The 72,089-nt window shown below is 40.3% G+C and overlaps 2 protein-coding genes across 2 annotated transcripts; both read right to left on the bottom strand.

The window, feature by feature from the left end:
• Window positions 1–20,391: 20,391 nt before the first annotated feature.
• LOC113137531 (adhesion G-protein coupled receptor F1-like) lies at window positions 20,392–25,625 on the bottom strand. The gene is made up of 13 exons (XM_026319253.1): window positions 25,592–25,625; window positions 25,261–25,371; window positions 25,125–25,179; window positions 24,893–25,032; window positions 24,596–24,811; window positions 24,010–24,219; window positions 23,771–23,923; window positions 23,509–23,687; window positions 22,685–22,849; window positions 21,210–22,565; window positions 21,050–21,091; window positions 20,707–20,751; window positions 20,392–20,472 (listed from the first exon to the last, which is right to left on the bottom strand). The coding sequence occupies exons 1-13, from the start codon at window positions 25,623–25,625 to the stop codon at window positions 20,392–20,394; spliced, it is 2,787 nt and encodes a 928-aa protein (XP_026175038.1).
• Window positions 25,626–38,207: 12,582 nt separating this feature from the next.
• Window positions 38,208–71,049, bottom strand: tnfrsf21 (tumor necrosis factor receptor superfamily, member 21). The gene is made up of 7 exons (XM_026318940.1): window positions 70,937–71,049; window positions 68,249–68,765; window positions 57,581–58,292; window positions 54,815–55,378; window positions 45,615–45,880; window positions 40,258–40,531; window positions 38,208–38,455 (listed from the first exon to the last, which is right to left on the bottom strand). Exons 2-7 carry the CDS (start codon window positions 68,276–68,278, stop codon window positions 38,226–38,228), a joined length of 2,076 nt encoding a protein of 691 aa, XP_026174725.1. The 5' UTR covers window positions 68,279–68,765; window positions 70,937–71,049; the 3' UTR covers window positions 38,208–38,225.
• Window positions 71,050–72,089: the final 1,040 nt, after the last annotated feature.

Below are 72,089 nucleotides of genomic sequence, written 5' to 3'. Positions count from 1 at the left end.
CCTGTTACATCATTGTATAGTTATAAGTATGTACCAGAGGTTTCGCATCTTCCCCGCCACTTAAGACTTTTGCTTGTTTTCCAGGGTTCCCAGCATGTTTAATAGAGTACAGATGAAACATTCCCCCAGATCCCCCGTGGGTGGTATGGAGTGGCTTCTCTATACCAGCAACCTCACAGAGCTCTTTGATCATCTGGGCCTTGGTCAGAGTGCAAGCACTCTGGAATGCCACAGTATACCATGGAATCGTTCCAGAGACACTTTGCCACAGTTTTTGCCTTCTGTTTGGGGGTTGGCAAATTTTGTGAAGTGGTCAGTGAGCACTAAGATGTCTTTCGTATTACTGCTGGCAGGCTCAAGTGTCAAGAAGTTCATATACAAGTTCAAGAGGTTGAGTGGTTCTGATGTTTACCAATGGAGCAGCCTTCTCCGAAAGTGCTTTGTGCCTAACACACCGGCCACAGGTCCTAACTGTACGCTCTATGTCTGCTGCCTTCCTTGGCCAGAAGAAATGCTGCTGTAACAGATCAAGAGCCTGTTCTGCCCCCATATACCCCATGTCATTATGAAGACTCTTCTGTACAATAGGATGCAGCTCCACAGGACCACGAATGGGGACAAAAATGGTGACTGATTCCCGTATGACATCAGCCTCGAGCAGGTCACACAGATGGTTCAGGACAGCTTGAATATCTCTTGGATGAATCGGCTGTGCTCAATGCTTAAAGGGTGTCTCATCATGAAGTGTTGTTAAGCTTTGTAATGACGCACTCTTTTCATTTGAGTGGTTTGAGTTTTTCAGGGTGTCTCTTGCACTGGAGAGGTGCCTATGGCTTGCTGTGACAGCATGCTTGATGTTTCCCCGATGTCGGCAATCACTGTCAGTGGTGGAAGAAGGGCATCTTGCTCAAATTTTTGTCATAACAACAGGAACCTTGTATGGTGAATGAGTTGGAAGTGTAACCAGGCAACTCTTGACACGCAGTCCCCCAGGAAGAGGTGAAGTAGGCTGTTCAATAATGGCCTGCTGGACTGCAGAAGCCCCGGGCGCTGGGCTGGAATGTAGTGAAGTCACTGACAATACAATGAGCGTACAAGGTCTCCAAGGTGTTCATTCCCATCAGTACAGGTGAGGGACATTGTGGCTGGTCATCAGGAACTACAAGGGCAAGTGTAGCTACATCAAAGTCAGAACCGAGAAAGATTTTGGGAAAAGTGACCATTGTCTCCACGTAGCCCAGGTATGGCAAAATGGCAAATTTATTTACAGTGGGTACGGAAAGTATTCAGACCCCTTTAAATTTTTCACTCTTTGTGTCATTGCAGCCATTGTCCAAAATCAAAAAAGTTCATTTTATTTCTCATTAATGTACACTCAGCACCCCATCTTGACAGAAAAAAACAGAAATGTAGAAATTTTTGCAAATTTATTAAAAAAGTAAAACTGAAATATCACATGGTCATAAGTATTCAGACCCTTTGCAGTGACACTCATATTTAACTCACATGCTGTCCATTTCTTCTGATCCTCCTTGAGATGGTTGTGTTTAATTAAACTGATTGGACTTGATTAGGAAAGGTACACACCTGTATATATAAGACCTTACAGCTCACAGTGCATGTCAGAGCAAATGAGAATCATGAGGTCGAAGGAACTGCCCAAGGAGCTCAGAGACAGAATTGTGGCAAGGCACAGATCTGGCCAAGGTTACAAAAGAATTTCTGCAGCACTCAAGGTTCCTAAGAGCACAGTGGCCTCCATAATCCTCAAATGGAAAAAGTTTGGGACGACCAGAACTCTTCCTAGACCTGGCCGTCCAGCCAAACTGAGCAATCGTGGGAGAAGAGCCGTGGTGAGAGAGGTAAAGAAGAACCCAAAGATCACTGTGGCTGAGCTCCAGAGATGCAGTAGGGAGATGGGAGAAAGTTCCACAAAGTCAAGTATCACTGCAGCCCTCCAACAGTCGGGGCTTTATGGCAGAGTGGCCCGACGGAAGCCTCTCCTCAGTGCAAGACACATGAAAGCCTGCATAGAGTTTGCCAAAAAACACATGAAGGACTCCCAGACTATGAGAAATAAGATTCTCTGGTCTGATGAGACCAAGATTGAACTTTTTGGCGTTAATTCTAAGCGGTATGTGTGGAGAAAACCAGGCACTGCTCATCACCTGCCCAATACAATCCCTACAGTGAAACATGGTGGTGGGAGCATCATGTTGTGGGGGTGTTTTTCAGCTGCAGGGACAGGACGACTGGTTGCAATTGAAGGAAAGATGAATGCGGCCAAGTACAGAGATATCCTGGAAGAAAACCTCTTCCACAGTGCTCAGGACCTCAGACTGGGCCGAAGGTTCACCTTTCAACAGGACAATGACCCTAAGCACACAGCTAAAATAACAAAGGAGTGGCTTCGGAGCAACTCTGTGACCATTCTTGACTGGTCCAGCCAGAGCCCTGACCTAAACCCAATTGAGCATCTCTGGAGAGACCTGAAAATGGCTGTCCACCAACGTTCACCATCCAACCTGACAGAACTGGAGAGGATCTGCAAGGAAGAATGGCAGAGGATCCCCAAATCCAGGTGTGAAAAACTTGTTGCATCATTCCCAAGAAGACTCATGGCTGTACAAGCTCAAAGGGGTGCTTTTACTCAATACTGAGCACAGGGTCTGAATACTTCAATTCAATTTATTTGTATAGCGCCAAATCACAATACAAATCATCTCAAGGCACTTTACAAAAACTAAAACTAAAAACCCAACAATTCCCTTATGAGCAAGCACTTGGCGACAGTGGAGAGGAAAAACTCCCTTTAACGGAAGAAAAAACCTCCAGCAGAACCAGGCTCAGTTTGGGCGGCCATCTGCCTCGACCGGTTGGGGTGAGTGGATAGAGCAGAGAGAAAAGAACAGCAACAATAAACAAAAAATAGACACTGCAGGTGGGTGGGACCAGTAACTGCACATCAGCGATATACAGCTCCAGGACCAGGGACACCTGCAGAAGGTACAGAGAGAACAGAGAGAGAGGGAGAGAGCACAAACTAGGGGAGAGAGAGAGCACAAGGTTAGTAACATTCAATGATGGAATATACATGAGGTGGGAGGAGAGAAGAGAGGGGAGGGGAAGGAGGGGGGGGGGGGGGGTCCTTGGTCCTTGGACAGTCTAGGCCTATAGCAGCATAACTAAGGGATGGTTCAGGTTTGCCTGAAGCCAGCCCTAACTATATGCTTTGTCAAAGAAGAAGGTTTTAAGTCTAGCCTTAAAAGTATAGAGAGTGTCTGCCTCCTGAACCCAGGCTAGGAGCTGGTTCCATAGGAGAGGAGCTTGATAACTAAAGACTCTGCCTCCCATTCTGCTTTTGGAAACTCTGGGAACCACAAGTAGACCTGCACTCTGAGAGCGAAGTGGTCTATTAGGATAATATGGTACTATGAGGTCTTTAAGGTATGAAGGAGCTTGATTATGAAGGGATTTGTATGTGAGAAGAAGGATTTTAAATTCTATTCTGTATTTTACAGGGAGCCAATGAAGAGAAGCCAATATAGGAGAAATATGATCTCTCTTGCTAGTTCCTGTCAGGACTCTGGCTGCGGCATTCTGGATTAATTGGAGGCTTTTTATGTAGATATTGGGACATCCAGATAGTAATGAGTTACAGTAATCTAGCCTTGAGGTAACAAATGCATGGACTAGTTTTTCTGAATCATTTTGAGACAGGATGTTCCTAATTTTGGAAATGTTGCGCAGGTGAAAGAATGCAGTTCTAGAGATTTGTTTTATGTGTGAGTTAAAGGACATGTCCTGGTCAAAAATAACTCCAAGGTTTTTTACAGTAGTGCTAGAGGCCAGGGCTATGCCATCTAGAGTAGCTATAATTTGAGAAAAGTTATTTCTGAGATTTTTTGGCCCAAATATAATGACTTCTGTTTTCTCCGAGTTTAAAAGTAAAAAGTTACTGGTCATCCAGGCCTTTATGTCAGTTAGACAGGCTTGAAGTCTGGTTAACTGGTTTGTGTTAACAGGTTTAATAGATAGATATAACTGAGTGTCATCTGCATAACTGTGGTAATTAATAGAGTGCTTCCTAATGACATATCCTAAAGGAAGCATGTACAGGGTGAACAGAATCGGTCCTAGCACGGAGCCTTGTGGAACTCCATAACTAACTTTTGTTCGTGTGGAAGGTTCATCATGGACATGAACAAACTGGAATCTGTCTGATAAATAGGATTGGAACCACTTTAACGCTGTTCCTCTGATACCAATCACATGCTCCAGTCTCTGTAATAAGATGCTGTGGTCAGTGGTGTCGAATGCTGCACTAAGGTCTAGGAGGACAAGTATTGAAACAAGTCCATTATCTGAGGCTAAGAGAAGATCGTTGGTAACTTTCAACAGTGCTGTTTCTGTACTATGATGTGCTCTAAATCCTGATTGAAAATCTTCAAATAGTTCATTCCTGTGTAAGTGGTCTGATAGCTGCTTAGCAACAGCTTTTTCTAGGATTTTAGAAATAAATGGCAGGTTGGATATTGGTCTATAATTAGCCAAGACTCCTGGATCAAGACTAGGCTTTCTGAGTAAAGGTTTGATTACTGCAGTCTTAAAGGCCTGTGGTACGTAGCCTGATACTAGAGATAAATTTACCAAGTCCAATAAAGATGAGTTAATTAATGGCAGGGTGCCTTTAAGCAGTCTAGTCGGGATGGGGTCTAAGAGACACGTTGATGATTTCGATGAAGCAACTACTGATGTAAATTCAGAGAGATCTATGGGAGAGAAGCAGTCTAAACATAACTGAGGTCCTACAGATGATTCAAGAGCTACTGTAGTAGAAGATTCATTTACTGCAGGTATAGGAAGCATCTGCTGAATACTTATGACCATGTGATATTTCAGTTTTTCTTTTTTAATAAATTTGCAAATATGTCTACATTTCTGGTTTTTTCTGTCAAGATGGGGTGCTGAGTGTACATTAATGAGAAATAAAATGAACTTTTTTGATTTTGGCAAATGGCAATGGCTTTGTGTCACAAAGAGTGAAAAATTTAAAGGGGTCTGAATACTTTCCGTACCCACTGTATATAGCACCATTCATACACAACGCAATTCAAAGTGCTTTACAAGGCATATAATTACATTAAAAGCATGGAAAAGAGCATTTAAAAACAAAGACATTTAAAATAAAATAAATTTAAATCAAATAAAGTAAATTAAAATAAGATGTAAAAAACACATTAAGAAAACAAGGATGAACAATTATTTAAAGGCAGCAGTAAACAACAGTGTTTTCAGTCCTGATTTAAATGAGTTGACAGTTTGAGCAGATCTCAGGAGTTTGTTCCACAAGTGAGGAGCATAGTAACTGAATGCTGCTTCACTTTGTTTGGTTCTGGTTCTGGGAACACACAGTAGATCTGTCCCAGATGACCTGAGGGGTCTGGAAACCTCATAGGGAACTAATACATCTTGAATATATTTTGGTCCACAACCATTTAGTGCTTTATAAACTAGCAATAAGATTTTAAAATCTATCATTTGACTAATGAGAAGCCAGTGTAGTGATCTGAGAACTGGTGTGATATGGTCCAGTTTCCTGGTGTTTGTAAAGACTCTGGCAGCAGCATTCTGGATTAGCTGAAGCTGTCTGATTGAATTTTTTGCTAAGACCTGTAAACAAGCCATTACAATAATCTAACCTACTGAAGATAAATGCATGAACAAGTTTTTCTGCATCTTGTTTAGACAGAAAACCTTTTATTCTAGCAATGTTTTTCAGGTGGTAATAGGAAGATTAAGTGATGGATTTTATGTGGTTGTTAAAATTCAGGTCTGAGTCAACGATTACACCAAGGTTTCTGGCTTGATTTGTAGCTTTCAATGACATGGAGTCGAGGTGAGCAATGATCTTTGACCTTTCATTTTTGGGGCCAAAAACAATCATTTCTGTCTTGTCTGTATTGACCTGGAGTAAATTCTGGCACAACCATTCTTTGACTTGATTAATACACTCACATAATGAAATTAGAGGACTATAATCATGAGATGATACTGATATATAAAGTTGGGTGTCATCTGCATAGGTATGGTAGTCAATGTTGTAGTATTCCATAATCTGAGCAAGGGGCAGCATGTAGATATTCAATAAGAGAGGACCAAGAATAGACCCTTGAGGAACCCTACATTTAATTTTTGTTCGCTCAGACTCATAATTACCAAGTGAGACAAAATAGTCTCTATCTTGTAAGTAAGATTTTAACCAATTTAACACTGTGCCAGTAACTCCCACCCAAGTTTCTAGTCTATCAAGCAGCACATCATGATCAACTGTGTCAAATGCAGCACTGAGATCCAGTAGTACTAAAACAGAGGTTTTGGATTCATCATTATTCAAATGTAAATCATTTAAAATTTTAATAAGTGCAGTGCTGTGGTGTGCACGAAATCCAGACTGAAGTGCATTAAAAAGATTGTTTTGCACCATAAAACTGTGAATTTGTTGAAAAACTACTTTTTCAATTATTTTTCCCAAAAATGGAAGATTTGATATTGGCCTGTAGTTATTTACTGCTGAAGCATCTAGATTAGGCTTTTTAAGAAGAGGTTTTATAACAGTAGTTTTTAAGGCATGGGGAAACTGCCCTGACTGAAGAGAACTATTGACAATCTGCAATACACCTGGAGCTAAACTGTTAAAAACAGTTAAATTGTTGGTAAAATATCAAGGCAGCATGATGTAGATTTTAATTGTAGAAGCGTTTCTGCCAGAGCTCTGTGATCCAGGAGATCAAAATGTTCTAGATTCACTGGAGAACAAGGAGTCACAGGCGATATTGTCATGTTCCTTGGACTGCAGCTAGATATAGTTTGTCTTATCTTTGATATTTTGTCTGTGAAAAAAGCTGCAAAATCATTGCATGACTTTTTGGACAGCAGTTTAGAAGGAACCTGCAAGCCTGTGTCAAGAAGACAGTGTTAGTCACGTCCGACTATTGTGACTGTTGCTGCACATTTTGAACCCACAAGTCCCTTAGGAAGTTGAGCTGTTGTCCCCTTCACCACAGTCTGTGACATTTCCACATGCTGAGCAGGTTCTTTTTTCTTAGGGCAGTTTTGGTATCCCATTGTCCCTGTTCGTCCCCCAACAGGGACCAGGGTGTTGATGTTGGACTCTACGACTCCCCTCCTTTTCATGGCCAAATTCAGTGCAACTTGGAGCTGCTGAAGATAGGCATATGGTTTCTCTCTAACATCCTGGAATGTGTCCATGAATTTCACATACAGTTCATCACCATGTTGAACAGTGCCACATGCAGAGTCACGTTTTTTTTTTTTTTTCAAATACACAAATGGCAATGTGTCAAAGCTCAGGTGATAACCATGTCCACTGCTGGAGGCAGCAGGCTGTCAACAATTCTTCTGGAGCGCTGAAGACAGATCTTTCATTAATAAATCCACTCTACATTGCCATGTTTCGTAATCTGCCCTGTGTAGAGGGCTAGGTACTTGGCCTCTAGGTACTTGGACAGTCTTTGTTGACGCAGGGCATTGTCCTCGCTCTTTACAATATGCTCTACCATGTAATGCTGGATTTCAGGTAGATGGAGATCTATGTTGGAGATAGACTGGCTCACTCTCAGCTGTGGTCTGGGGCCTGATGAAATGGTGCGTGGCTCACTTACTGGGTTCAGTACTGCGGTGTCTGGAACTGGCATGATGGTAGCTGTTAATGGCAGCTCTCACTGAGCTAGCTGGCACCTGTGCCACCTGTCTTCAGGTGATTCTTTTACCTGAGCAGCGAGGTGGAGCTCAGCAATGGGGAGACCAATCTGAGTCATCAATGCTTTAAGGACTTCTGCATAATTCATACCAGCCAACTTTGCTAGATTCTGCAAATCGAACAAGTACGTTTTAGTTTTACCAAAATGTGCAGTGTAAACTGTCAACAAATCAGAGCTAGTTTGATCAGGGGGAAACCAAAGTGTATGGTAGAGTTGGACACAATGCTGCTATAGCCGCAACAGTGCTAAACATGACTACAAATGTCTGGTCAAACTCTGAATCTAGTTCGGAAATTATTTTGGTGTTGTCAATTGATCTATACTGTTTTAGGAAGTCAATAACCTCTACTTGCTGTTTCTGCTATGCCCTCAACCAGTACAGCATTTGATAATTTTATGCTATGTTTCAAAAACACATACAGTGGGTACGGAAAGTATTCAGACCCCTTTAAATTTTTCACTCTTTGTGTATTCAGACCCTGTGCTCAGTATTGAGTAGAAGCACCCTTTTGAGCTAGTACAGCCATGAGTCTTCTTGGGAATGATGCAACAAGTTTTTCACACCTGGATTTGGGGATCCTCTGCCATTCTTCCTTGCAGATCCTCTCCAGTTCTGTCAGGTTGGATGGTGAACGTTGGTGGACAGCCATTTTCAGGTCTCTCCAGAGATGCTCAATTGGGTTTAGGTCAGGGCTCTGGCTGGACCAGTCAAGAACGGTCACAGAGTTGTTCTGAAGCCACTCCTTTGTTATTTTAGCTGTGTGCTTAGGGTCATTGTCCTGTTGAAAGGTGAACCTTTGGCCCAGTCTGAGGTCCTGAGCACTCTGGAAGAGGTTTTCTTCCAGGATATCTCTGTACTTGGCCGCATTCATCTTTCCTTCAATTGCAACCAGTTGTCCTGTCCCTGCAGCTGAAAAACACCCCCACAACATGATGCTCCCACCACCATGTTTCACTGTAGGGATTGTATTGGGCAGGTGATGAGCAGTGCCTGGTTTTCTCCACACATACCGCTTAGAATTAACGCCAAAAAGTTCAATCTTGGTCTCATCAGACCAGAGAATCTTATTTCTCATGGTCTGGGAGTCCTTCATGTGTTTTTTGGCAAACTCTATGCAGGCTTTCATGTGTCTTGCACTGAGGAGAGGCTTCCGTCGGCCACTCTGCCATAATGCCCCGACTGGTGGAGGGCTGCAGTGATAGTTGACTTTGTGGAACTTTCTCCCATCTCCCTACTGCATCTCTGGAGCTCAGCCACAGTGATCTTTGGGTTCTTCTTTACCTCTCTCACCATGGCTCTTCTCCCACGATTGCTCAGTTTGGCTGGACGGCCAGGTCTAGGAAGAGTTCTGGTCGTCCCAAACTTTTTCCATTTGAGGATTATGGAGGCCACTGTGCTCTTAGGAACCTTGAGTGCTGCAGAAATTCTTTTGTAACCTTGGCCAGATCTGTGCCTTGCCACAATTCTGTCTCTGAGCTCCTTGGGCAGTTCCTTCGACCTCATGATTCTCATTTGCTCTGACATGCACTGTGAGCTGTAAGGTCTTATATAGACAGGTGTGTGCCTTTCCTAATCAAGTCCAATCAGTTTAATTAAACACAGCTGGACTCCAATGAAGGAGCAGAACCATCTCAAGGAGGATCAGAAGAAATGGACAGCATGTGAGTTAAATATGAGTGTCACTGCAAAGGGTCTGAATACTTATGACCATGTGATATTTCAGTTTTTCTTTTTTAATAAATTTGCAAAAATTTCTACATTTCTGTTTTTTTCTGTCAAGATGGGGTGCTGAGTGTACATTAATGAGAAATAAAATGAACTTTTTTGATTTTGGACAATGGCTGCAATGACACAAAGAGTGAAAAATTTAAAGGGGTCTGAATACTTTCCGTACCCACTGTACATGGTTTGGTCTAATGAAAACTCACAAATTAGACCAAAAGGTGTATTAAATACAGATCACTGTCCCTCCTGGCTAGCATGACAAATTAATGTATGCATATATGTCGTACAGGTGCTGCACAGTATGAATACTGTATTGAGACCTGGAGGAGATCTGGATTCGACTCTGGGAGAAACTCAATTTAACTTTACACGCAACATACACACAACACACTCAAGGTCCAAAACAACAGAGAAATAAAGAATAAAAACATGAAAATAGATAAAATGAAATGATAATACTAATAAGTAATAATAAATTTGTGCTTTACAAGAGCTGAGTATTGTGTTCAACAAAGTGCAGACACAAAGACACATTACAAAGTGGTAGGTATATTAACAGTTTCCAAGTATTTACAAATTTACACTTGTACATAAACATAGTTCAATGGTTTTAATGAACATTTTTCGAGTCTGTGTGTTATCTCACTCTTCACGCTGAAGGCCCACTGGGTAGAAACTGGGTAAAACTGGTTTTACCATTATCAATATTATTCTTATTATCATCATTATTATCACAGTCATGATAAACACATTGTGCTTATTACAATATAAAAATATACAAACATTCAGTGATGGAGTGCTCTAGACATATTCATCACTTATTATTGTACACACAAATATTTCCTGTATTAAATAGTGTTTAATGGTGTTTGGCCATTTCCAAATGTAAATTTCTAACCAATAAACTGTACAGTAAAACTGCAAATATTAGTTTTCAACCAAAAAATAAGAGCCCATTCAATGATCGGTTCTTTCAAATGACACACACAAAGAATGCAACCACAGGGGGGGCGCAATCCAGTGTCTTCATGTGCCGGTCCCAAGTCAAGGTAAATGCAGAGGGTTGTGTCAGGAAGGGCATCCAACCTAAAATTTAAGCCAAATCAAACATGTGAATCACAAATATGACTTCCATACCGGATCGGTCGTGGCCCGGGTTAACAACAACCACCACTGGTGCTGTTGACCTACAGGGTGCCAGTGGAAATTGGACTACTGTTGGTCGAAGAAGGAGAAGAGGAAGGCATGTTCATAGGCAAAGAGAGAAGAGGAAGGGCAGGAGTGTAGGACTTAGAGTAGGGACTTTGAATGTAGGGACTTTGTCAGGGAAAACTAGAGTTGGCTGATATGATGGAGAGAAGAAAGGTGGATATCTTGTGTGTTCAGGAGACCAGGTGGAAAGGTAGCAGGGTCTATAGATTAGGAGCAGGGTTCAAGCTGTTTTATCATGGTGTGGATGGAAAGAGGAATGGAGTAGGAGTTATCCTGAAGGAGGATTTTGCTAGGAATGTTCTGGAGGTGAAGAGAGTGTCAGATAGGGTGATGAGTCTGAAGCTGGAAGTTGAAGGTGTGATGTTGAGTGTTGTCAGTGGTTATGCCCCACAGGTAGGATGTGAGTTAGAAGAGAAGGAGAAATTCTAGAGGGAGATGGATGAGGTGATTCAGGGTCTCCCTAGTGGTGAGAGAGTGGTGATTGGGGCAGACTTCAACGGACATGTTGGTGGTGGAAACAGAGGTGATGAGGAAGTGATGGGTAAGTTTGGTATGTAGGACAGGAATGCAGAAGGACAGATGGTGGTAGACTTCACAAAAAGGATGGAAATGGCTGTAGTGAACACATTTTTCCAGAAAAGGGAGGAGCATAGGGTGACATATAAGAGTGGAGGCAGGAGCACACAAGTTGATTACATCTTGTGCAGACATTTCAACCTGAAAGAGACTGCAAAGTAGTGGTTGGGGGAGAGTGTAGCCAGACAGCATAGGATGGTGGTGTGTAGGATGACTCTGGTGGTGAGGAAGATGAAGAGGACAAGGGCAGAGGACCAAGTGGTGGAAGTTGAAAAAAGAAGAGTGTTGTGTGGCTTTAAGGGAGGGGCTGAAACAGGCTCTGGGAGGTCAGGAGGTTCTTCCAGATTATTGGACAGCTACAGCTAAAGTGATCAGGGAGACAGGTAGGGGGGTACAATGGTGAATAGACACTATTGTATATTTTGTTATCACATTCAAGGATGGGGAGCATGGTGGCTGTGTGGCTGTGCTCACTTTTGGCTCACAGCAAGAAGGTCCAACTCGGCCTTTCTGTGTGGAGTTTGCATGTTCTCCCTGTGCTTGTGTTGGTTTTCTCCAGGTACTCTGGTTTCCTCCCACAGTCCAAAAACATGTATGTCAGCTTGATTGGTGACTCTAAATTGCCCATAGGAGTGAGTGTGAGTGTGTGAGGTTTTTTGTCTCTATGTGGCCCTGTGATGGACTGGTGACCTGTCCAGGGTGTACCCCTGCCTTTCACCCAAAGAGAGCTGGGATAGGTTCCAGTAGATCCCTGTGTCTCTGGTTAAGGAATAAGCGGGTATAGAAAATGGATGGATGGATGGCATTCAAGGATGTATTTTGTGCTGCTGTTGAACTGTACTGCATTATAGACAGACATGTTCCTGTAATTTAGACTGCTCTCATTAATACAACAGGAGATGACAACTAAAGCAATAAAAACATCTTGCAGTGAAATACAATTCAACAGCGCTATAACCTACATCTTCCAAAACAGGACTGCTGTCTTAGACTACACTAGTTTCACTAATAAACAATTTTTTTATGTTAACAGCCTGTGATTAGTAAAAACCTGATCAGCCCATGAGAGTATTGATAACACTAAGACAACAACACACAATAATTCAACCAAAACCACAGAGCAGTGTAACTTATGTCAACAAAGATGTATTAATAGAATGTCAGGTAAAACTATTACACTCTTACCTCTACCCGTTAGAACATTAATTTCCAAAACTTTGTTGAGAAGACACCACAGACAATCAGAAAATAGGCCACATTGGAAACATCCACCCTGAGTGAAACTATTCCTGATTAACACCAACATTAAAACATATTCCTCACAAAAAACATTGTTCATACCTTAGTTCACAGTCCCTCTCTCTCTTCTGCAAGTCCCCTTTATATATATAGACACCTGCAGAGTGAAGAGGCTGTCACACCAGTATGGTTTGCTAAAGAAAATACGATAAAGAACAAATTTCCTCATAGTCACACGTGTGGTGGAAGAGACTCAGTGCCTAGTATGTATGTTTAGTATGCCTTCAGTTTCCTTGTCAGATTTGATGATTGCAGATTAATGCATTTCAGTTCTTAGGGGAGTGTAAATTTCCAAATAAGATAAACGATAAAGAGACTTTATTGACATTGTAGTTATACAACGAGCCAGCAGCAATAAAACAAGAAACAGCATAGTAACATAGTAAACATAGTAAACGTAGTAAAAGTATAAAATATATAAAATAAAATAAAAAGGCACTTAGTATAGTAAATAGACAAAAGGAATTTAAGGATAGAAATATAACAGTATTTACAATATGGTACTTGACCTTCGCTGACAGAAAACTATTTAATGTTCATTTAATTCCACAAAGACAATAGTTGTAAACATCTCTAATGATAACACCTAAATGAAATCAAATGTTCTATTATTAAAATCTATGCTGAAGTCTGGGACTGTCTGTATCTGTAGTTAGAAATATATGACTGACTGAGATATGTATGTCTGTATTTTTTTAGTCATAGTTTAAGGGCTCTGTGAAACAGGAGTAATAATGCACACACAAGACAGCAGATGAAGAGAACTGGCATCCAGAGAAATGACAGCAGTAACCACAAGAATCTTTGAAGGAAATTGCCAAGAGTGTGAAGAATGTGAAACTGCAAGTGTTATCTACAGTACATGTGCAACGGACAGTAACAATCTGTGCTGGCTAAATGCCTAAAAGAAGCAACCCAATGTACGGTGGCTGTGGTAGAGTATAGGGTATGTATATTTTATATGTTTACCTTACATATTCACTGCAAAAACTAAAATCTACGTAAGATGAAATATTTTAAATAAAAGTAACAAATACTTGTTTTTTGTCTAACAAGATATTTATTCTAACCAGAAAGTTTTTATATGAGAAATTTTCACTTGTTTCAAGTATTTTTTGTCCTAAATTTGTCATTAATTTAACATACTTATATAACATACATATTTTTATCTATCTATCTATCTATCTACAGTATACCTTGTCATCCAGGTGTAAGTACTTGTTCTGAGCATCTTAATGTTTGAAAATGTTTGAAACCAGAATTACCAGATTTATGGTCAACACTGACAATTACAACTGCTTTGTTGAAGTCATAATTACTTATTTTAAGCATTGTACTTTTGATCTCTCACACATATTAATGACAGATGATAACCAAACTGAATGAATTGTCATGCTTACACTACATCACACCATAGACAGAACACAGCACAAAACAAAAAGAGTACCTAGAAAAGCAAAGCTATTGATTTAAAAACAAATGTTATATGTTCAACGTGATAAGTATCAGTCTTAACTAGGGCTGTCAAAATTAATGCATTAACAATGCATTAACGCAAATTCATTTTAAGGGGAATCATTTTATTAACACAGTGCACATTTCCTGTTTGACCTCTGGCCTAGCTCGTAGTAGGAGAAATCGAAACTGCAGCCATAGACAGTAAAGAGTGCAGCAGCAAACAGAAATGGAGAAAGAAAAAGGTCTGAACAGTAAATTCATTTACAAAACAATGTCTGATGGTTCTGTTGTCTGTCTGCGTTTATTGTTAGTGTGAATTAAGTTGGTTTGTCTGTTTGAGCAACTGGCTCAGTGCAAAGAAAGAGAAATAATGGGAACTTGTGTTTTTGTTCATGTCTATTAAACACATGGAAAAAAAGAACAGAAAAAACACATCTACCATCTTTGAAACATGTCTATGTTCTTTATGCTGTATGTTTAGGGTGGATTCACTAATAATAAACATGCATTTGCATAAAGCATCCATGTTTGTCTATGCCCATGTTGATTAGAGTATTAGATATACTTTACTCATCACCCATGGGGCAAAATTCAGATTGTCCAGCAGCTCTGTATTTACTTTTGTTAGGTAAAAGTTTTAAACTCCTCCAGAGTTTCAGGGTCCTGGCCATCCTGTGAAATGGACTGATACATTTGTTTGTTAATTGCTGCGTCAATAAATTGACAAAGGCCTCTAATTATGGTGGCCGACAAGGGCAAACTCACCGCAACGGCCAAAACACATGCAAGAGAGAAAACGCATACAAAATAGAAATGTGACATGGCTTATATCTCTCTTGCCTCTGTAAAAGTTAGCCAAACTTTGTTCATAGCATCCCTCAGTTCGGGGTCCCCCTACAGGCCTGGCGCACTTCCGTTGCAGCATTTCTCTCTTGCATGTGTTCTCTGGCTGTTACCCGGCGTTTCTTATCCAGCAGTGAATTGGATTCGCGACCTGATGGATTTAGCCCGGCTGCTGAAACTGCTTATTGTAAAACTCTGTGCCTCCATTCGTTTGTAGTTTTAGAGGCACGTGCCCCTCACACAGAATATCCTTAAATACTTTTGTTACAGCAATACTAGTCTTTGATGTAAGACATCTTTTCAGGATTTACTCACCAGGGAAAAGAGTTTTTGTTGCAGAAAATCCAACTCTGAAAAACCTCGTCCTACACACAGGGGCAAGTGATATTGTGAAGCAGCAGTCCGAAATCCTCAAAAAGGACTTTAATAATCTGCTAAATACAGTAAGGTCTCTAAATGCAGAAGTTTTTATCAGTGGACCTCTACCAACAGTCAGAGGAGGAACTGAGAAATTCAGCAGGTTACTAGCACTGAACACATGGCTTTCAACTGCATGTGACGTCCACTCAGTACATTTTATTGACAATTTTAACCATTTCTGGGATCACAGGCATCTTTTTAAGGGAGATGGATTGTCCCTAAATAAACCAGGAGTAAAAGCTTTCACCTCCAACCTATTTTTCTTCCTGCACCACAATCTTCCCTCTGCCAAGGACAAGATACGAGGGGAATCTGCCAAGGACAAGATACGAGGGGAATCTAAACAAAATGAAGAAACATCAAAACATCCAAAGCCAACACTCCCCCCCGAATGCTCTAACATGGAGAGAAGTCAGAGCAAAGATGAGGAGGCCACACCCCTTCCACTAGCAGACACTGTCTGTGAGGATTCACTTCCCACAACACCGCAAACCCTACCTAGTTCAACATCTTGCCGGGGCATCCTATTCCCTATCACCAAGAACCTCGCCAACCTGATGAAGCACATCACTACTGGGCCCAAACTGACCTCCTCCCCCAGTGTCATTTTCACACGCAGAAGCCCCTCAAAGCAGCATGCCCCACCAATTCCTCAGCAAGCTCTGCTTCAATAATTACAACTGCAGCATCGACCACCCCCTTCTCCACACCGTCACCAAAATCATTCTTTGTCTCCACAGCCTGATAACAGCACAGTAAGCTCTAACTGATATGTGCCGGGTCCAGGCTGCAATACTGTTAGTCATGGCTAACAAATAATGTTTTTAACACTAAATTTAGCTCTTTTAAATGTCAGGTCTTTGGTAGGCAAATCATTTTTAATCAAAGTACAATGCACATTTTTTTGACGAGTTTGCTAAATTACTATCTATTGTATGCATTGAGTTTGATTGTATTGTTTTAGTGGGTGACTTTCATGTTGATAATCTGCTGTCCAAAAAGTCATGCAATGATTTTGCAGCTTTTTTCACAGACAAAATATCAAAGATAAGACAAACTATATCTAGCTGCAGTCCAAGGAACATGACTGTATCATCTGTGCCTCCTTGTTCTCCAGTGAATCTAGAACATTTTGATCTCCTTGATCACAGAGCTCTGGCAGAAACGCTTCTACAATTAAAATCTACATCATGCTGCCTTGATATTTTACCAACAAATTTTTTTAAAAATGTTTTTAACAGCTTAGCTCCAGGTGTATTGCAGATTGTAAATAGTTCTCTTCAGCCAGGGCAGTTTCCCCAGGCCTTAAAAACTGCTGTTATAAAACCTCTTCTTAAAAAGCCTAATCTAGATGCTTCAGCAGTAAGTAACTACAGGCCAATATCAAATCTTCCATTTCTGGGAAAAATAATTGAAAAATCTTTTTAATGCACTTCAGTCTGGATTTTGCGCACACCACAGCACTGAGACTGCACTTATTAAAATTTTAAATGATTTACATTTGACTAATGATTAATCCAAAACCTCTGTTTTAGTACTACTGGATCTCAGTGCTGCATTTGACACAGTTGATCATGATGTGCTGCTTGATAGACTAGAAACGTGGGTGGGAGTTACTTGAACAGTGTTAAATTGGTTAAAATCTTACTTACAAGATAGAGACTATTTTGTCTCACTTGGTAATTACAAGTCTGAGCGAACAAAAATTAAATGTGGGATTCCTCAAGGGTCTATTCTTGGACCTCTCTTATTCAATATCTACATGCTGCCCCTTGCTCAGATTATGGAATACTACAACATTGACTACCATACCTATGCAGATGACACCCAACTTTATATATCAGTATCATCTCATGATTATAGTCCTCTAATTTCATTATGTGAGTGTATTAATCAAGTCAAAGAATGGCTGTGCCAGAATTTTCTCCAGCTCAATACAGACAAGACAGAAATGATTGTTTTTGGCCCCAAAAATGAAAGGTCAAAGGTCATTGCTCACCTTGACTCCATGTCATTGAAAGCTACAAATCAAGCCAGAAACCTTGGTGTAATCGTTGACTCAGACCTGAATTTTAACAGATTAAAACCATTAAATTAGATTAAAACTGTAGAAATTATTTTTCTAAATAAAAATCTTTGAATCCACACAAATGCCAAAGTCACTGAAATACCCCATTTGTAATATAAAAAACAAAGTTGCATCGTATGCACCAGCATCAGTGTTGCGACCTGGTGAAGTCGGACCCAAGAGCAGACGAGAGGCAGTGCCACCACCGGGTTTGGGGATTGCCGCCACGACAGGCACCCGAAACCTTACGGCCACAGCTCCTAGCCGCCGCATCGACAATAGAGGTGGAAAACATGGTCCATTCAGAGTTAATGTCCCCAGCCTCCCCCGGGATCTAGTGGAAGCTCTCTCGGAGGTGTGAGTTAAAGACCCCTCTGACAGTGGGTTCGGCCAAACATTCCCAACAGACCCTCACAGTACGTTTGGGCCTGCCAAGTCTGTCCCGCTTACTCCTCCGCCAGCGGATCCAACTCACCACCAGGTGGTGATCAGTTGACAGCTCTGCCCCTCTCTTCACCCGAGTGTCCAAGACATACGGCCGAAGGTCAGACGACACGACTACAAAGTCGATCATTGACCTCCGGCCTAGGGTGTCCTGGTGCCATGTGCACTGATGGACACCCTTATGCTTGAACATGGTGTTCGTTATGGACAAACCGTTACTAGCAAGCCGTTCCAGCAACAGAACACCACTCGGGTTCATATCGGGGAGGCCGTTCCTCCCAATCACACCCCTCCAGGTTTCACTGTCACTGCCCACGTGAGCGTTGAATTATGGAGTCCCCGGTAGGAGCACCTTTCAGCACCCCCCCCAAGAGACTCCAAAAAGGCCGGGTACTCTGAGAGACCTATCCCCGACCCGAAGGTGCAGGGAAACGACCCTTTCACTCTGGGGGGAAAAATCCAACACGTGGCGGCTAAGCTGGGGAGCTATGAGCAAGCCCACACCAGCTCGCCGCCGCTCACCGCGAGCAACTCCAGAGTAGAAGAGAGTCCAGCCCCTCTCCAGGAGCTGGGTTCCAGAGCCCAGGCTGTGCATGGAGGTGAGCCTGAATATCTCTAGTCGGCACTGCTTGACCTCCCGCACAAGCTCAGGCTCATTCCCCCCCAGTGAGGTGACATTCCATGTCCCTAGAGCCAGTTTCAGCATCCGGGGATGGGGTCGCCGAGGTCCCAGTCCTCGACCCCTGCACAATCCACTATGCACCGGCCCCTTATGGATCCTCCTGCCAGTGGTGGGTCCACAGAAGGGCAGCCCCACAACGCTCTTTCGGGCTTTGCCCGGGTGGGCCCCATGGGGGGAGACCCAGCCACCAGGCGCTCGCAATGGGCCCCAACCCCAGGCCTGGCTCCAGGGTGGGGCCCGGTTTCGCCATGCTGGGCGACGTCACAGTCCTTTTGCTCCATAAAAGGACACTGAACCGCTCTTAGTCTGGTCCGTCACCTAGGACCTGTTTGCCTTGGGAGACCCTGCCAGGGGCATATAGACCCGGACAACATAGCTCCTAGGATCATACGGGCACTCAAACCCCTCCACCACGATAAGGTGGCGGTTCAAGGAGGGGCCAGATCTTTATGTAACAATCAATTTTATTTCCTCTTACAATCTTGATTTTATGTTTTTAACAGAAACATGGTTAGAAAGCAGGACAGGAAATGCAGTTCTTATTGAATCCACCCCACCTAATTTTACATTTCTGTCAGAAACACGAGAAAACAAAAAGGGATAATTTAGCGATAATTACCCACAGGCTGTCATTTGAGGAGTTCTTATCATTTGAGTATGTACCGTATCTTTTAAAATGGAGCAAAAATTGTCTCTCTCTGTTCTCTATATAATCATTTACGAACCTCCTTGATGATTTTACTAATCATGGACTCAGACATGAATTTTAACAACCACGTTAAATCAATAACATCGTCAGCATTTTACCATCTCAAAAACATTGCCAGAATCAAAGGGATCATGTCTAAACCAGACTTGGAAAGACTCATCCATGCATTTATCTCCAGCAGGTTAGATTACTGTAATGGCCTAGTCATGGGGCTCTCAAAACAAGCTGTAAGGCAGCGTTCAGAACTCATTCAGAATACTGCTGCTCAGGTCCTGATTAGAACCAGGAAGTACAACCACATTACTCCTGTTCTCAGATGTCTGCCCTGGCTTCCTGTCGCTCAGAGAATAGACTGTAAAACAGCACTGCTTGTATATAAGTCTCTTCATGGTTCAGCTCAACAGTACCTCTCTGACGTGCTGATGCCATATGAACCATCCTGAACTCGGAGAACATCAGGGACAGGCCTTCTGCTGGTGCCCAGAGTCAAAACTATACATGGAGAAGCAGTGTTTCAGTTTTATGCAGTTACCATCTGGAATAGTCTTCCTGATGATGTTAGACAAGCCTCATCTCTGGCAACATTTAACTCCAAGTTAAAAACTTTTCTTTTTAGTTCTGCATATGAACACTGACAGTGTTTTATCCAAAGTGATTTATCTGCACTCACTCTCCTTTAATTTTATTTCAAGTTCATCTCCCAATATTTGCTTTTTCTTATTTTGATTTTTACCTATGTACTTTTAATTTGTCTTTTATGTCTGTAAAGCACTTTGAATTACTCTGCGTATGAATTGTGATATATAAATAAACTTGCCTTGTCTTGTCTTGCCATGCCTTCTGGTTCAGGAGGTCTTTAATGTCATTGGTGCTCCATGGTTTATTGTTAGGACAGCACCGTACTGTACTAACTGGGAGTAGTTTCTCCACATGTGGGACAGTCCACATACTGTTTTACTATACCCGCTTATTCCTTAACCAGGATCACAGGGATCTGCTGGAGCCTACACAGTGGTATATTAATAAATTAAATTTGATTTGAAGAAACTACTTGAAAATCGTTCATTAAATGTAGCTTTGTGTTGTCATAGAAAACTAGTTTCAAGTTTCAGATTATTTACTTTATTTTTTTTTAAACCCGACAGATTTTATGGAATTACATTTTTTATGTTACATTGATTCAGAGACTGGAACATGACTCTGATGTGTCAGTGCTGCTGGTGTTTGCTGCTGTTGAAACATGGTAGACATCTGAAAGAAAAGGAATAAATTATTGATATAACAAATGATTCAAGAAAAACAGGAAAGCAGTTTAATGTATACCAACTTACATCTTCCACATAGTTTTATTAAATCTGTTCCACTAAGAAGAAACTCTACCACTTGTATTCTAAAAAGAAACAATGTAATTATTTTTTGTAGCAGTTCTTAAAAACTTAAAGTATATGTTATAGTTTTTGTAATAAAATGGAAAAAATCACTTACTTTTGGACTGGAGCCTGTACTGGTCCAAAAGAGGATAGGACGGACCTATGGGCACAATTAAAATCAAAGCAGTGATAAGAATGAGCTTATTCTAAAACTGATCAATTTGAGAAATATACAGTAAATAAACATTTAAAACTGGAGTTAAAACTTTATACATGCGTCTACAGTGTATGTTGTATGTTGTTGTATGTTGGCCTCCAACAAAATACAGGTGATCTATATTTAATAGTGCCCCCAAACCCATTGTGTCAACACAGATGGAGCATGGGTGGAGTTGTCGCTGCAATACACTAATGTATTTCTCATGTTACTTTTATAAGCATATGTAAATTCAACATACCTTGGAATCCAAAAGTGTCCCGTACAGTAAAATGTAAAAGCCCTGAAAATGACACATGAACATTTCTTAAGCACTGAAATGGAAGAACATAAAATGTTTCACAAATATGCTGTTTCCTACTCAGTAAATAATAGCCTTGTATTTCAACGGGTGTAAATACCTGTAGTGAATTGAAGAATGCAAAAGCTATATGGATTCCTTTATTTGTTGATGATACCATGGTTCCCACTCCCAAAGACCAGGTTAGTCCAAATAAAGGAGTCAAAATGATCACACATCTTGCAAAGGCCAACAGCATATGCCTATTCTCTTTCTGTGCATTATCTCCCACACTTCTCAGCATTTTAAACAAGACCACGATTACAATTAAAATGTTGATCAAAACTATGGTCAAGGCAGGTATCACCAAGGCCAGCAGGGCCTTAGTCTCACTCCAGTTGAGCCAACAACCATCAGTTTTCCGGATGTATCCATGTCCTGGTGCTGTGACAGCAACAGTAATAGCTGCTATAATCAGAGGGCAGCCGTAGCCTAAACTGAAGCCAATGGCCAACATGGTTGACTTGGACATGTGGGAGAAAACCATGACTGTCCGATAAAAGAGCAGAAGGCCTGACACGAGCATCCAAAAGAACAGGGCAAGGTAGAAAAAGTGCATAAAAAATGTTGCTGTGCTACATGGTCCAACTGGAAGTGTAAGGTCCTTCCCTTGGTTTTCAAGAGGGTTATTAGCAATAGCAGCAGCTATGATGAAACAGATGTCTGCGATCGACAGGGACAGGGCAGTGTTAACAAGGGAAACATGACGCATGAAGGCAGTGCTGTTTCTGGTAACAGCTTTCCAAACGTAGCCTTCAATAATGAGACATATAACTAAGCTTGCCAGAGAGATCCCAACTCCAACATAAGTGATTATATCCAAGGCCTCTGTCAGTGATGGAGGGATGTCTGTTGCCATCAGAAGGGAAAAGGAGGTGAGGTGGTTGCAGCGGCAGGTTACTCTGTTATTTATGTCAGAAACAAACTCACACCCTCTATCATCCCATGCACCAAGATTTTGAAGAAGTGTGAAGTTCCAGAAGACACACTGTGGGTTCAGTGTCAGAGACTTGTTTACCTTGTTATAACTGAGAGTGACATTTTTAATTGTTGCATTTATTTTGACAAGCACCACAGCAGCATTGATGGCAGTTCCATTGTTGGTGGCATTAAATGTGGAGTTCCGTACTGGCATTACATTATTAAGGGTGGAGAAGGTGATAGTGGTGATAAACGTGTTGTTTGGAATGTTTGGAATGTTTATGATGGAGTTGTAGAACATGGAGTTGTTGAACATGGTTCTGTGGAGCAGGATCCGTTGAGTTGAGTTGGCAAACTCCCCAACCAACCTGTCACACAGAGTCTCCATTGTATCCAGTAATTCTGAGGTGGAATTGAGAGATTCATTTGCATTTAGAACTTCCCAGCACTGTGTTGCATCTTCATGAATGATGACATCAGCTATGTTTAGCAGATCCTGCAGATGAAAAATAAAATCAATGCGAGGCCATAACTTCATCAAAAGGAAAAAAATTACATTTGTTGTACTTATCTGGGGTCACATGGATCTGCTGGAGAGTACAAATTTTATTTTACCTGCATGACAGTAGCATTAACTGCCGTGGATACAGCTGCAACGTTTTTTAGGATCTTAACAATAGCTGATATGGTTGTAGATGAATTTATAACTTTTGTTTCGTCTTGCAGGACAGTTTGACTTAGATTCACCACAAACTCTGGCACATTTTCCACCTGCAAAGCCTGAAAGAATGAAATACAAAACCCATAAAAATTAGGATTAAGACAATGTGGAGATTTTCCTTTCTGACCAATGAGGATCTTTAAAACAATGGTTGTGCCCGTTTTACCACAATGCCGTATAGGGCAATAACTATCTGTGCTCTTATTCAGTAAGATAAACCAAGAAAACATTAAGCCTCATTACAGTTTCAAAATTCATGGGCTTGGATTTGACAAATTAATGTTAATCCAATACTCTTTCATCATATTTAGAGTCTGTTGAGATTTTGGGCACTGTGATGAGAAAATCTGCAAGCCTTCATCACTGCAAAATGCATTTTCAATATTTCTTAATCAGTTTATGCCTTTATTGAAAACTGGAACGTCAAGACATGACTGGAAATCTGGGGAGAAGACACATGACCTACTGATAATAACTTGCCAGGATGTTTGCTGCCTGATTATTTGCCTGTTTAGATGTCACCTTTGCTTTAGCTCCTTTGGTCTTAGCCCACCTATTTTTCATCGTATCCAAACTTTTGCCTATTTGCTGCCTGCTGATATTCCATTAAGGTAAACTCTTACATTTGAATCCTGTTTGATTCAAGCATCACAAACCACCTTTGACAAGCATTTATCAGTATGTGAGAAGAAGCAAAGTAACTCAGTTCATCACATACCTGTGACTCAGTCAATAATTCCTTGATTTTTGTTATGATACAGGTGTCTCTCACAAGTCTCCACTCTCCTGTTTCCTGACAGATCGCAGTCTTGCTCCCCTCTTGACCTTTATCACACCCTATGACTGACATGTCATCTGCTCGTCCAGTCCCATACTGAGTATCATTACATCGGATGTCTTAAGAGTTAAACAGTGTATTAGTGAAAGAAGATGGTCCAAACAGCAAAGAAATAGTAAATAGAAACCATGGCTCTTACCACCACTGTTGAAAATGGTCAGTGTCATTGTCATTTCATAACCCTGTGGTTGATTCACTCCACATATAAAACTTATTGTTTTGTCCTGTGATGTGCTGCAGCTTTCTATCCTGTAGTTATACTTGATGCAGTAGTTTTCAGTGCCATTAGTGGGATCTGTGAACATTTAACAGTGTTGTTAAAAAGATGTCCAGCTTCTCATCATGGCTACAATTAGGTTTTCAGTGTCACTTCATACTTACCTGAGATTAAAACAGTTGTGCCTTGAAACCACTGGACTGTGTAGGGTTGCTGCACACAACACTCAAGTGGTTGTATCTGTCCCTCTTTACATTCAATGTTAATTTGACTTTGTAGCTGCACAATGGGAGCTTGTTTGATTTGGTTTTCTCTTACAGTTCCTGTTTGGAGGAAATCTATTACTGTGCCCCTCAGAGTACATTCATAAAGTCCTGTTAACAGAAGCAGATATTTATGATAGTAAAATGATCTATGAAATAATATAATTCCCAACACTGATAGTTGCCACTATGTCAATATTTGAATGTTTTCACTATGGCTGTGATTAAATATGGTGATTCTTAATTAACTGTAATATGTATAGAAAATGTGATGAAACATGTCAACAGTAATGTATATATTAGTAATATAGATATGACTTGACAGTCATTTTATTGTAGCACAGCAATATTAAATATTCTGTTCATAAACTACAATATATCTGAACATATTTCACAGAAATATTATAATATATTCCTGAATCCAGCTTTTTATTTCATATATGTGTGTAACAATTGTATTTGCTGATTCAAACTAGCTTTGACTTACCAACATCAGCATTAATTACGTTGTTAACTATAAGCACTGATGTATTAGTTGTAGTATTTATTTTAATCCTTCCACCGTCTTTAATTTCCAGTCCATTAAATTTCCACACAGAACCAGAAATTTGGCCCACATTAAAATCTTTAGGAGGGGGACCACATGTCAGCGTCATGCTGCTGCCAGTGTAAGTGAGGTCAGGAATGCTGATTGGATATGCACCTTTTAAGAAAGTAAAATATCAGTTAGAAATACAGACAAGTTCAACAGAAAGTAATAAGCTACCAGCTCTTTTAAACTTACTGATGTAAACTGCAGAAACTGATCCAATGACAGGGGCAATAGGCTTCATCGCTTCTGGGAGTTTTAGATTTGCTTCAGCTATTTCATTTGAATTAACTTGTGTTGTCTCAATAACAAAGTCTGTAATAACACTTCCTTTTCTGTAAGAACAAACAAAAGTTATAGGTGATGTAGAAGTTGGTGTGACTCCTGCTTCTAAAATTTTGTTAACACAAAAATTACTATACTTCACCTGAACCCCTTCACAGCAACTCTTTTAAACCCTGTGATTCCTTTGTACTGTCTCTCTAACTGCAGAGATATGAAAACAACATTAGAATACAAAGAAATGAATATACATGTTGGAAGTAGGTTTGGTGTTAACACACTTACCACTGGTTGAATACTTGATGTAAGATTCTTGAATTCAGGACTTGTTATGTCATTTAATCCTTCTGTGTATTCCTTGTCTAATGTGACTGACATGTCCACACCAAATTCTATTTATTAAAGAAAACAGATGAGAAACATGAGCTAAACTATGGAGAGGTTCAGTTTGTTTTATCCTGTTTTACACAAACAAAATAAGCAGATATGTTCAATGTGAATACAAATGTAGAACAAAGTTGGTATGCCATATCATATACACGATCTTCTATTTGGATCCTGTGTAGAACAACTAACAGAATGTTTAAGTTAGACATTCATACTTTTTGTCACCTGTAGGTGGTGTTGATGTAGTATCAGTCTCCATAGTTGTTGCAGTTATTTTACTTGTGGCAGTATTTGTAGTCGTGCTAGTGTTCGTAGTGGGGATTGTGGCATTACCCATGGTAACAACAGTTGGTAAAGTTAAGGGTGATGTAGGGGTTTGTTGTGTTGCAGCAATTGATGCTGCCTCTGAACATGTGTTTAGATCAATTTGGAGCAATATCAAGTAATGCAGACAATAAAACATCCATCCATCATCTATAGCCACTTATTCCTAACCAGGTTCACAGGGATCTGCTGGAGCCTATCCCAGCTCTCTCTGGGTGAAAGTGTAGGGGTACACCCTGGACAGGTCACCAGCAATAAAAAATTCTTTTAATAATAATAATAATATTTTATTTAATTATTCAGTGATTTTGACCTGCATGAATCTTTTATGAAATCAAATTGGAAAGCAAAACTGGACAAAAAATGTTTTAACAAATTTTTAACACATACACTCCAGGGGAAACAATACAAGTATTTGCATTTTGCACTGGTGGATTGTAACCAGGTTGTAAATACTGCTGCATAATGCCAAAAGAAGAAACAGGAGCAAGAGACAAAAAAAATAAATAAAGAGTAAGCAATTTCTGAAAACTGCATTTAAACTTAAACAAAAACCCCAAAACAGAACTAAAAGTGTCAAAAAGGACTCAGAAGTGAGGAGCTCCACTGTTCTTTTTGCTCACTTCAAACATTTGTTTCGGCATGCTTCATGCAACTGTTTCCAGGAGGCTGATGGGAACGTTACTCCATGTGGTGAAGATGGCTTCAGATCAGGATGGAGCCTCCTCCACTGTGCCGCGTAGAAAACATCACCAGTGTGATCTCCTTGTCATGCCACTAATGTTGGAAGCCATCAGGACTGTCCAGGTTAAACATTTTTTCACCTCAGAGAATAAAACCTTCTTCCACCTTTCGGTGTGTTCAGTTGTGTTCTTTCAACATTTGGTGCTCCCTCGCAAAGTCCAAATGGGCACGTTTTTGGCGTGTGAGGAGACGTGGTCTTTGAAGACGTTCTTTGTTCTTTAAGCCCTTCTGTCATGAGGCGGCAGTGCTCGCCCCTCCCATATCCTTTTGTGCCTTTAAACCTTTGCCACATGTATTTAGTGCTGTACCCCTTGCCTGTCATTAAGTTCCCACAGATGTGCTGCTGGAGGTTATACTGTATGCAGGGTTGATGAGCCTCACCTTTTACCATCTACTCATCCCTTCATAAAAACCACAGTCTCACTCTACCACTTCATCAGCTTGTCCGCTAATCCTCTGAGATTAATCTTCGCTTGATTGTTTCCCCCTAGACGTAAACTAAGCTTTCTCTGCCTTGTCCCACAGACTGTAATGTCCGGCAACTTTGCCGGCAGCTTGTCTTCCGGGGCAGTGCTTTTATTTTGAAGTTCCCACGCTTGGGAATTCTGCCCGCGCTTCCACCCTGCTGATGAAGTGATGATTCTCACCTGCTTGTGCTCGTCAGCCCGCAGTTCTTATATCACTCCCCAGTCACCGACAGTTGCCGGATCGTCTGAGTTCTTCAGCCAGAAGGATACGATCGCTCCAACAAATTAGAAGAAGTTACGGACGGCAAGTGACCGACCCAGTTTACGGGTCCACGGAGAGACAGGCTCCGGGATTGTGTTTCACCGGTTCAGCTTTTTCGAGAAGTTTTCCCTCCTCGGATCGAGATTCCCCACCTACCAAGCCGAGGAGTGTTTTTCGTTTCCACCCTCCCTTCAGCGTAAGCTTGGCTGAAAGAATAAAGTTCTTTTACAGACTGTGCTACTGTTGTTGCTTCTCCATCCTGGTTTCCTAGTGTATGGGGGGTCATGACACAGACAGGTCACCTGTTGTTTGATTCCCTGCATTTCCTTGTTTTGGGATTATCTCTCAGAATGACACTGAGACAGAATGAGGCTTTAAGTTTGCTTTAGTTCCAGTAATTTTTTGGAACAAAAGACTAAACTGCTTCCTGAATAAACAGAACTGCATTTGTGTCTGTTTTTCCTCATCGTAACACCTTCTCTCGCAGATGGTGTCTTATGGTTATTGGGCTGCAGTCGGCATCAGTAAGGGCCTTAATTTGGATTGAGGATCAGCCTCAGTGACCTTTAGTGAAAAAAACTTTGTATAGATATTTTTACTGTAACAAATGCTAAAATGAAACGTATTGTTCTATTTATCACAGAGTACTTCACTGAAATGTTTACTGAAGTCACTTTTTTGAAACCAGTTAAATTTTCTAAACTGTGGTACAAAATAACTTTTGTGCTCCTGGTCAAAACTGACCAGTATGATTTATTTATTGAAAACAAAAGCAAAACTAATGCTTGAACCATGAAAACAATTACAGTTTTCTCTTTTCTCTTCTTATCTTAATGCTCTCTAGTTTTGTCCTCTCATGAGCATGTTGGCCAATATACTGGCAGCATTGCATGTACTTTGCAAATATATAGTGGCACATAAAGCTTTTTTCTTTCTTCCTGCTGTTTGCATCTCTTTCTTTTGCCTCCTCCTTCTCTGGTTGGCATGGATGTTGCTGCTGTTGCTTGCAAGTCTCTCACCAGTGCAGCAGAGGATGGTGTTTATGGAAGGTGTTGCCACCCTTGAATGCCATACTTACGTTTGAGTAAGTGTTTTGTTCTTCAAAGAACCTGGTTTGTAAATAAGTGGCATGAGCTCCACCCACTTCTGCCAAACTTCCTTGATTGATGCCAGCTTGTCATGTTGACGACGAGCTGCTCTTGTGTGGAGGTCATCAAAGATAATCGCACGTTACAGGATATAGATGGTCTGCAAAGACATTGTAACATGAAAAATTGCCCAACACGCGTCTGCGTCCCATAAGCTGGGTGGAGATTCCTTCCAGGATATGTAACACCAATCAACACACCCATGTAGGCTTCACTATTCACTGGGTCCACCTCCTTCCAGGCATCTCCATAAACCCTTCTCCCATGTCATGTTCATGACAATGGTTACAATGGAGTCCATGAGGAAAAGTTGACTTGATGTCATCCACTTTGAATATGGCATATTGCGTTGGCTCTGGGGTCATCCTGATGACATTTTCACTTGGAAGCTGACGTCTTCTCTGAGGTGGGGATGACATCCAGGAAAACATCAGTTTTCGGACCAAAGGAGACCACAACTGGATCAGCTGGATCTTCTTCCTCATCAGTGTCAGTCTTCGTCCTCTGGTTTGTACTCTCCTCTGACACTTCCTCCTCTAAAGCCTCCTCACTGTCAACCTGGCTTCTCTCATCTCATTATTGGCCTTTCATGCTGTGATCAAGGCCTCAAAAAACCTTTACATACCAGAGCTGCAAGAAAGTCGTATGATTGCAACAATGTTGAAGTTTTGTTTTTCAGCAGGTGTGATTCCCGTGGGGTAAAAATTATATTGTTAATAGGTTCCCGTGGGGGTTGCCATGGAAGCCGAAATGGGGCGTAAGATGTGTGTGTCTGCTCAAAGACACCTGTGTGTTGAGGTGTGGGAAAGGAGCGTAGAAATGTGCTTGAACTTTTATACACTAATTTTAGTCTAACCCATTCATTTCGAATGAGAGGTCATTTTTGACTGGGAACACCGTGGGTGTATACAAGTTCCATTTTATAAAATGATTTAAAATTTATTTTATGTGTTTAAATACCATGTGTGAACAAAGTCATGGAACCTCATGACAAACTGATGAAATTTACTGCATTTTTTTAGAGAGGAAACTTCTGGTCAAATCTGACCGATTTAACCGGAGCACAATAAGAGGGTTAAGAAATTTAAAATGAGTGTTTATCAAGTTTGCGAGTAGAAATGTATGGAAGTCTGTTTCCGCAACTGGGATGAGAAATAAAACAACCCCTCCAAGTATCTCATTATTTTTAGCTACCAAGTCAGAATATTGAGAAAGTATCTCGTTATTTTGAGTAAAGTAAGAATATTGATTTATTACTCTTTTGACTGAAACTATATTATGAACTGAAAATATGAGAGTTGGCTTTGATGGAAGCTACAGAAAGTATCTCATTTTGACTTAGGGGTTGTGTCATTTTTCATTCCAGTGGCGGAAATGGGCTTCCATAGAAATGTGTTGCAACAACAAACAGATTTTTTAAGACATGGAATAAAAAGTTTTCATCTTTACAGCAGAAAAAAATCAGTTCCAGATCTCCTAGTGCAGTGTTTTACTCAAATACTTATTAAACATCTTTAAATAAATAAAAAGCAAGGACATTTTTATTTGACAACACTTGTTAGAAGTGTTGGTGTTGAAGTGGTTGTAATGTTAATTCTTGTGGCAATAGGTGTTAAGTGTATTCCCCAAAATGATTTGTGTTCACACTGTATTCAGTAATGCTAATTGACTGGACTAACCGTTTCTTTTCTGCCTGGTATGAGGAAGAAATTCCTCTTCATCACGTTCCTGCAACAACAAGGACAGCATACTGTGTTACTTATCAAAATGTGTAATGAAGCGCAAGTTGCATGTTTGTTGTGTAAATACAGTGGGCCTACCGGTAAATCAGGATTTGAAAATTCAGTGAGGTTCTTTGTTTCCACAATAAGAAGTGTCACAGCCACAGCCAGGGCAAAAATGACCAAGCTTTTATTAGACATTGCCATTCCTGTCAAGTAGAAAGGGAAAAGAGACAAAACATTATATCATCTAACTTCTGTTACATAGACAATGGATAAAGAGCTTCTCAATTTAATCTAATAACTAGTAATTATTAATGCCCAGATTTGTCATTAAAGCACCTATAGAGACTTGAGGCAGGTCCAACTTTAAGCCATGGACTTAAACTCCTGCTGGGGACTCTTAGTTTGTGCTTATTTGCTCATATCCCACATTATATTGGATGCTCCTGGTCTGCAGTGGTTAGTACCAAGGCTCATTCATAATGAGATTAACTTAATGTCGATTAAACTTTCAAATTTCATTTATACTTTTCAAAAAATACCATTTTGTTTGAATCTTTGTTGTAATATTTGAAATAATGTACATTGGTCTTCTTTGTCATGATCTGCAGCTTGACTTCCTGTTATATGCTTTTGTTTTGAAGGATCATACAGGATCTGGTTTTTTGCCTTGTTTTTCCCTTGACTGATTGTATGATTGTTCTGTTCTGTTCTGTGTTCTGTTCTCTGCTCACAGTTTATATACCCTCTCTCAGCCACAGACAAACTGCCAGGTTTCTGTAAAACCTCTGCTAATTCTGCCCATGATTTACTGATTTTGTTTGCATTGAACTGCTTCATGTTTTCTAGTCTTTTGATGGATATTGCTGGTCATGGACCTTCTCGCCTCGACTTGCTAAGCTAAGTAACCATGCTCTTGTGTTCATAGAAGAGAAATCTGATGCTCTAGAGGATCTTGTTAGTCCCTGGTTAGGAGACCAAGATCCCCATGCCAAGCCTTGTACCTTGTTCCATGTTCCTTGATTAAAGAAGAGAAGTGTTAAGAGACCACAAATACCATGCCAAGCTATATGTTCCTAGTTTATGTTTCCATGTTTTTTCATGAAGACCTTGATAGAAGACTTTGAGTTGTCTAATTTAATGTCCCGGATCCCCTGACCAAGGAGACCTGTACCTGTACACTGCTCTTGCTCTTAAATCCTTTAACTTGCTGAAATAAAATCTGACTTTTATACCCGAGTTACCAGAGTAGGTAGTATATCCTCAATTCTCTCAGTTCATGACGTTCTTGAAGCGAAACATTCAGTGGCAGTTTTCACTCTTTTTGATATGTTTTTCATTGAATGCTGGACAAATGTGTGTTTCTCTTCCTGACAGTAGAAACGGATTCACAGAAGATGCACAGTGACACAAGTGCCAACCTACTGCTGCACTGACTCCTGTGTACACAATGTTAGACAGGTGGTCATAATGTGGTGGCTGATCTGATTTAATTTTCATGAATATCATAATTAGGTGAACAGGAACATCCCTGTTTGACAGAACTCCTGTCAGAAGTTATTAACCTGAGTAATGTCAAAAGTTGAGAAAACTCAAAAATCTCTTGCATCATGTTGCCTTGATAATGTAAGTTTTTTTTTTTCCAGCATTTACAGGCCAAAATTTAAAAAATTTCTTTGTATATCATAAATACAGTTTGTTTTGAGTATATGATTCAGATAACGAGGTATTGTTGTTGTATAGTGGTGGGGCACTGGCCGGAGGATCAGCAGCTGAGAGGGAATATTAGGGACAGGTGTAGGGGATAAATAATGATCACCAGCTTCCCTTGATATAGGAGGAGGAGGAAGAGACGGGAGGAGAGCGAGAGCTATGAGAACTGGAGGACAGGAGAATTGGCAAAAGAAATAAAAAGGTTAAAATCTTCACCAACGGTGAAACCTGCAGGTAGCTAGAAGCGCAACAAATACAAACAAATATATATATCAATAACAAATTAATAATCTGATATGTGAATCTAGGTTTAAGAGCAATAAAACAACTCAAGAAGTCCCGATCTTAACATTCAACTCTAGTAAGTGGATATCATGGACAAACAAAAGTAAACTTGAAGTTTTTAATGCTGGCAACACAGCAATGGACACACAGAACAACCTATCATCCTCCACATCAAGGGAAGTAGCTACAAACCAGTTGCATATGAGATGTCATGTATGAGATCATCTTACATTGATGATTGATAAACACTAAAAACATATTTTTCCAGATTCTGGAATTCACTTCAAGCTTATATTTTTTTCAATGTGACCAAACATGGATCAATTTAAAAACAGAGGTCAATAAATTTACTATTGTCAGTGAGGGCATCAACAGTTGTGACTTGTCATTGAAAGGTATTAGTGAAAAAACAGATTTTGTTTTTAATCATTTTCAGCTGTTTTACACTATCACTGGTGTGTGTAGTTGCATAGTTAAGCAATTAATATATTGCACTATATAATAAATAGAGAGTGATTTTGAAACAGCAACAAGAGGTGAGGAAAAATGAAAACATTGCTTTAAAAAAACAAAACAGGAAAATTTAAAAACGAAAAAGTGACCAAATAACTTTTTGGTTGCCAGTAAAATAAAACAAACTTTTGTTCTTACACCCTGATTGGAGGCTAAAAGGAAATGTTTTTGTTTAATTTTTTCATTTCAGTTTTATACTAGATAACTTTTTGAGTCTCCATTAGAAACTTTATGAAAATAAGTGAAGAACCAAAAACATTCATTGAGACCAAATTAATTCTTATTGAGATTTCTTGAGATTTGTGCTGCTGTTGAACTGTACTGCATTATTGACAGACATGTTCCTGTAAGTTAGACTACTCATTAATATAACAGGAGCTTTTCTGACTAAAACAATAAAAACATCTTGCAGTGAAATACAATTCAACAGCACTATAACCTACATCTTCCAAAACAGGACTGCTGTCTTAGACTGTTAATATGACTTCATGATGTCAGTCTGAGCTACATGTGGATCCTTGTTGACAATAAATGTCAATCCATCCATCAATTATCTATACCCACTTATTCCTAACCAGGGTCACAGGGATCTGCTGGAGCCTATCCCAGCTCTCTTTGGGTGAAAGGCAGGGGTACACCCTGGACAGGTCACCAGTTGACAATAAATGTGTTTTTAATGTCAATGAATAACAGCCTGTGATTAGTAAAAACCTGATCAGCCCATGAGAGTATTGATAACACTAAGACAACAACACACAATAATTCAACCAAAACCACAGAGCAGTGTAACTTATGTCAACAAAGATGTATTAATAGAATGTCAGGTAAAACTATTACACTCTTACCTCTACCCGTTAGAACATTAATTTCCAAAACTTTGTTGAGAAGACACCACAGACAATCAGAAAATAGGTCACATTGGAAACATTGTTCATACCTTAGTTCACAGTCCCTCTCTCTCTTCTGCAAGTCCCCTTTATATATATAGACACCTGCAGAGTGAAGAGGCTGTCACACCAGTATGGTTTGCTAAACAAAATACAATAAAGAACAAACTTCCTCATAGTCGCACATATGCTGGAAGAGACTCAGTGGGGTTTTAGTATTCCTTCAGTTTCCTTGTCAGATCTGATCTGCTTAATTGCTGCTTAAAAAACATTATAGCCCAAAAGGGAAGGACTGTGTTATCTTACAGTTTTCACATGAAGCTGAATAGGGCTTGTCAGACTAATCCATCCATCCATTTTATCTATACCTGCTTATTCCTAACCAGGGTCACAGAGATCTGCTGGAGCCCATTCCAGCTCTCTTTGGGTGAAAGGCAGGGGTCCACCCTGGACAGGTCACCAGTCCATCACAGGGCCACATAGAGACAAACAACCTCACACACTCACACTCACTCCTATGGGCAATTTAGAGTCACCAATCAACCTGACATACATGTTTTTGGACTGTGGGAGGAAACCAGAGTACCTGGAGAAAACCCACACAAGCACAGGGAGAACATGCAAACTCCATGCAGACCTTTCTGCATGTTACAAACCCAGGACCTTCTTGCTGTGAGCACTGGAGCCTGTGAGGCACTGTTAGCACTGTTAGCAACAGCCACCATGCCAGTCTTGTCAGTCTAATTTAAGCTCATTTTGTTTTTCTTTAGGTCATGAGCCATCTGTAAACAACCAAATGAAAGTATGTGAATTTCCCCACTTTGTTTGTCCCACTTGTTGCGGGACAAAAAAGGTTCTTCTTATCTTAACATGGAATGTCAATAGAAGTGGAGGTGGAAAACATTCTCTCAAATTCTCTACCTGGGCACTAAAGCTGTAGCTCCAGCAATGCTGGGACCCACTGGACTTCAACATCGTCACCACCGCAGCCAGACTGTCCAGAGATTTAGTGTACTCATACATGACAATATACTTGTTAATTTAATTATGGATTTAAGACAAATATGGAGCTTTTCTCAAACAAAACACCATTGTAGAAATGTACTGACAGTGGTATTGACATTAAAACTACAGGGCATAGGACAAGACTTTAATTAACACAGCATTCCTCATTTTATGAAAACATGTGGTTCATGCTGTGTGTATTGCTATATTGAGTTTTGTTAATGGAGCTGTGCATTGATCCCTACATTTCCCTGTGGGCCCTAATAGTCGATTTTAAAAATTGAGAAATTTTGAAGTACATGTTAATTATGTGTGTTACAGTATGTAACAGCTGAGGTTTAATGTAAGATTACAGTGTTTTGGTAGTTGAAGTGCTCTGGTAAACAGGACTAATAGTATGCACACAACCCAACGGAGCTGGAGGACTGGCATCCAGAGGAATAACAACAGTAACATCTCAAAAAAGTTATCTCAGTTATCTACTTCCCCTACTGCAAATATTATCTACTCTACATATGCAACGGCCAACAAACTAGAGCCGCTCCTCTTCCAATAATGATCTGTGCTGGCTAAAGGAAGCAACCCAATGTTGTTTCCCTTCCCAAACGTAGAGTTTTTGTGGCTCATTTGGCTCAAATGCTTTCATTTCAAGTGGTGCATAACACCTCATTCCTCATAGTCGCACATATGCTGGAAGAGACTCAGTGGGGTTTTAGTATTCCTTCAGTTTCCTTGTCAGATCTGATCTGCTTAATTGCTGCTTAAAAAACATTATAGCCCAAAAGGGAAGGACTGTGTTATCTTACAGTTTTCACATGAAGCAATGCAGTAGACATTTTCTACAGAGCACTTCACTAACCTTTGTCATGTGCAGGTTGAATTTATCAAACATTTTTAAAAAATGCGTAAATTGGGGTAAAGCAATTTGTTCTTCAGAGTTGCCTATTTTTTAATAATGGGATTTTAAAATTTAGAAATGTTCGAAGAAATGGGAGGTTAATTTATTTAAATTGTAACTCTTGGATAGTAATTGGATAGTGAGTAGTATGGCTTGTGCCATTACATAATTTAAAAGGTAGAGCAGAGTGGCAGAGTGGTGTTTTGTCATTTTATCATTTCAGACAGATGACATCTGTGAAATGACCAAAAATACCTTTGAAAGTGAAACCTGCTGAATGTGACCAAAACTACTACATTACTACATTAGAGGTTAGATATGGTATCTGTGCAGTTACAAAGTCAACATTAAGCATTAAAAGGTCAAACTCATCAAGTTTTATGTGTCATTACTTGGAGGAGTGGCTTACGTTTCTCTGACCTGGGGCTATTCACTCACCCACAGCATTTGAATACTCCACTAAGCTTGTGGTTATGTAGCCTTTAGAATTTGATTGCCCACTCACTGTTCCTCTCTTGGATCCCTCAGGTATGTTCCATCAGGAATTAGACTCCTCCGATATGTGTGGTGTTAGTGTTGTACCACTTCATCCTCCAAACTTAAAGACTTATCTCGCATAGTCCGAGAAAATTTCTCAGCAAAAATTCACAACATGTTAATATACAAACAAAAAAAAGTCCAAAGTGGGTGTAGGTTTTATCACATTATAAAAACTGAATGAATGACAACTACACAATGTGTTATGGCAAATGTTTTGAGCTTTAATTGGGTGATTTTAAGAGTTATATAGTAGTAAACATACTGGTTACACACATGAAATTTAATGACACTCAAGATTTGTGTTTCACATCCAACCTTCATCCTCTCAGACTTCCTTAGAAAATAATGCGCTCTCATCCTGCTGTCTGAGGATCCACAGCACAGCTCACAGATCTTCATCATCACCACTGTCACCACAACATCACACAGTCCACAGCCTTCACTCTTCTTCAGTCAGTCTGGAATACTTTAAATAGTCATTAGTCCAGGGTTAAGTCCCCCTGTGTCAGGCCAACTGGTGAGAGTTCTCATCTAGCACCACAGTAGCTTTAATGATATCTGGCTTGGTGAAATGCCCTCCATTGTTTCATACATGGCACCTGTGAATCCATCTCTGAACACTAAACAGTATCTAAATGGTGCCTTTCAGTTTTATTGTAATTTTAAGAACACTGAATGTGGTAGGAACTGAAAGAGTACATTACTTCTTCCTCTTTTAAATCAACACAAGTAGACAGACTTCAAGTAGAGTATAGTGTATGCATATTTTACATCCCAGCCAGGTCATCTTGTTATGCCAAGCGTGAGGGTGGGGTGGTATACATCTGAATGATCGGAAAAACATGATATACAAATAAGTCAAAATGCTAACAGAGAAATGTTTCAATAATATAATAAATCCAAATAAATGTAAAAAACATTACAACAAAATCAAATGTTAGTGAACAGCATCTTGGAATTAAACGAAATGGGAAAAAATGGAGGACAAAAAATAAATGTCTAACTTTCCGATACAAAAGTGAATTAGTGCATCATTATTACATATTAATATCATCTACATAGATCATGTACTAACATACAGCACAACTGCATGAAAAATAATCACTGTTTTCTATGTTTACTATAACACTAAACCTCTCACACTGACATGAAGCTCCAAAATGTATCAAGAACACTTTATCAACACTACAGTTGTTGAGGTGAACAAGGCTAGCTAGCAGAGCTCTGAATGTGCGTATTGGTAGAAGTATTTATCGTGCACTGTCCACAAGTACAACAGTGACGGAGCTTCCAAAGATGACATATCTAAACAGTTTCAGATATATGACTTTGGTTGAGAGGCAGGCTGGGGCAGCACACACTGCACCGTTCCTGTTCAGTTTGTTTTGGAGGCTTTGCTATAAAGCATTATATTATAATATTGGATATGGTCTTCATCCATTCCTTTAAACCTGGATTATTTTGACATGTGATCCAATATTTGTGACATATGGCTTTCCAAAGCAGCAGGCCAGCCATCATAGCTAATGCTCTAAAAAACACTAAGGTCCACACAAGATCTGCTCCAGGTGCAGGTAGCTGGGCGTGGGAGGAAAAACTGAGGACAAATGAGGTGAGACAATGGACATTTAGCATGTTTAGGCACATGATTCACAGGTCAGTTTACACCTGGACAACATATCCGTGAATGCGATTTACAAGAACCTTGAACCTTTAAATTCAAATAATAATACCAGTGTTATTTAGAGTTCTAGCTTATTTACTATTATCTCTGTGGTGTTTATTTTACTTTCTTGCAATCATGCAGCAATAACCATAATATTATTTTGTGTTTGTAACAGCAAGAGAATGATTGGCAACAGAAACATTGGTATTATCCCCTAAACATAAAGGCATTGGCCATTTAAGATTAAGAATGTTTGGAGAGTCTGAAGCCTCACTGTTGAAGTCACAACACTCATGTGATACCACCTTAAACATGGCTGAACATACTTTAAAATAAAAGGGTAAAAAAAAAACTACTCCTCATGAAAACCAGAATGCTTTGATTACATTAATCATTAACCCTGTATGATGGTAGAAGATAGGTAGGAGGTGTTTGGAAACAGTAAAACAGTACACAAGACAACAGAGGAAGAGGTTTGAGGTAAAGGGGAATAACTCAACAGTAAACAGCTGATGGATGAAGTAGATAACCATCTTAACTACAAAGCATAGCTCATGACAAAATGACATCACGAGTCTGACTCCATCAGATAAACTGGCAAGCACGGCATAATCTGAACAATCCTAGAGTTGACTCAACCCTCACACTTAGACCTTTTATTCCACTTCTTCCTCCTTCCTGCTTTATAAGAGGTCAGGGAGGTGGCTATACACAGAGTCCAGCAGTGTCTGGCTGGCCTCCTGACTCTTGACTCCTGCAATCTCAAAAAGCCGGTCCAGCTTGTCCTCAGCGGTCGGGATCTCCTCTATGACGTGCAGCTCGTCTGGGTTCAGAATATGCAGCATGTCGTCAAAGATGGGCTGCAGGTCACATGGGTCCAGACGCACTTGCCGGAGCACAGTGTCTTTCTTCTCTGGAGGGGAAACAGAGAGGAGGAGCAGTTATTGTGTTTGTCTTAGAACAGGCTCTAATCAATATTTTCATTTTCACAATAGAACAAATCACATGTGAAAGGCAGAGGTGAAACTCTTACACTATCCAAGACTCTTGAATACTCCCTATTGGCTAAATTACTGCTTTAAATGACTCTTCAACTACAGTGACATATTTAAAGTTGTATACAATTATCTTGGATATTCTAAAATGTGGCAGAAAGTGTCACTAGAGTAAATTATTTGCATTAATAATCTTCAGTGTTCTCTTATTGCCAATACAATATCTGATTTGAGTAAATAAAGATGGTTTTAATTTGTGCAGTGTAGTACCCAGAGTGACCACACAAGGGCATCAACCACTATCTTATCTGAGCTGAGTGGACTGTTGTCACGTCATTTTCACCAGGAGTGAGACACATTAGTGACATTCGTCTGCCAAAGGTGTGAAAAATGGGAAAATACTCAGTATCTACACATTCAAGTAGAGTCTCTCTTCTGACAAAGCTGATCTGTCCTGGCTAAATAAAAAATATGGGATATGGTTAAATTTCTTTGAGCTACTTTGGAAATTAACCTGATCAGATGATCTATTGTAACCAGGTCAGACAAAGCCTGGACGTCAGACTCTGGAATAACAGACATCACAAAACAGCAGGTCAGATGAACTGCTAAAAGTTTCCTTCTGGCACCTGTAGCATCTAAAACACAACTGTTATGAAATAGAAAAGCTAAAGCTGCATTAAGGAAAATTTGTTGTGAAATTTACAACTATTCCTTTCACACTCACCATCAGTTAAGGTGCACTGTTCAAGACTGTTCACTGGATTAACTCAGTGAAACGGGAATAGTGATTAATAACATCTTTAGAGCATGATTCAGCTAACATAATATGCCACATTCTTGTGTCATATTTTTGTTACCTCCGATATATAACACAGACTGGTCTGATTCGTAAACATGTTTATACTGTGTGTAGTTTACTGACATTACAAAATATCTCATTCAAACTGTCAGTTGCTTTGTTGTTTATTGCCGTTTGGGGGCACCGACATATGAAAATTGAACATTTACACTTTAGAATTGATGTTAAATAAAAGCTTTTATATCCTGAAATAAATATGATTGACATTAACATACACAATTTACTGAATGATGCTCCTGCTGCTCAGACATGAAAAAGATTTTTTAACTGTTCTTATATTCTTCTTTTTGTATTCTGGGGAGGTTATTCTATGTAAGGTATTATTTTTGTATTATTTAGTTTGGATTTTCTCACATTGTCAAAGCATACTAAGCTTCACAGGAAAGTTAATTTTTCTGTGCTTTTTACTTATGTTTCTCATTGTATTATCTATTATTTTTTGTGCTTTATGTTTTAAAATACAATTATTTTCACATAATTACATAATCTTCCAATAAAACAATAATCAGGGTGACTTAACAAACCACTTCTGGTAAACGTAACAAGTGTTTTGCTTTCGTCATTCAGGGTTTTGCTACAAGTAGCAGCCAAGTGGTGAGTAAAAATGTTGTTTCCCTTTCCAAAAGTTCAGTGGTTGTGGTTCAATTGGCTCAAACATTTTGAATCTGAAGAAAGTGGTGGATGTCATAGCTCCGGGTTATACAAAAAACATTTGCCATTTGTCAAAAAAAACAAAAACAAGCTTTTTCTCTGAAAGCGAATGTGCTGAAACCTATCGAAGGAGACAAAACAAATGTGTTTTCAGTGTTTCCACTGCTCGTAGGTGAAAAGATCTATGTTCTCTCTATGGCCTCTCACCTTTGGTAATGAAGGAGCCGTTCCGGCTGAGGGCGGAGTCTTTGCTGGAGGTGGAGTCACAGCGCAGCAGGGGCTCTGATTCGTCGGGAAAGAAACATTTGGTGCGGTCCACTGGTGACTGCTCCAGGCCCGCACCGATTGCCCCGCCCACACTACTACTGTTGCTGCCGCTGCCGCTGCCACTGCCGAGGCTGCTGGGAGACTCCAGAGGCTTGTGGATGGGACTGAGACTTTGGCTCACATTCACTGAGGTTATCAGCTGGTTGATGTCAAACTGTTGGTGGAAAGATATATTGAAACACATATACATGTCTGCTAATGTGCTGCAAGGGGCTGAATTTGATCTAAGCTGGTGTGGATTTTAGATGTTCATTCAGCTGTGAGTTTTTAGGTTGGTATGAAGAGGCCAGTGGAAATGTGCTCTTATTACTACTTTTCCTTTTGCCAGAAAATTGTTCTCTTTGCTTATCAAAGGTTAAGGTAGTGAACACAGTGTTCCTCATGCCATTAGCATATTCATTGCTTTCACCTTTTTAGCATTTAACATCTTCATCCATCCTTTCTTTGTGTCCTGTCCTGTGTCTTGTCCCTTTTTCAGCTTAGTTTGTTTTTCACATTTGTCTCCCCATCTTTCCTCTGTTGTGCTTCTATTTCTGTTGTCAACTTTATTTCAAGTTAAGTCTTTCTCTTTAACTTTACAACAGTTCCTGTCTGTCACCCATCATTGTATTTACCTTCTCTTCTTCATCACTCATGTTTTGCTCTCCCCTGTTCCCTCTTTAAAGTTTCATCTTGTTATCGCTCTCAGTCCCAGTTTTTCACCTTCCTCAGTTTCTCTTCATCTTCCCCTTTGTCCCTTTCCTCTCTCTTTCCTGCAATGCTGAAACCCCCACGGCTTCCCCTCGCCCACCCACTCTCTCTCTCTCTGTATCTCTCTCTCTCTCCCCCAGTCTTTGGTGTGGTAATGAACCTGTGGTTGGAACCAGCAGTGACTGGTTTGGGGATGAGATCATGAGAACATGTCTTGTTTTTCACAGCTTGAACTTAAGGCAGCCTAAAGGTCGCAGCAGCAGAGAGGTAATTTCATTCACCACACACACTGGAAATGGAAAATGGAACTGGGTTTTAAATGTGGCCAAACAAGAACAACAAAAAAAACAAACTAAAATCAGAGATTTTCAACATAAGATGTTTCTTTTAATAAAAACCTACAGCGAAGTGCAACAGCTGCAGCAGATGTGGCAAAGGAAAACTGCAGACCGATGAGGCATGACAAATTTAGCAGCCTCAGGGGACAGGAAGTAGAATGTGGACAGATAAGACTTAGGCAAAATTTAAAAAATGATATTCAGCTTTGTGGCACACATCTAAACTTCCTGCAGCTGCCACTTCTTAGAAAGAAAAAAGTGAGATTCTGTTTCACTGTATCTACTATTTACTTCAGTCAACTAACATTTTTTAAACATAGTCCTATTCGTTTGAAATTCACTTCTGTGTTTGTAAAGCTGCCTTACAGTTTTCTTGCCACTGATGAAAAACAAAATTGAGAAAGTGAATCAACTGAACATTAATGTCTCATTTCAAAGAAGCCAGACATGGATAAAGCAGCAAACAAAAAAGAAACAACACATTTTCTCAGATTCACCCAGTTTCCAACATCGGTCCACTATAACTCCAATTTCACTTAAGTACTGGAAACAATGACCCCATCCGATAGCTGGAGCACATACATAAATGTCTCGTCTTCTTTTGAACCTCCTATAAACTAAAAATGTTTAAGATTAAAGAACAAAGTTGAAAGATGAGAGTATCCCATTACCATTGCTGCTATTAGTTAGCCAGTGGTGGATTAGAGGGTTCAGCCAGTTGTGGGACTTTAAATACTCTCATGGACAACTGAAAGACTGCAACAGGGAGGAGTCACTGTTGAATTAAAAAATTAATAATTAATAGTTCAGTTCTGACTTTGTGCAATACAGCACAAAAAAGCAAAACTAACTGGCAGCTTCCCTGCAGAACCACAGTCTTGTGCTGATGGAGGTTCAGTCAAGAGCACACTGCAGTATTAAAGAGTGAGACACACTCACAGACAAGCACAGCTTCGGCGGCCTCCCTTCCTGGGATTTCAGTTACTATCCTTAACTGCATACTGGGGGAAGCCACTGGTAAATTCCTGTATCGCAGAGCTTCGTTTTAATGATATCGTCACTTTTCATCAGTATGGGTACCCTGTCCTCAACCAATATATCTGTCAGCTATAACTACACCCTACATCTTCATTTCCCAGAAAAACAGCATGATTCACAGAATTGTAAATGTTATAATTAGATAGTTCTTACAGATTAAATTCTCTTCCCATACTCCTATATGCTTCCTTTCATACCTTTGACTTTTTATGAAAGTGCAAGGTAGTTTCTAACACAGGGTTTTATTTTTGAGTTTCACGCACATCCAAGCCACAGAAGTGTTCCAACAGCATGTCTATGCAGAACATTAGTGTGATTTTTACATATGGATGTACAGGGTAACCAGTTGATTTGTGTTGAGTGTTGCCTTAGTTGTTGTAATTGAATGGGTAAAGCAGAGGTCTACACTAAATACTCTAAATTACTCAGCAGTGGAATTATCAGCCCACTTCTACTCGAAAAGCCCCGTCCCAAGACTGCCCACCCAGGTAGAGCCATTTGCACTTTGCACTGTATGTCAGCCAGTTTGTCTGAAAGCACCATGTGAAATCTGATTTCTTTATGTTGGCAGGCAGCTGAACAACTGAGGATGGAGCCGGGGTACACGGTCACATGATGTAGAACACTGCTGCTGTTTCAGAAAGCTCCAAGGTTATGTGTGTGTGTGTGTGTGTGTGTGTGTGTGTGTGTGTGTGTGTGTGTGAGAGAGAGAGAGAGAGAGAGAGAGAGAAGGATCAGGCTGAGTTGCTGACTACTCTTGTGAGCAGAACACACACACACACACACACACACACACACACTGAGAGACCTAGCAGTATGAAAAGCAAAGCAGGCAGACATGCTGTTATTTTGATTAATTCGATAAAAAATACACCAAAGTCTCACTCAGTCATAATTATTCCCTACACCGATGAGCTATTAACTAAGACTCAGCTAAAATAGGAACTCAGCCCGATGAGAACAAATCTCACTGTGTCAGTGTATACTCCGCCATTCCCACTAAGTCATGTATCACATTTAAAGTAGATCTTCAGTGGATATGCCTGCTCACTGACTGTATTACGACATATGTCAGGTACAATCACAAACATATGCAGATCATCTACCTAAATTACCTAAATTGCATTTAAAAGAATTGCAGTTACTGGTAATTTTTTTTGTCCTTTTCCCCATGACCGGTTGTGGTCTCATTTTATGATCTTATAGGTCTCTTTGTGGAAGCGACTGAAAGGCGTCTAATGGGACCTGAGTCATACACACCCAATTAGAGCAGAAAATGCATTAGATTGAACATCATTGTGGCAGGAAGGGAAAATTGCTACTCTGTGTTGCAATTTTTTTTTTTTTTTTTTTTTTTTTGCAAATTCACTTTAGCAGTCAGTAGAAAGCAAACAGGGAAAAAAGAGGGATGAGGACAAACAAGGAGTATAGATGAATTATGTCTGCATGTCTGTCTCATGTCTGTCTCTGCCTTGCTCTTTATCTACCTCTTATGATTAATTTAATCACTGAAAATCAGACTCAATTTCTAAAAGCAACATATATAACTGATTCCCGACCATTTGATATGGCAGATTACATCATTTTTTAGTAGGCATCTTTATGTAATTTTTCTGTTAACCTTACCAACTATATCTACCAGTTTTTCAGAAGGGATCAGTCCTAAAACCATCTCCAATTAAGGCCTTATTGGCCAGTTAGTTGTTATTTTGTGGATGTATGTCCTCAACAAAACTTAGCAAGTGCACAATTACACTCTGTCTATTCACTGTAACAAATATTTCAAATATATACTGTCAGTCATAATTTTATCACCTTCACCTTCCTTCTTTTTCAGATATGTTTGGCTGGTTTCCCTAGTTTTGTCAGTCACATTCTCACATCCTATCATCTAAACGTCTTCTTTTCCTACTAGATTATAATAAATCAAAACTGTCATTGGATGATGATGAATAGAGCTAGTAACTGTAGATAGTAACTAGTTAGTAACTAGATTTTGGACTATCTTCTTAGTCCAAATAGCACATCTTGTTCCAAAACAAAATGAAATTAATATTTTAAAGCCTGAATTTTCAGCATTGGGCCAAGTAATTATGAAATCATTTGCATTAGTAAACAACGTTCAATTAAGTTGTTCAATTTCCAGTGGTTCCTCTCATACTCAGACTTCTTTAAGATCACAATGCCTTCCCTTCATTAAACAACTCTATTATCTGCTATCTTATCCACAATCAATCTAATAAGATGACAAATGATCATGTGTTGATTATTAAGCTGTGATGAAAGACCAAATTACAACCAGCGACTCTTAGGCTGAGACACCAAGCCCAGGCGCTTGGAACATGTTGAACAAGACTCTCATTGTACAGGGCTGACCTTGGAGAGTGTGGTCAAGAGCGCTAATTCAATACAACTTATGGAGAGTTGGGGGAAAGATGGAGGAAAGTGGATGGCGATGAAAGATCCAGTGTGTCCCCAGTGTCCTCTTATGGCATTTTGCTTTTTGTGCATGTGTGTGTTTATATGCACTAGTCTGTATGCTTTACAGAAGATACAGTAAAAAAGACAGAGGCAATCATTCAGTTTGGTTTTTAGTGCACATACTGTACTAGGTTCATCCACTGTTACTGACCGCCGTAAGTCATCAACCCTGACTTTCATTTAAGATACTTTCCAATGTAGAGACATTATCTCAAAGACATTTTTTTTAAAAATGTGAATGAAATATTGTTAGATTATAAGGCTTACAAGTTGCTGTAACTGCTACGACAGTTTGACTGGAAATGATGAGGATACATATTATTATTTTGTTGATTAGGTCAAACCAAAATAAAATACACCCCCTCCCAATGACAAATCAGCTAACCAATAAAATTACAAGCACTATGAGACTATTTCATTCTCCTTCTATACCTGTATATAACTACAGTATATCTATGCTATATGTGAAAACATCTTGATTAGTTTAATGTGTCTCAACTGACAGAATAATAACTGGAAAGAGAAGTTGCCATCTAGTGTTTGTAGTTTGTGCTCTGCTGGGTATACCTCTGAAAATCTACTCACACCTTTAAAGGACAGAAATCTGATCCAGAATCACAAAACATTTCCCCTCTCCCCAAGCTCACTTATCGCAGCAGGCATCCACGCAGCCATTATCCATTAACCTACCTGAGGGTTGTCCTCCATGACACAGCGGATCTTCTCCACCACATCAATGCGGCGCTGTCGGTGCAGGGCGTTGATCAGTTTGGCCAGATTGGCGTCACTGTCCCGGATAGTCCAGTGTTGCAGCGCTGCATACGCCCTTTCATGATCGAACTGGTAGCCATTGGAGAAAGCTGCCACTTCACGCTCCGTAGCATTAGCCAGGGACTGATAGATGTCGATCCACTGGGTACCTACCTGGGCCGCCACCAGCTTCAGAATATCCACCCCTGAGCAGAGAGACAAAAGTAAGAGAGCTCAAAAGTAAATGTTAAAAAAGGGTTTTCATTTCTTTTAACCACTTCTGACGTAAAAGAGAAAATGACACTCAAATGTTTGCTGTATTACTGGTTTACCTAAAGGATGTAGGCCAAGAGATGTAAGCTGGGATAACTAGCAGGCTGCACACAACTCGCCACATTTCTACCTAATACAGTCCTCATGCAATACTCCCCACAATACACCAATGCTCTCTGTCAATTACCCTGAACAACTGGAACATTGTGCAATTACATCTGTCCTGTCCATTACTCCAGTGACATCACAAGGTAATCTCACCTTGGCTTTCCAGACTATAAACTGTGTTAATAAGTGAGAGCGCATTATTATGGTAACAATAGATCTTGGCCCACACCAGGGACTAAAGCCTATGTCTCTGCTGCACCTATTATGACCTATTTTCCTACTGGATGGTGGACCAACTGTGTGGTTTTGAGTAATACCAAAACACACACACATACCACAGACAAGCTGGAACAACAGAAATCTTGAATCACTTGGAGGACCACTCCATCTTCTAATTGATCACAGCACAATTAACAGCATAGGCTTTTTGGAATGTCATTAGTCTTGCACCCTTTTTGGTCCTAAAGTACTGAATAAAGCACAGCTTTTTGTGTTTTTGCTTGTGGCCCTCATCAGTCACTGAAACTCAGTACTTACAGAGCTATTTATTTTGGAAGCTTGTCAGCTTGTTCTCCATCTTAGTGCTGTTGTGCCAGAAACTGCAACTCTGCTAGAGAGCATCCATGGCATTCTGCCCAATAGTTATCATTTCCATAAGAAATATAGGAAATAGGTGCGGAAACAGTGATTAGATAACCTTGTTGGGAGCCACAGATATTTTTGCAACATTTGGTGCTAATGGATCAAGTTTCATAAAGTTGTTGTCACTAATTAAGTGAGAACTTGTGAACTGAGAAAAATTCAAAAAGTGTGAATGAATCTCTTACAAGAGTCATATACAAGCTTTACTGCCCCTTAATTATATCTGTAATAGCTGCTTACTCAGCCACTTCCTACATACTAGTCCCTATCACAGAAAGTGCCTTTCAGGAAACAGTTGTAATGTTAAAGTAGCTATGGGCAGGATGATAAGTGTGCAGACAGCTGTCAGAGTTGTATTTGATGACTGGAGTGAGTTGCCATGTAAATACAGTATCTTCTGGTTGCATGCGTTTTTGAAGTTATGATTACAGAATGTTTTTGAGACATTACTTTTCTATTAGTGTTTTAACTGTAAGCATATCACAGTGAGTGGATGCATCTCAAACAGCACCACACTCCCCATTGTCACCACTTGCCATTTTGACTTTAGCTGTAAGCGCTGATTCTGCTCTGCTTTGTAAGACACAGAGACATTAATGCTGATATGTGCATGTCCTCCTCATGTATATTCATTACAAATGCCTGGTGCCACATTCTCTGCTGTGCCAGAGATGGAACAACGTGATGATAGTGAGTGATCTAATATACGTATATTGTAACTGTCACACATTCACTGCAACCTGCATGTCACAGTGTGACTTCTAGTTTCTTTCTTTCAATGCACCAGTGCATCCAGGTAGTACAATACAAATGTCTTTTTGTTGGAGATTTGGGGAAATAATACATTTGGGAACACAACCTATCGCTATGGACAAACCCACTTACTGAGGGATGGAGAGGACCATCTGAAGAATTTATCAAACTATATTCTGCACTCTTTTACTATTAACACAATTAATTCCACCAGTTTTTATAAGGCTGATCCCTGATTAATGTCTTGCTGTACTGTGGCAAACATGCAACATGTATAAATCTAGGATGATTAAGAGAGATTGGACCATGGAGATTAGAAAGAGCCAGTGGTAGAGATTTATGACTTGCACATGCATACATGCACTCACGTGTACATACAATAAATCTCTACACACACAATTACACAAACACACTGTGCAACCCCTACACATTCAGACACTTTATTCTTAGTTTCACCCTTAACCCAAGACCGAAACCTGAGCTAAACCTAAACTTTAACCATTAACCTAAAATTAAATACTGTATAATTTTAACCTGAACTCAGAGCTCTAATCCTAAACTGACCATTTTAAGAAGTGAGAACAAGTGATGTTTGACCTCATTTTGCAAAGTGTCTCCACTTCAAAATGGATTAAAGCTCAAAAGTAAGGAAGAACATAAGTCTACACACATTCAATTCCCTACCCGTGCTCAAGACTACTAGATTAGCATGAGTCCTGGAGGGACCCAGAGGACCTCACGTGCCAACCTTGTGGGCCAAAAGCCTGTCGACTTTTATCCACATCACTGCCCATAACACACAGCAACAAAAGAGAAATCCCCCCACTCTGCCTGCCTCACTGCCGCTGCTGGCACATTTAAATGACCTATATAAGTCTCGTGATGATTCAGTGTGTCGGCCCACGGTGTATATCTCTGCATGGGGGAGTAGTAGCACTGATTGCATTTATTTCTGTGTATGAGAGTGTGTGGACTTGTCCTTGAATTTTCAACAGCACAGGCTAAAGGTCCTGGTACCCTTCCACCTCCACCAGTGAAACAATGCTTTGTTCTTCCTAAAATGTGTTGGAGTCAAAAACTCTTGTCATTTACAACCTGAGCTCTGAGACAATGTGCAACCACATGACACTTTTTGATTGACAGTGGTGCTCCATGGAACAAAATTGAGGTCAAACTATAAACTGTGAAACATAGAAGTTTTAAGGGTCCTCATTTTAGTCCACTCTGTTTTCAATTGCTATATTATATATTCTAAATTATGTAAGATAAATTTGTGTTTTGTTCTGGAAGCCTCCGTACTGACTCTAGAAAAGCTCCCCAAACCATTAAATAACTGAAATGTCAAAATGCAGCTTCTTGCCATTAGTTACTGGTCTTTATAGAAAACTGTCATGTATTGTCTTATAAACTATAAGATAGCTGTCTGGGAGGGACAGACTGAGCTATCTGAAGGAGAAGGTGTATCAGTACAAGTGTTATTCTTGCATATATTACATCATTACTGTTTAGTAGTGCAATGGATAACGACTTGGTGCAGTTTGTTTCGTCTGGTGTTAACACAACCACACTTAGACTCCCAAAAAGAGGTGGTCTTGATCGGAATCATCTGGCAAACTCTGGTGAGATTCTCCTGGCAAAAAAGCTTACCAAACCAAAGCATGACCAAAAGCTCTGAATCATATGATTTGTGGGCTTTGAAGATTAATGTTCACCATTTTCCTTGTCTTGAAATGCGCCATCAGCAACTCCAGTGCATTAACACATTCCAGCTGTGACTTCGCTTCATTTTCAAACTGTATCATTTGCCTGAAGTGGTAAGGTTCAGATTTTTCTTTGTGTGGAAACTGAACCAAGAGGAAAATGCTTATATCAAGTGATTTGGAACAGAGAAAACTAATTTGTGAAAGCATCCTAGGAGACACTTGAGCTGTATTTGAGGGTGACGGCTGGAATTTACAGTAGCTTGATCAGTGAAGCTTTGCTGACCTGATGTCAGAGAAGAATGCACCTTTTTATTCAGAAAACAATTATTATGTTAGCCTTGGCAGAAAGTTCATTATAAAAGAAAGTTTAAGAAACTCAGTTTACAATTTTAAATCAGTAACTTTGCTGATCTGACTGTAATGTCACAGCAGACTGAATATGCAAGACAGGAAGAGAGATAAAACACTATTTACTCATGGACATACTAGAAATCTTTATTATAGCTAGAGAAAAGGCTAAATGAGAGAGAATATCCCAACCATACCTCTGCACCCTGTTATTGTGTATAACATGACGATAAGCAGGGGGCCATGTGTGTCAGCATCTTTACAAATTCCATCCTGTTAATAACATCATACAGTCCTCTGAGGTTCATTCCAGTTTGGGAACACACAATGTTAAATTGGTGAAATGTGTGCATGGCTGTGTGCAACAAAGCCCTCACCCTAACCCCAGGCTGAACTGATCTCAGGCTATCCCGGCCCACCCTGGTACTGCATAGCGCAGTATATTCTAACGTGGCTCCCTGCTTGGCTTGGATGTCGAACTTGGCATTATTAACAGTGTGGATGTTTAATGAGGGTGGTGGGCAGGTAGAGTGTTGTTTTCTTTTGTGTTTTCCTCTACAAGCTGCATCCTACTTTGGAAATATATGTTGTAAACAATGTGGCTGGTGATCACACCAAATGCAACCTGCCTCTGTTTTTTTGTGCTCTTCAAAGACACTGCTTTTTCATGCTTATGATCATTACCTGCAAACTACATTCTACATTACTGCTTAACATTTTATGTGCTTTGTACATAACTGTGTGTGTTGACCCCTGGGTATCGATATGTGTTAATGAGCCAAAGTATTAAAAGGTTGATCTTAAATTTGAGGGTTTAGCAAGTTTCCAATAAGCAACCTTTCTAAAACAAGAAGGGACCACATTCACTTTCCATGTTTCTTACTGTTCTTACTCTTTCCAAATTTGGTTTTCATAAAGATGGTTCTGAAACCACATAACATACGGCAGAGAAGAAATGTAGGTAATAACATTTTTGTTGTGATGGGTTCCAAGTTGTGCAAATTGATTTTCATACCAAGCTCAAATAAATGATAACTAATGCAATAAAGTTTGGAATTCAATCTTGAAACTTTAGCTGTATCCAGTAATGAGCAGATATGCATGAACACAAACCTCTCTTATACATTTGAATAGAGCCAATCTGTTGACCCAGCAGGTTTTGCCAGTTTAGATAGCCTCAACAAATAATTTCACATATGTTCAATTTTCATCTGCACTTTCATCTGGCAAGGCACTGTATGGGCCAGTTGCCATTGAAATTGCCATTTGGCATCGGGTAAACCTTTAAATGGATCTGTCTGTAACGACTGAGTGAAGCTGGTGACTCAGTTGCCACAGCTGAGACTGATTACCCCCTGTGATCATTTGGCTACATGAAGCAGGTGGCAGTGGAAATGGTCCAGAAAGGTTTCCACTGTTGTCTGGGCCGGTGGCAGAGATGAGGTCTGCTGTGGATAAAGGACCAAAAGAATGGAAGTGAGGAAGACGGGTAGGTGGTGTTGATTGCACACCAGGCGAGGTGCTTGAGGAAGATGGACAGAGTGGCTGTGTGAGGAGCTGCCAGTCCAGTGCCAGTAAGACCATGGAACTACTGAACTGTGTTTATTTCTGTGTTGGTCCATCCAAATCCACCTTCTGAAAGGTTGCACAACGCACTGCTATTTGATCCTACAAGCACTTTCGCTGTTCTCTTTCAGTCTAGAAAAGTTGGGTATAGCAGTAAGGTCAGCTTACTGTAACCTCAAGCTAACCTTTCCATAACATTTTTGTGATCCTCTTTTATTTAATTTGAGTGCTGCACCCTCATTTGAGAGCAACAAATAAGTCTTTCAGATCCTGTGCAATAGAAATTTGGTTTGTGGCCCTGGAAAGTCCCATTCAGTCCTGCTGTGGAAGAGTAGCAGTTTCCACTACTTCCTGACGAGCTTTGAGCAAATGCCAAGTACTGAATGTGTGCGATCTGCACTTTAACATTTCCCTTTCTTTTTTCCTTTACTGCCTGAGAGTTTTAATTGCTCTAGTAAAGGGGCATACACCCTTCAAGGGGAGCCAGCCATGCACCTTGGAAGGATTAAAAAGCTGTTTTGTTTTATGCTTCAGAAAGTAAATAGTGGTGTAAAATGCCTGTTTGGGTTGCATGTGCATACATACATCTCCACGTAAATGCATACACATGGTCACAAGATTACTCATCTAATCACGAGAACACACATATGCACACACACTTTAATGCTTTGTAATTGTAAAGGCTTTAGCAGCATACCATTCAACATTTGGGTACCAAAATCCAGGAGGTCTACAACAATAACATGACTTTTTTTTTTTTTTTACTTGTTTTTATGATTATTACAAATTTTAATACATAAACTGTCTGTTACATGGTTTCTGTCTCAACCTGTCTTTTAGTGATGAAGGCTGGTGTGTCCTTCTGTGCCTCTGGTGTGCGATTGTGCCGCTGTGATTTAATGTTCTGATTAATGTCATTTTCCCCACCATGTCTGATATTAAAATCAGGGTGACACACTGCAAAAGGTGTCGGCATTGTCAATTTGGCTTCAAGTTATGAAAATGTGTATGTATGTTTTGTTTTTGTTCTTTTCTGGAGCACCACCTGAGTCTTCTCCCATTTCTACAAGTATGCTTGATTCAACCTCCTGCATCTACTGGGTTGCAGGTTGCCAGTTGGAATTTGAATGATGTGTTGATTGTGTGAGTAGGACGCCTTTTATACAAGATCTGGCAACTGGACAACAATGTACTAATACACTGATTTTTCATATAACGAGGTTTGGACTATACAAATTCCAGAAGTTTCACTTGAGAAATAACAAAATGGGAAGGGGGGGGGGTAATTACTCACAGCAACAACAGTACAAAATGTAGGTGACAAACACAAGCATCATTGTCTAAGCTCTTGTTTCCCGTCTACACAGGGAAATTTTACTAAAAACTGCTGTTTGCAGCCCGTGTCTTGCCAATTAGGGGTACTACCTTTACACAATGGCCACAATCTTTCTTAACCATGCAGTTTCGGTTCCTAAGCTTAATAAGTCCTTCATGGTAATGACAGCAACATATGACCAGTTTAGTTTTTTTCCCACTACTCCAGTTTGCAAGTGCCCCCTCATTTTTGAGTTGATTCCCAAATCAGAGTTACAAGGGGTAGTGGCATGAAATGGGACAACCTTCAGGATCCCTATCCATCATCAGTGGTTAACTAAAGTGTTCAGGTAGATGAGTTATTAGAAATTTGAATCTCACAATGCTGTCATCAGCTGTGGTGATTTCTCTTAGGCTATATCCTTATTGCTGCAAAAACCTTTTATTGTAGTCAGCCTCATACCCCTTGGTTTTGTGTTTACTCCTGAAAATCCACATTACAAATGTATACAGTGAACTATATACTTTACATATTAGATCATTTGCTGAATGACTAAAATGATCGGTTAAGCTGAGAGGAATTGCAGGGTTGAGAGATTAGTCTCTGTTGGTTCATCACTACAAGTAAAACATTTCTAATTGCACATGTGCAAATTGTAGATTTAAGCCAATGTAAAAATAAAATTATGGTTTAGTGTAGCTTTAAGGAATGCTACTTTAATTGGACATTTAAATGTCCAGTGTTAGCACTGCTGCTAACATAGCTGTTTTTTTGCAGTCAAAATGTAGTAAAGGTCTAAGCACTTTACAAAAAAACAACAAATACTGTCCTTTATGTTTTATGATATCAAAGAAGTTGCATAAATTTTAACTGTCTTGCTACTTTCTTACTTCTCTTTCTCAGACATCTTTTTGACCACCTGGGCTTGCTAGGTACCAATCCACCTTCCCCCCAAACTCCTACATCTTCTCACTTATCTTTAGGTCTTTCTCTCTGTACTGTATATCTCTGTAGCCCTGTTGCCAATTGACCCACTAATGTGCCTTGCCAACCAAACAACAACCCTAATGCAGCTGAAACCAGATTATTCCAGTTCTCTGTGGTCAGTCACTGAGGGAGCAGAGAGAGGGTGGCTCAACTTTATCACAGTTCACACACACAGAGTTTCAAAGTGCACAGTCTAGTGTCTCAGGCAGGAGGTGTCCCCTGAGTTTGGATCTCTTTCTCTCATTGTAAAATGAAGAGCTATGATGTGGGCCAAAATGCTCTGCACCTGTTGATAGCTCTGGTGTCAACAGGTGAGAGCACAGAAAAGTTGTGGGTGGTAGTGGTAACAGAGAGAGGGAGGTGAACACTGATATGACAGTCTCTAGGACAGAGACAATAGGGAGGTTTACAAATGAGAAGAAGAAGGAGACAAGGAAGTAAAACTGAAGGCATGAGGAATTAAAGAGAAAAGAAACAGATGAAAGAGCAAAAATGGAAAACAAGGGAGGATGAGGAAGTAAAGGTTGAAAGAAGTAACTTGATAGAGACTGAGAAGGAAGTAATCAAGAGGGAGAGTAGGATGAAAGTAAGATGAAATTGGAGAAGTGGGTGCAATAAGGCAACCTGAGTGTACCAATCTAGGGCAGGGGGGTTCTACAACAGGGTCATTTGTGTCCTTGCTTGTGTAAGCTCTGCCCTCCACACAATGTGCTGATATAACTGGTTGGACAAGATATACATAGTACTGCATTTATATCAACATATAGTTCTGCACAGCTCAAGAGAACTCAAGTACGCCATTAAACCAGAATGGGACGTCCAGTGTGCAGCCATGAAGCTGTAGGGCATACAGAGCTGATAGTCCTGAGAACAGAATACCATGCCAGAGCTAATGGGAATTATTAATTTTTTAGCCCACTCATTGTAGTGTCCCTGAGTCTGGTCCTGGGCTGTCTGCATAATGTCTCTGATACAGTGTCTCGAAAAACATGCAGCAAAATAATAGAACTACATGCACCAGCAAATGAAATTTATCACTCTGATATTAGCTTGGTTCCAGACCACTGTATTGCTATCTGCTTTTGTTCTGCATTAATAAAAGTCTGATGTAGTGGTCACTAAAAATCCACCAGTGAGAGCTTAGTAGGCAGGATTAAGAATGTCAGCATTATTGTCCTGTATCCCCAACCCCCAACACCAGCCCGCTTTTATTTACTCTTATAAAATATAAGGTAGAGATTTGCATAACAAGCTACCTCTCAACAAATGTGGGAATATCTTTTGAAAAATGATTTTCATCCCTCTAGTTGAGTTCCAGGGACAACATTTAACCAGCATACATTGTATGCTGGTTTTACCCTTGATCTGTCACCAATCTGAGCATAAAGGATGCCCCTCAACTCTTAGAGCCACTCTTGTTGAAATCAAGGAGAAATCAAACTTACCCTGTCCGCTGGAGTAGTAGATCCATTTCTCTTTGAGCTGCTTAGGAGGTGCAGATGGTTTCTTCTGAATCGCCTTCTCCATGATGCTGCTGGGGTCCTGCATGGGTCCCTTCTTCAGTACCCGAGAGCTTCGCTTCACACTACAAACCACAATTACCACCAGCACCAGCAGAAGCAGCAGCACAATCATCCAGGGGAGGTGCTCATTAATGTCAAAATGACTATGGGTGCTCGGTCTTGGGGACCCCCTGCGGGTAGGCCTGTAGTAGCTGGAGACTCCACCTCCACTACCTCCACTCCTCTGCCCAGGTATCTTGGTGTTACCTGTACTAAGTCTGTCTATGTCTGCACCCTCCAGATCCTCCATCGCCCACTTGTGCCCTGGTGCAGGGTCAGAATTGCGATCCATTTTTTGGTTTTGAGCTCCGGGCGGTGGAGTCCTAGGGGGATCATGGTTGTGTTGGGTGGGAGTGCCAGACAGACTAAGGAGTAGCTCCTTCTTATGGTGGTCTTCCCCACCTTGGCTTTTCATCAGTTGAATAGCTGCTGACTGGCTGTGGGTGCCTGGTCAAGACAAGGATAGAATAAGCAAAAAGAGGAGAGATTAAACCAAAACCAACCAAACAAAGAAACAAGATAGTACCAAAGTAAGAGATGACAGACAACAAACAGAGAGAGAGAGAGAGGGAATTAAATCCACTCAATCAGCTTAACCGAGACAATGAAAACAGTAGTCATCACAGGAGGGAATCCTAACACTTTCATCCATGAGAATAATCTGGCACAAACCAGAAAAAGGAATAACCTTCTGCTATCACTTACCTGCTTCCATTGCTGACTTCCTCCATTTTGGGGTGGTGAGTGTACTCTAAAGTGGAATACATTTTGAGGCAAATACATTTCAGAATTGTATTAACAATTTCCTTATTACTACTTAAGTGCTATTACTTAGTACTTAAGTAGCATGTATGTATCAGTAAAATAAGACAGAGAGAGACCATGTTAAGTGACACTGGAAGAGGATGGTCTTCTAGCAAATTTCTATATATCTAAATGAGGGAATTCAAACTGTGCCTACCTTCTCTCAGTACATGCATTAGTGATTAAATAAATTTTTTTTTCAGAATTGTTACCAAATACCATGATGTTCAGGCCACACATGTCCAAAGAATGATGTCAGTCACTACAGTGTTAAATGATGGTAGAAAATCTGACACTTAGGGTTGAAAGGAACCATTCTCTGCTATGAGCAGCTGATTTGGGTGACTGCAATATGTTTGTGTTTCTCAACAGGTTAATCATCTATTCTCTCCTGACTGTGCTCCATCTTGTAACCACGCAGGAAATGAGCCCTGAATTGGTCACCCCACAGTCTGCTCCTTGATTAGGTTTGAGCTAGGACAGGGCAAATCTAATCAGACTCAAGCTTCAGTTGGTGCAAAGAGAAAAAAAAAAACATAGAAAGTAGAAGGGATTAGGTCAGATGGACTAACAAATCTTAATTTAAGGAATTAATCTTATTATAACAGGAAAAGAACATTTAGTATTATACAGCAGACCTCAGCAGATATAATGTTTTTTAGGCATGGGAACAAACTGTAATGGGAAATCTAAATTAGTGCATTATTAATATCTGCTGATTAATTGATGTGGTGGTGTGCCTTTTACAGTGCTGCTAAAGGGATATATAATGACATCAGATGATAAATGGATGGCTAAAGGTTTTTGTGATTGTCTCCTGGATGTGTGTTAATCCCTCTGATCCTCTGATCCTATCAGCAGACAGGTACACAAATGCAGGTGTAATCCCACAATTAAGTTAATGTTTTGGCAAGAATCAAAACATCTTTAGCCCAGGCAGTGTACTTTATATGTACCAGCTAGCAATACACTTTGGCTTTAAAAACTGCTGTACCACTGTGTTAAGACATGACTTGTGAAGGTACAAGTCATTATCTTCTTTCAGTGTCATCTTCCATCTCCTCTCACGGTGAAGGACAGGTAAAAAATATTAGCACCCATCCCAACTTTCCTTCTTATGGCACATACTAGGTCAAACTGAGAAGCCATTGATCCCATGCCAAGACAAACAGCAGTGACAGTGTTATAGACATTGGTTAGGGGAGGAGGGGTACACTGGGTATGCAAAGCTGACTCTGAGTCATAAGAAAGTTGATGGGCACCAAAGAACAAGATGAAGAAGAAGACAGAGAGGGAATGTTTAGTCACAGTCTTTGATCTAAATTGAGGAAAGAGGGAGGGAACATGGGGAAAGGAGGGTCACAAAGGAAGACACAAATACCCATAACTCTTCCTGACACCAATACTAGCATTCCAGAGATAGGGAGCTGACACCAGTTTCCATACCTACAGATGCCCTTCCCTAAGGGAATTACCACAGACACAACATGTATACATTATGTCACACAACATACAGAAAAACAAACATGAAAACAATAAATATCCCAACAAAGTGAATAAAGTACTTTTTTAGTGAAAACCGATGAATGTGAAAAGTACACCAACAAAAACAAGGTTTTGGCAAGCTTCATTGTTCAGAATCAATTTTCTCCCTAATTCCCTGCTTTGTTATTCTTGAAAGCATCACCTTAAAGCTTGAAAAGCATAAGGCTAATATGAAACTGAAAATCTATATAAAAACAGCTATTCACAGTAAACAGTCCTGCAATCAGAATGCAAAGTATTGTAAGATGCAATTAACTACATAAAAGAAAAGCAAAGACAAAACAGGATCCCTGCTCTCACCTTTATTTGAAGGTCCAGTTAGTGATGATAACAGTGGAGATGTTATGGACTCCTGTACAAGCACAGCCTGTGCAGGCCCCAGTGGTGTGGTTGTATAGATAGGCAAAGGTGTAGAGGAGGGGAGGGCTGTTGGAGGTGGTCCACAGATATTATCTTTCTCTCTAGTCCCTGGAATGAGCATCATCAGCCCCTGAGCCTTGCAGTCTGTGTGGGCACGGCACTTCATCACGCTTGACTCTGCATCTGAAAAAGTCCCCTTAGTGCATGGTTTACAGAGCACGTCCTCTGTTTCACTGCCCCGCTTTTTCACCCTTGTCCCAGGAGCACACAGAGAGTGGGGTTTACACTGTGTGTCACCATCCTGTGAAAAGAAGCTGTTGGGTGGACAAGCACAGACACGATCCTGGGTGGTTGTGCAGGGTGTTTTCTCAATAAAGCCCACAGGACATGGAGGCCGACAGCGATGGCACTGCTGGACCCCATTTTCACCCCGCGTGAAGGACCCTTTAGGGCAGGGGCTGCACTCCCTCACAGCCGTAGGGGAGCAGTGGACGGACACATAAGTGCCTGCCGGGCACTTGTTGCAGACCACCTGGGTGCCTGACTCAGGGTCTGTGTGTTGATAGTGGCGAGGAGAGAGGATGGGCTGGTCACCTGGGCTGGATGTGGTCAAAACGCGGGCTGAGATGTCAACCACAAAGGTATATAAGAGCTAGGAGGACAAGAAGATGTAGCAGTTAAGAGAATGTCAAAGCACCAGTAGGTTCAGTTTTAAAACATACAACACACGATTTATACGCAATAGGGACAAATTCTTTGGAGCTGCCATGTCATCTAAAATCCAGTTAAGTGTTGGTAAAAAAAACATAATATGTGACTTCTTAGACCCGGAGTCAGTAAGTAGGATTTTAAGAGGAAGTTTGTATTTATATGGCAGCAGACTGATGAAAGAAAATGTTTAGGTTTTGATGGAAATAATACAAGGGAAACCTTAAACTTTCATTAAGGAAGCAAAGTTTTTTGTTGGATGGCTGAATTTGGCCCAGACTCCACTACTGGCTGCCATTATCTTAGAGCAGGTCACAACTAGTCAAAGAATTAAAAATTTCCTGTTGGTTCTTTTGAGTAGCTCTTCCTTTAGAGAACATAAATACTTGACTAGCACAATCTCACCCCAACACATACAAATATCCAAACAAGCAGGTCATCACTTATCTTATGAAAGATGCACAAATGTAAACATGAGAATTTGAGCCAAAGAGTAGGAGAAACTAAAGAATTGGTAAAATCAGCAGTTATCCTGACCTGCAGTGGATTTTATAGCAGCAGATAAGACACTGTATCTTGTTCTTGATTAAAAGTGCTAGACAGATGGATGGATGAATGCACCAATGGACAGATGGACTGTCGGACACATGGACAGCTGGCTGAGTGGAGCAGCAAACATCCTCATGGCAACCTGGCTGAGACTCCTATTTACTTTATTTAAAAAAATGTTGCTGGGTTTACACACCAATCAGGTCACAGATTAAGACACACAAAACTAAAGCATGTAGTCATCAAATTCTAAAAAGCTCCCCTGACCAACAATGAGTCAGACAACTGTGGAGCGGCCAGAGTAATGGGCAGGCAGGCAGACATGCTTTGTGTCAGGTTACATGAATTCTAGAAAGTTCAATTTTCATCACACTTCATGCTTTCATTTAGGCTCCCAGTGTATGAAGCTGCTTTGATGCCTTTTGTAAGAAAAGTCTTCATTCAAAACCCCACTTAATCTGACATTCATTAACTCAATCCCCTCATTCATCAAGGTCCTCCTTAAATGTCCATTCATGTCCACAACTGACAATTTAACAGGGGCACATGACGCAGGCATTTCTTAATTTCTTTTTTCAGGCTCCCCTCTCACCTCTGCTGGGAAGCCAACAGCTCACTGGGTTTAAGGTAATAAGCCACACACTCTTGGGCTCACACACACAAACTGAGTGAGTCATGTCAGAGCAATAATATCAGGCAGTCTGACTGATGGAGGACTGGCTCCAATAATGTTACAGGGCTGACAGGGTTTTACTGGTTACTATGGCAAGTTTTCAAACAGGGCAGTGTTTTACAATCCCTACATTCATCCTGTTTTATACTGAAACTACTTTAAAGTCACCATGTGTAAGCTTTATATGCACCCATAACATCTACTGAACAAGGACGGGGCCATGAGATGAAGGGCCCCTGGGCACAGACAGGTAAAACGCCCCCCATATCTCCTACACTTCCAGGAGCACATCTCATGGATTGTGAAACTGTGTAATGTATAGTCACTTTGTGTCTTCTTGTGGTCGCTTTGCGTCGGCTTTATTAGATAGTTTGCATTGGCATTTACATGCTTTGTACCTCTTTGTAGAGTTTTAGCACCTAACATTTTACTCCCTTTTGTGTCTCTTTTTTTCTTTGCATATTTTTATAGTGGTTTTCTTGTCTTTGGGGTTACATTTGAGTCATGTGTCTGGGCTTTTGCGTGAATCTATTTTTCTCATTTTGTGTGTTTTTTTTTTTTTGTTTGTTTTTTTTTTTTGGTCCTGGTCCTGGTCTAGGAGCCCTTTGATCACTTTAGCCCCTGAGCCTGTGCCTGGTAGGCCTGTTCAGTAATCCATGTATGGACTGAGATGAACTGGGTGATAAGACAAGCTTGTTAATTGATTAAAAAAACTCCCATAATGCCAATAACAGTGTGATGGAGGATTTATGATAAATGTGTATCATCTGCACAATCACCTTATTAAGCTACAGTAATAGGCTTATACAGCTGGCATGAGTAGGGACACAAAATGAAAAACATATATTTGGGGATGTACAGAAGTACACAAGACAAATAAACTGTGGAGAAGAGAGCTCATGCAACATTGGTGATTTGGAAATTGTTTGCATTTCTAAAGCGGCGAAAATACAAGTGCTCTCACCAGTGTGCGATAGCATAACTTACTGATCTTTCAAGGTCCTTATCAAGTGTCCATCAAGTGTCGATAGAAGAAACTGATCATTTCTTTGATTTATTTTGGAGTAAATCTTAAAGTGAATCTACTCCATGAATTTCAAATTAACCCTGTGAAAGTTTCACTACCACCTGGGGATGCCAAAGTTCAAAATGTTAAGAGTCCACACAGTAACTTTAAATAGAAGTGTTTAACTGATAGTTTCACTGCTACTGCTGCGATATCTGTGGATGTGACAGTTGCGCTGTGCACACTGTTGCTAGCAAGCAAATTTTTGGATGCAGAAAAAGGAAACAATCCTTGTTAAAGCAGCTTATGTGACTCCAGAACCCAACATATGGGCAATTCAGAAACACCAGTCAATCTGATATACATGTTTTTGGACTGTGGGAGGACACTGCTGTGAGGCAACAGTGCTAACCACCAAGACCCCCACTCTAAACATGGCAAAACAAAAACGGGAATATTGTTTTTTTCCATTTCATTGAGTCTCTAATGATTTGATAACCATACATACTGTACATACATACAGCCTCCATAATAAAGAACACTGTGCTCTGACCAATCCCCTGTGAACTGCGAGGGCCAGTGTGTTGTCTGCCATGTCCCTCAGCCAAGCTACAGCTTGAATTTATCACTGACATATAAACAATTTCAGACAATATCAGTGACATCGTGAGAAATGGAAACTAGCATTTAAATTAGGATCCCCCACTAATGCATTGCAATATAAATCTAAATAAAAAAACAGGGAGAGCATTATTGAGACACATGGCGATGGGGTGCAAGAGGGGATCACAAACAAGGACCTGGTCCACAAAACGTGGACCTGCAGGCAAAAACGTGTTCTTTCCTGCAGGCAGTGTGCAGTCAGACAAATATGAACAGAGACTGGTGGCTCATGTTTGGATATGCAGAACAAATAGGGGGTGGTGGTTTTAAAGTGATGCATTGGAGGGAGAATTTTGCTGCTGGTGCATGAGAAAGTTGTCTGTGATCCAGATCGTAGTTCTGGGTCATGTCAATGTGTTACCAATTCAATTCAATTCAATTTTATTTGTATAGCACCAAATCACAATACAATCACCTTAAGGCACTTTACAAAAAACAAAAAAAAACAACAAATCCCTCATGAGCAGCAACAATAAACAACAAATAGACATTGCAGGTTGGTGGGGCCAGTAACTGCACATCAGCGATATACCAATGATAAAGTTTCCCAAGGTCACCCATAAACAGACTGCGTATATAAAATCATGTTTGATCATGTTTTGATGTGTGTTCTGTTATGTGGAATTCCTGGTTTGAAAAGAAATTTGCTGCTCATTGAGGTTTTTTTTTAGACATAATTTCTAAATTTCTTCCAACTTTCTCCTAATTAAAAGCTCAAAAAGACAAACTCATTTAGTGATCTGTGCTAATAAAGATAAAGCTGTCCATTCTTTCACCACTCCATTGTCCTTTCACGACATTGTCCTTTCATTCCCAGAACCTCATCCATAAACATCAGAGCATGCTCTCAACATGCTGCTCATGACTCAGTCGCGTCAGCGACATCAATGCACTCATTCACAACAACAGGAATAAATGGAAACATTCTGCTTTGTTATAAGACAATAGATGCTCCCCTGTGGCTCTTGCTGTTTGTTTGTAGAATTGTATTATTAAAACAGCATGCTAAGGAGGTTACCACAACAGAGATGCATCATGCACTAGTTAATGTGAGGCTGTGGAAGAGAAAGCACGCAGGTATTAAAAGTGAATTTTCTGAAGGTGGTTCAGTGTAAGACATGCCTGCTTTTTATGCCAATACCCATGGTGTTTATTTTGTTTTGTCTGGAGCAGCACATTCATTAAAAAATACCAGGCATTTTCTGTGGATCATTTTTCAGCCTGGAGCTTTACCATTAGCATCAGCCATGTACTGTTAAAGTGTATTTAGCAGATGAAACCACCTCACCTAACACCTAACCATACAGAATGGCAATAAGGAAATATTACATTTTCATGAAGTAAGATAATCAGAATAATGCTAGGTTATGCAACATAGGCCAGGATTATCCAAAAGACCAAAAATTGTATTTAATAATGCTACATAGTTTCCAGTTTCAGTGCAAAATACAAACTTTACACCATAAGTACTCCTCCAGCATGTTGCTGCACAGAGGGCTTTAATGCTAATGGTCAATAGCAAGTAAATGCAATTAAAATTTCAGTTTGACCTTAAAATAACCTTAAATAAAGTTTCTTTAAGTTAAAATATATGCAAAGTCAACTTCCTTACCCAAATAGATGAAACTGTCAATAAACTGTGACCTCATGCATTACCCAGAGTATTTTAGAACAAATGCTGCTGTTTCATAAAAATCAATAATGTCTAATTCTGAGTCTGAAAGTTGAAGTTCAAAGTAACATATTGACCACCAGGACTTATACTGTAATAGCGGTGGCCCAGCTGCAGATGCCAAGGAACCCTTTGTACATGACAGTGCAGACACTGTCAATGATTATTTTTTCCAAGTATGATTTATCTGGTAATGTTTTACAGTAAATAAAGGGTTGATAACACAAGCCTACAATGTAGTACATCCAATGGCTTTACATATGATATGGAAGAAAAGACAGCCGAAGAAGCTGGCTGAAGACAGAACCCAGTCATCTTCCCCTCAGCCTGTGATAAAGCACACTGACCTCAGACAACCCAGCTCTGTCTGCAGCTGTGGTTTTAAGCCAATAAATAAAATTACTCTGGCGGCTGCTAGCCAACAAGTCAGGGAAGGAGTGCAGTAAGCTAATGGCAGCAAAGTAGATGCTTGTATTTGGTCAGTGTGTGGGTCTTTCCATGGTTGTTTCTTGACAATCTCTGTAAACATCCCTCTGTCCCAATCAGACTTATGTCACTGCATTTCCTGATTGCCATTAGGAAAATAAGAGACTAGCAGAAACGAAACTGAAGTGCAGTGCTGCTACATTGTCAGTAAATTCCTGCTTAGACACACATACACACATGCACACACATACTGATGACCTGTTTGGAGCCTCTACACAGCCACCTCTGCATATCAGCAATAGATAAATCAATTTCAGTCTCAGTACTGCCAGCTTTTCTCCCATTACACCAACTTTGTCTCTGGGTATTGCGGAACTGCCTACAAACTACATCATCTGCTTGGTGCATAGGCCAGCCAGACACAAGGTGATGAGACAGGAATCAGGTTATTGTTATGCTGCCTATGCACACAAATCTTGTGCCAAATCGACAGCTGACATAGGAAAGCTGTACAGAGCCATGCTATCACCAGCCTCTCTGTTCACTTATAAGTGATGCGCTTTACCTCTCCCTCGAGTTCCAACAGGCACTAGGTAGATACCTGGAACCTCCAAGTAAAAAATGTTGCTAAAATGATATAATTTGGGATATCATGGGCTTGGAGAATACAAATGTATAGACAGAAAGCCAGTGTCACAAATTTGGTGTGTAGAGTTTAAAACACATGCATTTCACAGACTGAAACCGTCGGATATGTACTGTAGTGTACTGTACTACCTGGTTCCATCGGTTAGCTGTGGAACTAACATTTAGGAAAGGCAGCACTCTAACATGCTTTTAACATATGCATATGTATGTATATTGTATATGTATATTATCTGACAGAAATCTGGAATCATATAGGTTATTTACTTTTGCAGTCCTTTCAATAAAGGAAAAATGGGCCAGACTCATTCTGATTGCTTGTTCTGTCCAACACATTTAGTCTGGATTTTAGGCAGACATTTAGGCAGAGATGCGAGGGTGGAGTCATCAGTTAGACAGCCTTTGTTTACATCGTATAGGCAACAGTGTGGCACCACTGCACCACTGCATCACCGCAGAGCTGGCTCCAGTTGAACATTACCATCCACAACACACAGTCACCCCCCAACACACACAGCCTGAACTTAACCCTGTAATTGTACCTCCAGCAGCAGATTGGAGGCCTGTCCAGGGGCACACCTGGGACCCAATTTGCTTGTAGGCACTGGAACTGAAGTACAACTGTGAACTGAAACTGAAACATTTCTCTTCCATGTTTTTGTCAGTAAACATAAATGCGTCAGTTATCTGCACACGTTTAGCATGTTGATGGGCGCTATGGCTGCATGCTCAACACAGGCAATATTTGCTTTACATGGTACAAAACTGCATGGTCCTTGCATGTGTGCAAGAGGAGTGAAGAGAAAGTATTATTGTACCTACAAATAACATGACAGTCTATCACCCCTCTTTGTGTTGTATGTTATGCCTGGGGCATTTTATACACTAATCCATTGTTGATGCCATGTATTACACTAGGCAGCCAATGATTCACGTCGCACTAGTTTAACTTGTACCACTACACAGATTTTAGCTAAACAAGCAGCCACCAACATGGCTTTAAATTATTATTTCAGTGTCACAGTTCAATAGAGAATTTCTTGCATTTAAACAGCAACATATTAAGTCATATAAATAATAAAATTGACACATGCATTAGTATAATCATACTCTTAATGTGTGTGTTTCTGTGTGAAAATGTCCTAGCTTCATATATCATTAGAGAGGTTGGAGCCTTTTCCCAATGATTCCCACTAATATAATTAACAATTTTTAGAGAGATATGCTATTAAATTGCAATATAGTAACTGTAGGATCCAGGACTATATATTTATATATATATAATTCACCCTATATTGGCCATTTCCTTGTATTCTGTCTCTGTCCCCAGTTTATGGAAGTGCCATACTAAATTGTACCCTTTTGGGGTAATTTTGTATTGTTTAGCATCCAGCCGGAGTGGTTGCTTCTTGTACTGTTATTGCTGTTGTTTCTCTATAAAACAAAACCACTTTTCCTATAAAAACCTACCTCAAACAAAGAGACTGCTGCTAATACATTCAAAGTTTTCTCTCTACACTTTATTGAAGAGGATGCTGGAAGCATTTTTGGTAAATGCTTTTGTGAATGCACATATTTAAATATACATATTTAAATTTGAACTAAAACCATGATCATACCAGAGTTTATAATACTGTATTTATCACACTTAGGCAATGTCTCAAATTTTGCCCTGTAGCATGTAGTATCTAATTATTAGCCCACACACATGAAACTCCATTATCCATTATCTGTACCCGCTTATTCCTATTTAGGGTCACGAGGATCTGCTGGAGCCTATCCCAGCTCTCTTTGGGTGAAAGGCAGGGGTACACCCTGGACAGGTCACCAGTCCATCACAGGGCCACATAGAGACAAACAACCTCACACACTCACACTCACTCCTATGGGCAATTTAGAGTCACCAATCAACCTGACATACATGTTTTTGGACTGTGGGAGGAAACCAGAGTACCTGGAGAAAACCCACACAAGCACAGGGAGAACATGCAAACTCCACACAGAAAGGGCCCTGCTCGGTTTCAAACCAGGAAACTTTTTGCTGGGAGGCAACAGTGCTAACCACTAGTCCACCGTGCTGCCCTTACACTTGTCAATGAGTTAGAAAGTAAACGATTAACATGTATATACACAGGCCACCTATCAGCACCTTTGAAGAATGTCTGTCTGCAAAGCATATGACTTCATTGAAATGGCACATAGCACTATTGCATAAACTGAACATAATCTCTGACAAGATTTGTGATTTGCACGAACCTTCACCACAGACAAAGAATTAGACTGAGGTCTGAGAGGCTCAATACTGTAATTCTACTAACTGTAAATGGTGGGTCATGACAGAAAACAATCAAGCCACTGTGTCTGTGTGTGTGCGTGCATGTGTGTTGGAACCCATGTGTTACATAATGAGGCGAGAGTGTACTAACACTTTAGTGTGGGTGGTATATTTGTCTGTGTGTGGCAGACATCAAGCTCTAATTACTATCCAATTAAAGCAGGGCCTAAAACAAACATATACAAACAAACGCATGCCTGCCTGCACACACACACATGCACACACACACACACACACACACACACACACTGCTATGCTGTGTGCCCTGGTGTCCCACACTGTGGTCAGAGCTCAGAGAAAGAGACTGTCTGGGTTCAGTCGTGCTGAATTTGTCACTAACAATATCAATTAACTGTGGTGATTTTTCAGTCTATTACTAATGATTGAAGCACAGAGCACCAGAAAGAACTGTGCTCACAAAACATGCAAACACTGATCTCTGTAGACTTGTGAGCTCTTTGCTTTGCATTTGGAAAGTCATACTGGTACTTTACATGACAGGTGGTTTTCTGTCACCTGAAATGGATTAAGCAAATAAATGGTGAAATAGATGAAACTGGTTGAATTACAGACAATGATTAACATTATGCCACTGAAGTTTGTTGGGTTTGTATTGTCTTATTACTGAAACTGGTGGATTATAAAAGCAGCTTTTAGGAGTATGAAAGTACTTCAGATATACTGTAATTTTTTTTATTCCATCCATTACTGTGTTTTAGCCTGCTAGGTGAATAATCGTTCCCTTTTTCCTGTAGGTGTTGTAAGTCTACTTGTAACTCATGACATGTATGGACATTTGGCACATTTAAAGACAAAAAGTCATTAAGTGGAAAAATACAAACCATCACCTTTTATACAATTATGGACACATAATTATATAAAATATGATGTAAAAAATATAATGATATCAAATGTGCTTTAGCATATGGTCACCACAAAGTTTGAGCAACAATAAAAGTTGGTCTGCTTTGGTTTTGGCCACATGCATGAAGAAAATCTACAGCAAATCCTAAGAAGCCCATACCTGCAAAACCATCACCAGCTGTTGCACTGTCCATCGCAGGAAACTGCTCTGGATCAGGACATAGCTTAAAGCTTTCAGCAATATTCCAAGAACCTAAGCTAACTATTTCCTGACACTCTTCAGGTTTGGGGCAGTTCTCTGAAGTTACACAAATATAATCCTTGGAGGTCATTAAAAGTGAATTTGATGTGTACCTGACACTGTCAACACTCACTTAACCCTGACTTTGCATCACCTAAGTTCATCTAGCCTTCCTGCTTTGTATGGAGACAAAGGGAAAATCTTTGTCTACAACTATACTCAATACATCAGTGTCATAACAGAAGGACAACAATCTGACATTGTAACTACGGGCATGAAAAGAACCATTCATGATTATAATAAAATGTTCCTTTTACATGAAAACAAGTGCCTTAGGGCTCACATTTTGGATGAATATTTCATTGTAAATTCTGATAACTAACCCCATGTAACTCCATTACGTTTATTTAATTTCCCAGTGTATACTTGTATAATCAAACCATGCTTGACAGCAAGTCAACAGATGAGTCTCCACTGCCTGGTATTTGTAGGTATTTGGCCAGTGCAGACTGTAACAGAGTAAACAATAGACTGCTGAGTGCCCTTTCTTTCACCGTCTTTCCACTGGAGAGACTCTTTTGTGTTCTTCACCCACAGTGGAATGAATCACACATTGTTGAGACGTTACATGTGAAGAAGAAATAACGGTTCTCGAGTTTTTTTAACAGTGAACAATGAAAATATTATAGGTGCTTGATTTGAAAGTTGAGTCTGGGGACGAATAAAAAAACAGGCACTGGCCCTTTAAATGGAGAACCTGCTGGAGGAGTCCTGAGAATAAAGAATAAAAAGAAGCACGGAGGTGAATGAAATATCATGTACTCACCACTGCGGACATACACATGTCTTGCATCATCCTGATTTAGAAGACAAAGATGACGAGGGTCGCGTAAACGTCCTTGTCCAAGTTCTCTGCCGTAGAGACACTTCTCATCTCTAGATGATTCTCATCCTCCTGTTCAGCTTAGCAGACTGATGCAGCGACAGTCTCAACTGCACTGTTTTATAGTCTGTGCCTCCAGGTGGACCGGTTTCAGATAGTATGGGATAAGAGCTTGGTTCAGAAAGAACGCTGTGGTAATTCCCATAGCGATGATGGATGAGGGCCACACCGGGAATCGCCGCCTCGCCCCGTTCAGGTCTGTCAGTGTGCAGTGCGGCTCTCAGTGCGCTCTGCAGAGCACACGGAAACTGCCGCGGTGACATCAGGGAAAGAGGCGGGAGTTAGAGATGTTTCCGGCCAATCGTGGCCAAGAAACATTTCTTATGTGGAGAAGCAAAGGGAAGGGGGTGATATGTCTTCCAGGTGAAACCAGGTCCCCGACTGTCATGTCCTTGAGGAACTACAGGAGAGAACATAGAACATATGAGCATTCATTGTATTTATTATTTTTATGATGTCAGCAAACAAGCCCTACAATAGAGGCCCAAACTTAATTCTAGACCTGGGGTCTCCAGGATCCCTAGGGGAACATTACGTTTCTTGCAGGTAGAGAATGATCTCATATTGTTGTTGTGCTTTCTTAACGTGTGAATTCAATTCAGACTGTACTGGCACATATATCTATACAAGTTCCAGTGTTCATGTAATCAGCCTTTACAGACTGATTACTATTACTAAGTTTCAGGAAATAAGCCAAATGTCCTCAAAAATAATAAAGCCAAGATTTTCAAAAAGAATTCTTAAATGTTCCTTTCTTCCCTTATGTGGACACACAAATCTTCAGTCCGGCATGCAATAAAGTGCATTTGTAATGTAACACAAATGTGTGACTGTTTCTGCAGATGGTAACTGGTGCTGACATATAACAGGTTTTGTTTAATACAACAAATATCCAGAGTTTTTTTTCAATATGTGCGATGATGTAAATATAACTGTAACATGAGGCTTTGTGGAGGCTTCATGTGGCAAATTTGTATATCATGAAGTGACAAGGAGCAAGGTTCTTTTGAAGAACATTAAATAGTGTAGTGGATTTTAGGTGGTATAAACACGGACACAACAAAAATCAAAAGAAAAGGACTTGTATGTCATACTGGAATTTGAGTTTTATTAGGGACATTTCAACCCAACACCTTATCATGACTGAGGAAGGTCCAGACCAGGAAAAAGAATGTCTACCATTGACACTGAAAGAAGCTTCACATTTATTGGACTGACTCTATAATACAGGTGGCTCCCTGATTTTGCCTGTATCCCATCACATTACCTTGAACTGTGGTACATCCTGGCTTCTACCAGAGGCCTGGAGCAGGGAAAACCAGGGCTTAGTCATCAGCCTGGTGCTTATTACGCAGCCATTCCATTATGCGAGACAGTCATTCGGTTTCCCCGAAAAATCTGGGCTTCACTGTGATTCATTTAGAGATGTTAACAGTGATTAAACAGTAAAAACTGCAAAACCAAAACAATAAGCTGAAAGAGGGCACCAGAGAGCTGAGAGGATCTGCAGAGTCTGTGATAATTATCATCACTACAAAAATCACCTTGTTTCCATGAATAATATAAAATATTGACAGATACAGGTACTTCTTCTGAACCTTTTATATACAGGATGAGTAAAGCTGAAGAAACATAATGTTATGACTTTGCAAAAAGGTTTCCAAAAAGGACAGACTGGATTAGTGGTCTTTCTCTGATATTAACTGCAGAGATATCCATCCATCTTCTGTACCCACTTGTTCCTGAAAGCCAGACAGGTCACCAGTCCATCACAGGGCCACATAGAGACACACAAAGACAGACAACCTCACACACTCACACTCACTCCTACAGGCAATTTAGATTCAACCTAACATGCATGTTTTTGGACTGTGGGAGGAAACCGGAGTAAACCCACGCAAGCACAGGGAGAACATGCAAACTCCGCACAGAAAGGCCGGGTTGCCTCACAGCAACCTTCTTGCTGTGAGGCAACAGTGCTAACCACTCAGCCACCATGCTGCCCTGCAGAGATATATTATGATATATTATATTAACTCTCCTGTCTCTAACCATTAATCAAAATTAGTATCATTGTATCTCCAATCATTAAATTTGTCCAAAAAACCCAAAGTATAAAAATATGGGGGTGGCGGGAGCTGATGTACTCAATGTAGGAGGTCACTATGACTGACTGCACAATGACAACCTCACTGAGAAAACGCTCCATACCATATCACATGTCAGTTACTCAGTGTTAGAGGTAGATATTCTCAGGTCTTTACACTAGGCTAGTTTAAACCCCTTTTGGATCTAGCTTCATATTTAAATGCTCAGGTTTGACAATGGTATTGATTGTAAATATATGTCAGAAACAGTTGTACCATTTATTAAACAAAGTAGTCTTGGTTGCCTAAACTTAAACAAACCATAATCACAGTGTGGAGAATAAAAATGCTTATCTAGGTAATTTTCAGAACCTGTGCACCTGTTCTGATATGCTGGTATGAGGACTTGATGGAAAAGCTAAAATCAAATGTCATCTGAGGTGTTTTGCAGTGCAACTGGCCTATATGTGTCAGTGGAACAAACCTGGAGGCTTGAGCCAGCTCAGTCATCTGTTCCTAGCAATCATCCATTTGGTTACCGTCCTGCTGTCGAGATACCCAGACACAGCCCATACAGTGTCTGCCTGTCAGGCAGGCTGCTAGTAGACAATCTGCATTCACACAAACCGGCCTGCTCAGTGTCTGAGATGTTACTGCAAATAGCAGCAGCCGTTAAAAGAGTGGAGCACCATCTGCCCTGCCTGTGAAGAGGAAGAGTGGACACTGAGCCAGTGAGGGAGGGGGGAAGAGATAAAGGGATGAAATGTGCCGCTTTGGTTTTGCTGTGGGCTAGAGTATATGTGGGTTAGTGACTTAGTGAAATGACAGGGAAGTAAAATCCCTTCGTCAGGCCTTTAAGTATGCAATACTCACAGAAAGAAGATATATTGAATGTGTGTCCTGACCAACACTGCTGCTCACTCATGCAAGAGAGCTGAGCTGATGTTCAGTGGGGCTCAGTAGCTGCAGGGCCACACATATCTTCAGTCTGCAGTCATTAGATGAAACAAATATGAAAAATGAGAGCAACAGGCTGAGCTGTGCACAAGTTTGTGATTATCTCTCTAATATGCTCTAGTGGTTTCAGTGGTGTTGCACACACACAACTCAAAGCCTTTAAGCGGGTATTCAACCTTCTACTAATCTACTATCAACACCCACAGACAGCAGCCCACCCTACACACAAACATGCAACTGGGCAAACATTCTGTCAGTTTATAACTTGTCTCACCCAATTTCAAATTCAATTTATTTTATTTGTATAGTGCCAAATCACAATACAGTCATCACAAGGCAGATTACAACAAAACAAAAACAAAACCCAACAAATCCCTTACGAGCAACGCTTGGCAACAGTGGAGAGGAAAAACTCCCTTTAACAGAAGAATAAACCTCTAGCACAACCAGGCTCAGTTTAGGCGGCCATCTGCTTCAAATGGTTGGGGTGAGTGGGCAAAGGAGAGAAAAAAAAGAACAGTAAACAACAAATAGACACTGCAGGTTGGTGAGGCCAGTAACTTCACAACAGCAATATACAGCTCCAGAACCAGGGACACCTGCAGAAGGTACAGAGAGAGAGAGGACAGAGAGAGAGGGAGAAAGCACAAACTACAGGAAAGAGAAGGCACAAAGTTAGT

Source organism: Mastacembelus armatus, chromosome 24 (genome assembly GCF_900324485.2).
Source record: "Mastacembelus armatus chromosome 24, fMasArm1.2, whole genome shotgun sequence".
Lineage (NCBI taxonomy): Eukaryota > Metazoa > Chordata > Actinopteri > Synbranchiformes > Mastacembelidae > Mastacembelus > Mastacembelus armatus.
This window is presented reverse-complemented; position numbering and strand designations above follow the sequence as displayed.

Coding starts and splice junctions, on each gene's coding strand:
- LOC113137531 (XM_026319253.1), bottom strand. CDS start 25,625: ATGGAGACTGATACTACATCAACACCACCTACAG. Junction 25,180..25,260: donor AAGTATTCAACCAGTGGTAA/GTGTGTTAACAC, acceptor CTCTGCAGTTAG/AGAGACAGTACAAAGGAATC. Junction 21,092..21,209: donor CATTCTTCAATTCACTACAG/GTATTTACACCC, acceptor TGTCATTTTCAG/GGCTTTTACATTTTACTGTA.
- tnfrsf21 (XM_026318940.1), bottom strand. CDS start 68,278: ATGATGCAAGACATGTGTATGTCCGCAGTG. Junction 55,379..57,580: donor AACTGGACCTTCAAATAAAG/GTGAGAGCAGGG, acceptor TGTCTTGACCAG/GCACCCACAGCCAGTCAGCA. Junction 45,881..54,814: donor CTACTACTCCAGCGGACAGG/GTAAGTTTGATT, acceptor CTCTCTGCTCAG/GGGTGGATATTCTGAAGCTG.